Raw genomic sequence first — 72,089 nt, 5'->3', positions numbered from 1 at the left:
ACGTCATTATTTTCTTTCTTTAACCTTACAGATAAACAAATCTCTTTGGCACAAAAAGGAGCAGACTATACCGTGCTGAGCATTGAAAAACAAGAAAAATTACCAATGTCAGAACGACCTTTCATTGAATGGATAATACACGGAACAATTACAATTCCGATAACGACTTTTCAGCTTCAATATTGCCAAAAGTATATACCAGCAGGCCTGTATGAAAGGTTGGGTAAAGGATACATCAAGTCAACCTGGAATTTACCTTATACACATAGATGTTATAGTGAAGGGAAAAAAAGAGGTATTTCTTAGTGGCAACAAATGTAAAAAATCACTAAGCGGTACACTTCTGTGTCAAGGTATTAACTTGCATGGAGCCTGCGAAGGTTCATCAAATAACCTTTCATGTCACCTGCATGGCACTCCTGCAACACAGATAGAGCCTTTTTTCAGACAGCTTTCCAACGGCAGCTACGTTAAAATAAGTGACCACAGCTGTTGTGGCATGGTGCCAGGAATAGCCTATCTCGTGAGCGTTACTTCCAGGGTCATTTGCTGTATGCAAGTATTGTATCCAAACAGCAAACCAGACAAGGAGGCAGCAATATGGCCTTCTCTGAATATCTCTTCTATTCGAATTGATAGTTTAAGCAGAATTAAGTCTATTCTTTTACAGACAACTGTGCCTTTAACCTCGTCCAAATAGACATATGATCTGCAAGTTGCAAGGACAGCGGCAGAGATACATACACTATTATTGACACATTGCCCTGTGCATTTCGTAGAAATGTTAGGTCAAATCTGTCAGATACCTGTGGCATCGCACATGTATTTAAGACAATTTTTGGGGGACTATTAGCACCCTTTGAAGCACTCCTGAACATCTTCCCGAATTTCGTGCACTCTGTGTTCGATGGCCTGCCTCTTCTCTTGGGACTCGTAGCAGGAATTGTATTTTTGTTCCTTCTGCTCCGATATGGCAAGTCAGGTCACAGACAAAACTCAGGCAACAATGGAAGAAACGATCCTTAGCGATGAGATACCGAGAAAGGATTACTAAAGTCCTCGGCTTGGCGACGCTAATAGATCTGAATACTACCTGGTTTCTTTCATTCAGACCAATCTGGCAAGATTGCATCTTACCTGTTCTACGATGCCTGCTATGCGGAGAAGAATGCGTGTTGGACGTCTGTCTTACACTACCATCATCAGTACCTATGGATATCGATACTTTGCTTGGTTCGGTAACGGCTCATGCAACGTGTTGTCCCCAGCGGCTACCTATTCTGATGACGGAATTCGTTGAGACCTCACCATTACGATTAGGTGGCGGTGAGGTACGAGATGAAAGCGGCACACAGGTACAACCTTCTGTGAACATTGCTGATCCAGACATCGATAATGGCAATGAATCTCACATCTGCACTATTTCTACTTTTTCGGACTTGGTCCAACTTTCACCTACTGTTGTAGACAAAATCTTTGCCAGCCTATCTGAACTTATGTTCTCCCCTAACAACGAGAATAACTTTTAAAACAAAACATGAGCGCACAGATTTCCCTGAACTCTGAATTCGGCCTTCAATTTTGATAAACAACTGTTCTGAAAACATTTATTTAAACTATTATTTTTCCTCTCTTCCCCTGAAAGCGAAATTATTTTTTCCGTTCCCAAAATATTTACCTTTTTTTTGGCACATGATACTCTGCTTGAAGTAGAACTATTCTTAGAGAACAGAATTTCTATTTTTTTTATAATCTCTCGAGACAATATTTTGACTTAGCCTCTAGCACATGTACAGTCTTGTATAAATATGTGGTGAAATGGTCTCGACCTCCTCTTCTGTCTTAAGAGGCATTTTATAAATGTAATTTTCACAAATCATTCAGCCAACATACCATATATGCATTACCTGAATGTTACCTCTGCTTGAAAACGTACAGTATGATACTCATCTTTCGTGTATATACCATATACCATTTCAAATGCATTTTTTTGTATTTTGGGGTGGGCTGGAAAACACATGCATCGTTATATGTTTAGTATTGCTTAGTATTTAGTAATGATGGACATTATACGTGGAGTGGGTGTTGTGAACGTATCTAGGACCCTATATAAATATTCCCGATTCATGCCCTTATGTGGTTATAACAAATCATATCCTTATAAAGGCATAAGAATCATATCCATATTTAGTCATAGCCAATGCAGTCCAAATACGGCAAGGCTACTCCCATAGACTCCTAGAAAGTACAAAGCGTTCTTTAAACAAACCAAGCCTCCAGCAGCCCGGGAATTCCCCCTGCTTCTGTTTTGATGTGTCCAAGAACTCCTGGAGTCCTAAAAGAACTGCGAGTTCTTAGTGACGTCTTATGTCCAACCTTATGTCAAACTCGCCACCTTCCAGGTATAAATATACCAACAGCTGCCCTAGCAAACACACAGTGGTTTTGAACAGATCGGCTATCTACTTACCCGACGCCCAGCTGTAACAAGAGCCGAAGGAAGCCGACCCTTCCATTGACGCACTGAGAGAGACGCTGCCTTTTCTCCTGCCGAGTAATCCAGCTCCAGTGTTTCCAGTCAACCTTGCGGGTTGCTGGGAGATCGAGTCCTAAGAAAGAGATACAAGACCTCCTTCATTCTATAACCAAGGTACGGAGCTGATTAGATCCTAAGAGAATTCTTTATTCAGATTCTTGGCAAAAACTATCTTAACTAAAACTATATATCACTTACTCCTTCCCACGTACTAGGCTTAGGTTAGGTACACCGGGGTAGGCGTATTTTAGAAACACCAGTTGAGTACGTTTAGTCAACTTTTATCATTGTATGTATTTTATCCGTTTGAAGTATCTTATGGCTTAGAAACCATATAAATGCTTTTACAATATTATTTCATAATACTCCTTTTACTGTACACACTTTACTTTATGATGAGTATTGCAATTGTGGCAATTCACTTCTCTTGCATGAGAAAGAAGACTGCTCAATAAATAACCACTTTTATTGAAAACGCCAGTCTCTCTATTTCTCTGCACTCCTGGTGAAACTAAGCATGCACGATTGACTGAGTGAAATAGCTATCTATTGTTTCCGTGACTCTGGAGATATCCTCCTTATTCTGGGGGGAGCAAAGTTGTCATGTTTATGCGGTTGACAGAAAATAATCCCTTCTTGTCTATTCAGGAAAGTTAACTCCTTCCTGTTTACTCGAGAAAGTTTCTAGTGACCTCTGAGCTAGCTGGCATTCATAATTAAGTCTAACATATTCAGTAGAGACGTAGTCGACCTCAGTCCTACGTCTAAACTATCGTTTATGTTATTCCAATGCGCAGAGCCTATTGGGAATATAGGAACTACACTACAGTGTGGCTAGTACAGGAAACTGGAAAAAATTATCAGATCAAAGAGAAGATATAACTAGCCCTAATTAACCCCTCTTTTTTGGCTAGCCTCCCTGTAGTATTGTGGGAATTAGCAATGATGGAACCCTTTTGACTCCTGATGGACTCCATAGAACTGTGAAATGAGTGTTAGAGCGTGGTGAAGTGAATACAGAGTTAGAATCCTGAGTTTGTGGTTACAAGCAGAAAAAAAGAGACAAGACCTGCTTTAGTAAGCTCCATGTGTGGCATAGTCATTAGCATAGTACCCAGGCTTGAGAGGATGCTATAACTGGTGACGAGATAGGGGATAAGTAACCTGAAGTTCGACAGTGCTCTCCCCGAGAGTTTGCAGTGGTCCAGCAAACTGCTCCTGAGTGCTACATGTGCCTTAGCCAAAGTGCTGAATCAACGCTTGACGTATGTGGGGTCAAAGTGCAACTCCAGCCTGTCTAAAAACATTTGAAGTTAATGAAAGCTTCACTGAGAAGCCTACACATAGTTGGTCCAAAATCTGCCGGGAAGGCCGTAAAAAGAGGTACAGAGCTACTATGCAACCTAAAGCCAATTGCAAGATAACACCGTGATCAGAAGGTCTACGAGGCAGAGATCAGCCAGGTGTCAGACATTAAAAATAGATGCCTAAAAACAAAGGGATTCAGATACAAGAAACAATCATCTGCCTACCTGAACTGAGTAAAAAGAGACATCTACCTCCGCATTGGGGTAAGTGGCCCCAGGAGAAGTGCCAGGGGTTGTGTTAACAGAGCCATCCATACCTGAAGCGGCACACCACCAAAGATGCTGAGTGGGGCTCAGAACAACTCCAGTGGTCTCCGAAGATCAGAAAGCTGAGTTCAGTGATCGAAATCGTAAAAGTTTGATTTTCCAATGGAGACAAAGAAAGAGGTCATGTTTCCTGTAATTATCAAAGATGACTCAGAGGACAGCATGTCATAAGGCGTCAGGGATGGTGTGATTAAACAAGGTCACCAAGCAGTGTCAGAAAGAACATTACTCTCCACATCAGTAAGTTCCACCATTGGTTACAATGCCGCTGCTTCCTGAAACCACCACAACCATTCCAAGCTGAATATTGGCAACAGATGGACGGCTTAGATAGAGACATTTGATGATTTCATTGATGCACCTGAAGAAACAGATAACAAAACGATTATCAAATACCTTTAGAATCTAGCTAGTGAAGGTGTAAAAGAAGTCGTAAAGAAAATGCTGCAAGTTAACAAAATTAGATACTGTCAAAATAAAGAAGCTTTGAAACCTAAATTCAATCCAATGCTGAATGTGGATTACGAAAGATACATTTTCACTCTAGAATGACACAAAGATGGTGAAACCCTTGACTAATTTGTTGAGACTGGATACATTCATCAAACGCTGTAAGTTCAATAATCTCAATGATGAGGAAGCTATATGACTCAGAGTTATTGACAGATGCCTGTCAGATTCATTCAGATGACAAATGTTGAGAGAAACTCCTAGTCTGGAACGAGTTTTCATGGCTGTCAGAGCTGAAGAGCATGATTATCTACAAGCTGTAACATGGAAGCTGGAGGTACCGAGAGTGAGTCAGACATGAACCTAAAAAGTAAGCCAAAGCACAAGACAGAGAGATACAGAGTGACGTCTCCACATGAGAAGAATTTGCATTTCAGGTGCGGATTTTCTTTTCTAGATGATGGTAAATGTTCCACCATTGCGCAGGTGTGCAAAGGCTATGAAAAGGAGAACTATTTTGTAGTGGTTCGCAAGGCAAATAAAAAAGAAGTACATCATGGCACAAAGACAAAATGGGTGCCCGAACACTTCAGAAGCAATGCTTGACGCACACCCATAAGGCCCAGTGACAACAAGAATTGAGGCAGCATGACACCAAAAGAAGGCGATCGTCATCTAAATCATTGTCAAAGAGTTCCTCAGTATCTACATTGAGTCAAAGTGAAGATGATGATTGTGCAATTTTGTTTCCCACAGAAAAATGTGCACATGTTGGACTGGCCGCTTGTGAAGAAAAATACAGGTCAAAGATAATGTGATGAAAAAGCACGAAATTCACTCAAACATTGTCCAAAGATTACACTAAAGGTAATTTGGTGGGTCAATGCATTTTATTGTTGACAGTGGTGCATCAACAAATATAATACTTGAGGAGAAAAACAATGAACTATCTCCATTGCTGCGACTTAAGCCATCAAAAACTAAAGTGTGTACATGGGCTGCATTGATGCCATTAAAAAGTCAAGGTTCATTTGAAGCATCTATGAAAAAAAAGAAAGATAAAATACAAGAGCCCATTCATGTACTTCAAGGTATGGTGTCAAGTGCCTGTTTGCTCAGATTCAGCAAAGCTTCTGATATGGGGCTGATATCAGTGAACTATAACATTAATGCCCACCACAAAATAGTAAGTCAATTCCCCTCATTGTTTCATAGGTTAGGAAAACTCAAGACTATGAAAGTACACTTACACATTAATGAAGACATCTGTCTTAATACTCAAAGACATAAACAGACTGCATTTCATTTACAAGAAGCGGCTGAAAAAGTACTTGAAGCATTGCTCTAACATGGTATAATTGAACTTTCCATTAGTCCAAGGCCCTGGGTTTCTCCAGTGGTGGTACACAAAAGAACAGTGGAAGAGCTGTACCCCAACTGCATTGACATGCGTCAAGTAAACAGGGCAATTGAACGAGAACAACACCCCGGTCCTCACATCGCTTACATGATAACTTGGCTTTGGCAGAAATATATACATATATATGTATATTTTAGTAGCAGGATGTTGAGTTTTTAAGGGGTTATATATACTTTAGTAGCAGGATATTGAGTCTTTAACGAGTAGAGAGGGAGATTTTTGAATGTGAATATTTTAATTTTAATTTAATGTGCTAGGATTAATATAGTAAAATGTATACATTTATTCTGTTACTCTGATATTTCTGGTACAGCATACTTTCTAATTATTTTGAATATTAAAATAAGTTATATTAAATGTGAAAACATCTTGTAACTATTAAAATTATTTTTAAAACTACAGAAGGTTTGGCAAAATGTTAAGTAAATCAAAAAAACTTGAAATAATGTAAAATATGTGTAAAGTATTGTTTTAAAAAATGCAATATTTAATATGTTTGATGTATTAACTCCAAGTCATTTGTGATGCAGATGGGACATAGTTTAAAGAAGTCTTTTAACTTCAAGGTTGGGTCTATTTCAGTCCCTCAGACAAGTGCTTTTTCTTACCTGAGGGGTCATGCTGATTCCCAAGTTAAATTGAGGCCCACTAAAAAGTACAAAGCAGGGGGTATTTTTACAGGCAAATGCTGCCATTTTTAACTTTACCTCTCGTTTGGGCAAAAAGTTGATGGGCGCACTTCTGCAGATTTATAGAGCCCAGTGTATAGCATAAGTGGTGCATAGAAGTGAAATCTGGGGCCACATCTCTCATGACAAGCTTCAAAGAGTTGAAAACAGGCTCCTGGGATGGCTCTTATGTGTACCTCAGGAAACCTCTACCTTCATTGTACATGAAGAAGTGGGTATGTCCTACTTGTCAGACCTGCTGACTTTCAGCCCCATTTCTCATTGTCTCCAAGTATGTGAAATTAATGGGACTGCATTAAATAAAGAGATCCTAAGGAACTGCCTGGCCCTTGATGTTGTTCATCAAATTCCCTGGTGTATATACATATGAGAAGATTTGAGGAGTCAAGTAAGAGCATATCTCTTTAGCAACCTGGATTCAATCAGAATTAAAGACCTGTTATGGGCCAAGGAGTCTTTTTTTAGACAGCGGGTGGTGAACAGTTAACAATTAGAGCTAAGTAAGCCCAATGTACGCAGATTTATAATCTTGAAGACTGTACAGTCTATGGAACCATGTCTTCTAGGGCTCGCTAGCTCATATGACCGCTTTTTATTGACTAGATTTCACTTTGATTTATTCCATCTTCACTTAGCCCATCACGAGGGAGTAACAAAGGTGAGACCCTGTTGCCCTGTGGCTGCAAAAGCAAGTCTTCACAGGATATGCTACACTTCTTAATGTTCTGCAGTAACCATGAGCTGCCAAGAAAACGTATTTAATTCTGATTTTAAAAAAAGCTCATTTTAAACAAGTGCGTACTGCTTTTACTTTTTTAATAATGCCCTCAGGGACCACGGTATGGTATGTTCTTAGTTTTTTAAAGGTTACTGTCAGGCTCAAATCGAGCTGTGACTAAGTAGAATGGGGGGGGCAGGCTTGGACACAAGGTTACTTTGATTTATTATTTGTTCTTTTATCATGTGTATTTTTAGTATATATATTGTAATGAAAAAGTGTAATCAATGGATGATGACATATAGGATGGGTGTACCCTGAATCGTTGTAATTTTGATTTTTATGTTTTTTTCTTACAGAAGCTGAATAGAGTATTGTCGATGGTGATGTATATGTTTAGTAATTCAGTTTTTCAAATTATAAGATATGTTAAGAATTTTTTTAATATTGAAAATCATAATATAAATATAAAGATATTGATGGAACAATTTTGTATTTTGCTATTTATATATATATATGTTTAGAATTGATGTCTAATTATTTATGATGTATACATATATATTTTACTGTCTATTTATATGTTATAGGTTCATTTATGAGAAATGTATTTTATAAAATGTATATATTGGAATATTTAATAAGTTTTTTATTAGAACAAGTTCTTTTGTGTGGAATATATTTATTAAAATGTTTTAATTTTAATTAAAACATGTTTAAATATTTAATTTGAAGGTTAGTTTCATATTTGTTTATTAACTTTCATGATTTTGGTTTCTCTATTATGAATTGTTTTTTACTTTGTGTTCCAAATGTTAGGCATATTAGTCAATATATCAATACAAATATACTATCTGTTAATAGTGCTAAATATATTTTATATTTTAATGTTTAATTATAAATATTTAGGTTTTTATTTCAGGTTATTGTAGATCAAAAACATATGTTAGTTATGAGTATTACTTGTGTTTATAAGATCTGTAGTCTCCAGCACCTTAGTGTCTAGCACCTTCCATAAATGTGTTTAAACTGGGATGGAAATAGTAAATGTCACCCCTTTAGTGTCCAGCCCTTTCCCCAAATTGGTTTGAATTGTAGTCGGATAAGTAACTATTTTAGTATGAATATGTATTACAAGAGGATTATGTAATTTAATTAGTATTGTGAAGGGTGAATTATGATTTTGACAGTCCTAAGCCAACCGCCATTGCAGCGGTCAGGAGTACACCGCCAAGCAGGTGGCATCCTGACCTCCATATTATGATTTTACCGCTGGGCAGGTGGTGTTGTGGTGGCAGTGCCATGGCAGCAGCATGTTTCAGCTCACAGAGAGCATGCAGCACATGACCCCTCTATCGCTCTGCCACTTGCAAGTCCGTGCACTGTGTAATATGTACCGTGTTGTGCATGGCACGTAGTACATGCACAACAGTGAAGGAGAGCAGAGAGGGTCAAAACAGGTGGCCCCACGCACACACCCCCATGGGCTAAAAGGCCTGGTGCCCTGTTTGGTGCCCCTTCCCTGCCTTTCTGCTGAACTGTTCATGGTGGGGTCCCCACCATGAACAGCTTTTCAGAAAGGCAGGTCGTGATCTGCACAGCATTGCCAGCATTGGCACCTACAGACCACTGCTTTCCACACTTCCACCCCATTGGGATCCTGGCAGTAGCAGCGGTCTTGTGCCGGGCTTGTGCCGTTTCAACTGCCTACCTTGTAACCAGGTGGTAGGACCATTGAGGGTGCGGCAGTTGAACCGCCACCTCTGGTACGACAGTGTTGGACCACCATAAGTGTAATATGGCCTTTAGTTATTTTTTCCACTTCTAAAGGCACATTCTTTGACCTTGACAACCCTCTTGGTGCCTTGCCCTCTGCTCAATCACATTTGGCATCAAACGATACCTTATGTTTTCTAGGTGTTTTTGCCTTAAAACCTGGATTCAAAGTTTCCCTCCTTGAATTTTGATGATCTTGGTGTTTTTTGGCTCAACAAATTTTTATCTATTTATCTAAGTTGAAATATGATTTTTATTGTGTTATTATTTTGGCTTTAAATATGTTGCTAACAACTTGAACTCAACACACATTCTCTGGGGAATTTCCTGGAGCTTGTGCTATAGCATAGGTTAAGCAGAGAGTCTCGAAGAACTGTGTTATGGTCTACTTAGATTGTGTTTATGAAGTTGGAACGGGCTACTCCATTTTAAATTAATAACCCAATGTCTGACCTGTTTTGTCATCATTGGAATAGGACTTTTTCTAGCAGTTACACATCGGTTTTAAAGGTCAAGAATAAATATTTATATTTCAGATTTAGATGAATGAATGAATGAATGAATGAATGAAAATAATTTATAACGCGCAAAAAACAATAACCCGAAGGTATCAAGGCGCCTAACAATAAAATCAGAAAGTGGAACCAATCATCCATTACACATAGGCTTGCAGGAAGAGGCGGGTTTTAAGTGCACCACGAAATGCCTGTAATGTGGGTAGGGACCTGAGATCCAAAGGGAGTTCATTCCACCATTTAGGGGCAAGGGTGGAAAAGGCCCTTCCACCCCATTTAGCTCTTCGTGTACGAGGGGCTGACAGAAGCAGTTTCCCGGAGGAACGCAAGTTCCTTCCAGGGATGTAATTAGAAATGATGGAGCTTACTCCAGAGTCACTATTTTTTGTGATGGCTCTATAGGTCATACAAAGGACCTTGAACCGTACTCGGTATTCTACCGGAAGCCAGTGCAGTGTTTTCCTGGCTAACGTGGCCGAAGTACGTCTGGGAGCGTCCAAGACAAATCTTGCTGTGGCATTTTGGACCACCTGTAAGCGCTGCAGGAGGCTCTTTTTCAGCCCCGCATACAACGCATTACAGTAGTCTAGCCGCGAGCCTATTAATGCCACAGCTACCTGTTTTCTGGATTTTAGTGATAGATATTTCCTAATCCTTCTAAGGATATGGATTAGGCCCCAGCAGGTGGAGATGGTTCTACTCACCTGTCCATTCATATCCAGAACCGGGTCTATCATCACCCCCAGATTCTTGGCAGATGTTGTAGGGGAAGGGCAAGCTCCGAGCGAATTAGGCCACCAACTATCTGACCAGATGTTATTGTTCCCTCCAAACACCATCACCTCAGTCTTCTCCCCATTCAGTTTGAGAGAGTTCTGAATCATCCAGTGACCGACCGCCTCCATACAGGATCTAAACTTGGAGGCGGTCTGCACATCTGAATGGGAGAGAGAGACGAGGATTTGGGTGTCATCAGCATAGGAAACTACCTCCATCCCGTAAGATCTTATAAGTCTGGCCAGGGGGGTCACATAGATGTTAAACAGGGTCGGACTAAGAGCCGACCCTTGAGGGACCCCACATGGCACAGATCGGGATGGAGATAGAAACTCGCCCAGTTTGACTCTTTGCTCCCTCCCAGCGAGGAAAGAGGTCAATAGATCCAAGGCCGCCCCCCCCACCCCCACGTCCCTCAGACGAGATGTAAGTACTGAGGGGGAGAGGGTGTCGAAGGCGGCAGTCAGATCCAAAAGGACCAGGAGGGTGGTCTGGCCCCCATCCACTGTCCTACGGATGTTATCAAGCACAATGGTGAGGGCCGACTTGGTGCTATTTTCCCTCCTAAATCCATGCTGGGAGGAGTCCAAGCAGCCCGCGCACTCCACGAAAGCCGCAAGATGCTTGTTCAGATGAGCTTCAAGCATCTTTGCCGGAGCAGGAAGCAACGAGATTGGGCGGAAGTTTTTTAAGACCTCCGGGTCAAGGGAGGCCTTTTTTAGCAGTGGTTTTACCACTGCCTTCTTCCACTCCAACGGGAAGACACCATTTCTTATAGCTAGATTCATTATTTCTAGCAGCGGTGGTAAAAGGGTCTCCCTACACTGCTTGATGATTTTCAGTGGGCAGGTATCCAAGGGGGAACCGGTTTGATCTTATCAATCAAGATTTCAAGATCCTCAGAAGTAAGGGGTGGAAAAGAGTCCAAGGAGCCCAATGAAAGGAGGTCAGTGGCTGGCAAGTTTATCTCAGCCATATCCGTGGGCACACTAATGCAGGCTCTTTGTTTTTCAAGAGCTAAGTGGATGTCCTCTATCTTAGTGTGGAAAAAAGAGGCAATCCTATCGCATAAATCCTGCGAAGGTACGACAGGGTCAGGGGCCTGTAGGTTGACAAGAGAGTCAACAATTTTGAAAAGCTCCTTCGGCGAAGAGAGCGAGGATGTCAGGGTCACAAAGTAGTCCTGTTTAGCCTGCACAATCTCAGCCTTATATTTCCTGATAAGGTGTTTATGAGCCTCTTTATTCTTGAGGTCCCAACTGGAGTGCCAGAGCCTCTCCTTCCTCCTTACTTCTTGCCTAAGGAGCCTAAGGGAGTCGGAGAACCACAGGGGCAGATGGTCTCTTTCTGGCTCGGCGACGAGTCAGTGTAGGGGCCAGTTCATTCATAGCCTCAGTAATAACATACTCAAAGTGACCGACTGCGGTCTGTACATTATCCATGCCCATGGTAGAAAGGCTTGCAGCCCAGGGTTCAAACGAGTGACTGTTAACATTCCTAAAGTTTCTAGCCATTTCCACAACGTGATTTCCCTTCTTGCCTCCTTCCTCCCTATCATACTTCAGATGAAATGGAATCGCAAGGTGGTCGGACCAAGACAGATGCAGCGGGTCCTTAGTGGTCAGGCGATCGTCATTTGAAAAGATACCGTCTAACGTATGGCCTGCCCGATGAGTGGGCCCGCGGACTAGCTGCACCAGTCCACAGGACGCCAGCCCTTCAGTAAGACTTAAGGTGTCAGAGATATCGTTTCGTTCTAGGTGGTAGTTGAAATCACCAAGGATGGTGAAATTCTCTCGCCCAAAGTAAGGTTCCAGAGCCTGCAAAAGACTGGAGGTAAAGCCAGTTCGTGGGCCTGGTGGTCGATATAATAGAATACCATTAAGAAAAGGGCGCTGTCCTACCTTTATAGTAAAATAGAGGGCTTGAAAACACTCTGGGAAGTCAGAAGTAGGTACAATATGGCATTGTAAATGATCTTTATATAAGATCGCTATGCCACCTCCCACTCGACCTTGCCTGTCAAGTCTAGCCAGGCAGTAGCCTTCCGGGGCTGCTTCAAGTAGGTCAGGGCCAGACGACTCTTTAGCCCATGTTTCGGTAACGAATACAAGATCAGGCTTTCTATCCGAAACCATCTCCCTGAACATTATCCTATTTTTAACAAGGGAGCGGGCATTAACCAGAATGCCTTCTACTCCCTTGCTCCTAGGTCTAATAGAATCCGAGTGGCCAGAATGACCAGAGGGGAAGTATTGAGGGGGGTTGATTAAGCTAGGATTAAGATAGCAGCTACATTGTAAAGAGGAAAGAAAAGCAGCAGGTTCAGAAGAATGCATGCAACCTGATACACGAGGCTTCAGGCGCAGCATTTCCTGAAGGGAGTAGCTGTAAAGGGGGGGTATATTAAAGTCACGATACAGAGTCCAGCCGTCCAGCGCGTCCTCAGCGCGGACGGGCGCAGACGGGCTGGACTCTGGCGTGACTCCGGCGTGGCTGCGGCGAACACGCTGCGCGCAAACGCTGCGCGCCATTACAATCAGTTGAAATAGGGCTCTAGGCAGTCCAGCTGACTGCTGGAGCGCGGTACAATGGAGCGCTACCCCGACCCTCCCAAGATGGCGCCCAATCCGAACTAAAGCGCGAGGGACCGGCCCGCCCAAGTAGCGGTGAGGGAACTGTTTACATGCGGCAATGCGAACAATGATAAAAGCAGGGGAGACAGTGTTCCAAAATAAAATAAATAATAGGGCAACAATTTGCCTATGTAAGTCGGAGTCTTGATTTTTTCCTCCTGATTGCCCTGTAATTGTGTGTGACATATGTGGATGGTGTAAGGTCACACTGCAGCCCACTTATGATATAGACCCTGTTCATATGTGACAGAGAAGACAGCTGCAACTGGTCTTTAACCACTCAAAAACTGAAGTCTGGCTTACTATAACCCCTTCCACACTTGACAGTCAAGGTAGCGGTAGTTGTGTATTACACTAAATTACATGATTATTTATGTATTTTCATATGATAAAGACTTGTAGTACATTTGTCAATTTTTATTTACTTACATTTATATACGTACATATTTCTATTTAAAATAAAACATTTATATTTTGATAAACAATTTTTTTTAAATATTTGTTTTATTACCTAAACGTTGTAAATCATAATTAAATAGTTCTACATGTTGTACATTTCCAGGTTTTTTCTATTGTTTACATTTTTTTTTACATTTCTTTAATTCTCTCGTATGCATATTTATAACAACATTTTAACATGTTTTTGCAATATACATTAAATGATTGTATATATTCTATACTTATATTTAATTTATTGTTTAAAGTTTTTAAGCACTATAACCAACACCTTTTGCATGTTTTACATGTTAAATCATTTGTAAATTTGTAATGCATCTATTCACAGTCGTAACTTATTTTCCCTTTCATGTCTATGGGGAGACTGTATTTTTTTCTGTTATTTGGAAATGTGTATGGTATCTGTTGAAATTCTTCTATGTACCAGATTGAGTTTGTTCTTTGAGATTTTTGGTGAGGCTTACATTTTGTATAAAAATAATTCTTATAGTATTTTATTATATCAACCTTGTTTAACATTGGAGTATTAATTAAAGTTTTCAAAGGTGTAATAAATATTATGTTTATTATTTATATAAAAATTATTAGTCCTTTTTAAATTTGTTTTTATTATTTTTTCCCAGATCCTCCCTACCCAAAGGAATTTTTAATGTGCACAAAAGTAAAAAAGAAAATATCTTGACCCCACCCCCACCCTGGAGAACCCTCCCTGTCATTGGCAATCCCTTATTGCGCAGTTTGAGAACCACAATCGTGAGAGATTAATCTGAGAGTCCTAACTCTCAGTGTTACTTCTTACTAGCTGTTTTCATATGTTCTAAGAGCAGCTCAACTTCTTTAGGGTCTCTGATGTTATGAGTCTTATTATTCCACATTATTCGTAGAAGAGATGGAAATTTCATTTGGACAGTAGCCCCTTTCGGCACTTAGCTCTGGTATGAATTTTTCTAAGGCCCATTGTCTGTCACCTTTGCCTTCGAAATGTCAGAGCGAATTTTCTAGTTATATCCATCCTTCGTGAGCGTGCTAGAATTCAGTGCCTTGCTCAGAATGGTTTCTTTTACAGAATAAGATTTGAAATTAACAAGCACTCTGCAAGGGTTTTTCCTGTCTTTGACCAATCTGAAAGGGTCTCTATTGATCCTTTGAATATCTTCATTTAAATTTTTTTCATCCATTTCGGGGATAAAGTCTCTTAGGAGATTTACTATAAAAGATCTTAAGTTTTGTCCTTCTTGGCCTTCCGGTATGTTTAGCAGTCGTAAATTATTTCTTCTAGAATTATTTTCCAGAATCTCAACTTTATCCCTAAGTTATTTTTCTGACAATGTTAACTTGTCAATATCGCTCTGACATGACCTCACTTCTTTGCTGACTTGCTCCAAGGCAGTTTCAACCACAGCCACCCTGTCCACTAATGCGTTAACCTTGGCTTCTAGAGCTTCACAGGTCGCCTGAATTTTCTCTTGGTTTTTCTCAGATTTTGCAAAACCTATTTTCATCTCCTTCAAGAGAGAGCCCACCAAATCACCAATATCCTCCAAGCCTTGCTCTGTATTGTCATCTTGTTTTGGTGTGTCCTTGCCATCAATAGCTTCGATAAAATTCCCATCATCATTGTCCACATCTTTTGTCATTAGAGCTTGGAACCTATTCGGGGACTCCGTTATCATAGATGACAAGGACATTTTTTATTGATCCTGCCCAGTTCCGTTCTCTACTATGGGAGGCCTGTGTTTTGGAATTGGCTTCTCTTGAACTTTAAAAAAGGAGCGCAATGATGGGGTCACTTTCAAGTTAGATCCTTTCTTCAATTGCTCTTTTTTTGCCGTTTTAGGAGCTCTAGTTGACACCACCGCAGCTAGTGCACCTTTCACCTTCTGGACCCTTTGTCTCCTGCTGTTATGTTTGATTGGGCTATCCTGCGATGTGTAGATTTCTTCCTCTTGATCCTGTTGTATTTCAGAAGCTTTACCTAACAAAGGGGTCTCATTTTCCGGAGGGAACCCTTTTCCGAGTTAAGGGGGTTGCTCTTTAACGTGCATACGCTTTCATTAGGACCAAAGACTGAATTTGAAAGAGAGAGAGCCTTTTTTTCCATGACCTTTTTTCTTGTTTGAATTCATACAGGCATTAATTATTCCTCCATTATCATCAAATTGAGAGTTAAGCTTATAGTACCATTTAGAATGACATTTCGTTTCCAGAGACAGATTTAAACGGTTCTACCTTTCACCACCGGGGGGGTGTACATGATTAGAAACCAACCTTACACCCCCTGGAAATATCGGAATAAAATATGGGGATTTGGAGAAGTGCACCTCTGAGGTGTCCAAACACTGCTGCTGCCTCAGCCTAAAAGCCGTCTTTTTTGTTGAGACTTGGGGCGCTGGATAGCAGCCCATAAGCTAAGCACTCCTCCAGCTCGGGGCAGCCCAACTGGTTCTGTCTCCACACCGCCTTTGTGCTGACGTATCTCGGCAGGTCTGAGCAGAGCCGCCGCCAGCCGTCCCGAGCCTCCGCTTGCACTTCCCACACTGCCTCTGCTCACACTGAGTACAAGCACCCGGTCCGACCCGGTAAGTGCGGAAATAAAATCTTGCAAGTTTCCAGTAGGGGACCTACCTGCTATCCAAGCTGCATTACGTTTAAGTTAAGAGCCGAGTTTTTGAGTCATTTTCTCCAACGATTGCGGAGCTCGCAACCGTGGCGTCAACCAGCCGCCATGTTCTCCGTTCGGGAAAAAATAAAAAATGAATATATATATATATATATATATATATATATATATATATATATATATATATATATATATATATATATATATATATATAACAGGCCCAAAATCAACAACAGAACAAATCTCAAAACAGACGCCACAGACGCCGATAATGGGAGTACAAAATGAGAGAGATAACACAGTCATTAATCTCACAGACATGGAGTTAAATTCACAAGAACTTGAAATTTTATCCCTAGGATTAACTTATTGCACAAATACAAACTTTGACTATGCACAGACCCGCATAGATCTGTTTCAGTACATCCGGAAACTCAAGTTGCAAAAATATTTCACAAATACAGGCAAACGTCCTGCAACAACTATGCAGATTGAAGACCACAGCCAAACTCTTACAGTAGCTAACATGGCGGCTCTGCAAAACCTAATAGATTTAGAGCAAGAAATAGGGGACGATGGGATAACACCAAGTGGAGCAGCTGCTACATCGGAATTAAATATCTATGCAACGGTGAAAACAAATTTCAAGCCAAAATCAGTATTCATGCCCGTAATGCCCAAAGACAATCTGGATTTGTTCTCAGACAATGTCATCAAAGACTTAAAGGAACTATCCCTACAAAGCACAAAGGAATTTTGGAAAGAAAATGGAGACCAGAGAAGAAAATATAACACTTTAATGACAAGGATAAAATCCAGACCTGACATTGTGGTTAGATGGTCGGACAAGGGGGGCAATGTTGTGCTGTGGCCCCAACAAATGTATAACCTGGAAGCCAGCACTCAACTCCAAGACAAAGAATGCTACATGAGGATAAGTCCAACTCACATTGTGGGCATTCAAGAAAAATATCACAATGAGCTATATAAATGGAAAGGAATGGGCCTCATCAATAAAGATGAATTCAACTACCTGAAAAATGACTACCCAGTGACACCTCAACTATACTTGATACCAAAGGTCCACAAAAATGAAAAAACACCACCAGGAAGACCAATAATTTCAGCAATCGGCAGTTTGTTTGAAAGAACGAGTATCTTCATCGACTCTTTTCTGCAACCAGAGGTGAAAAAACTTCCGGCCTACAGTAAAGACACGGGGGATTTTCTGTCAAAGGTGTTCGACATTGAATGGCAAGATAATTATCTATTTATGACATTAGATGTCCAATCGCTGTACACCAGCATCAGACACCGGGATGGGCTGAAAGCCATGGAATACTATCTAGGAAAGAGACCCATTGAACTATACAACCACACGAAAATGTTGTTGGAAATGGCAGAGTGGTGTCTGACAAACAATACTTTCATCTTTGACAGACTGCATTATAAACAGCTCCAGGGTTCGGCCATGGGAACTTACTTCTCCCCCAGCTATGCGAATCTGCATATGGGCTGGTGGGAGGAGCAGGTCCTTAAAGTTCAGCACTGTGATACCATGCAAAACAACATAGTGATGTACAAGAGGTACATCGATGACATTTTCATCCTTTGGCAGGGCAATGACAAAGATGCAGAAAGTTTTGCAGTAGCTCTGAATGAAAACATGCTTAATTTAAAATTCACTTGTACCACCAGTAATGTCAATATCCAATTTCTCGATCTTGAATTATATGTGCAAAACAACAAGATACAGACACGCACATACAGAAAACCCACTGCAGGGAACGCCCTTCTCCATGCACACAGTTTTCACCCCACACCATCAAAACAGTCAATCCCATATGCAGAGTGCCTCAGAATGACACGGAACTGTAGCACCCCTGAAGGACTCACCAGTGCCAAACAAGAGCTATTCAATAGACTAAGAAAGAGGGGGTACACTGAGAACACATGCCAGAAGGCAGAGGCAAAATGTAGTGTCAAAAACAGGACAGAGTTAATTTTCCCCAAGAGTGTGGTAAAAGATCCAGATCAGGAGAAGAGAACTCCCCCGAGATTAATAACAGGGTATAACAGATACCACATGAATCTCCGCAGAATTCTGAGAAGACACTGGCCATTAGTCCGGGGTGATACCAGCATAGGGGAAACAGTGGGCAAGAATCCTTTGATCACATTCAGGAAAGCCAAATCTATGAGAAACGAACTTGTCTGCAATGCGCCAATACTTAAAAAGACAAAAAATTGGCTCAATTCTCAAAAAGGTTTCAAGAAATGCAGCAAGTGTAAAGCGTGCACACATGGCATTAACACAACCAGAGTACACGTCCCTTTCAGAAACAAACCATACTTGCTGAGGGATGCATTCTCATGCAAAACAGACTTTGCCATATATTTACTGGTGTGTTCCTGTGGCAAGAGGTATGTGGGTTCTACAATCCATCCAGCACATGTGCGGATTCTACAGCACTTGCGAGCTATTTCAAACAATGATCCGGCATATCCGGTAGCCAGACACATTCACGAGGGGCATAATGGCAATGCGAACAATATCCAATACTTTGTGATTGACAGCATTCCAAGAAACATCAGAGGAGGGAACCGCCTATTGGCGTTGCGCCGCTTGGAATCAAGGTACATTATACTTTTGAATTCCAAGATCCCATTTGGATTAAATGCGGACGAAGCCTTAAGTGTCCACCTGTAATGTAATGCCTGCTTTGTTTGTGTTCCTCCCCTGTGACCATTCGTATAACATCTGCAGTTCACACACGACACTAATCACGGGATTCTACATGAGCACCTTAGAGCACAGCATTAGACATATTCCTTGTCAATATGGTACACCACTGAATTTCTTTAGCACTTCCCACCAACACAATAACACATGCCCATGACCTGCCCGTCATGCCATGACCTTACTGAGAGCTCTTTCACCCTGTGATTTGGTACACTAATAGGTCCATCGGATTACCGCCAGTCATCCCCCCTTTTTTAAGTAGCCCCAAGATTCGGAGACCACTGTGTCACCCCGAATACATAGCCGTGAGTTTAGAAACCACATTCATGTGGTGCCTGTCTCTCGATTACTGCGTAGCATTAACTATTAACTACACACTGTACCGCGGAAAGCCCAGTATGTTGTTAAGTAAATTCCCACAGAGGAAGCACTAAGCGATACAGGTTGTTTGTTAAAATCATTTACCGACAGCCATGCACGGCAAACCGCGGACACACTCACCCGCGAATGCCCGGTTCGAGCACTGACTCAGACAAGTTATTCGGTAAAAATCAAGAAGCATACCGATCCACCTTTCAGAGTCTGCCGTGTAATAACGCCCCACATCTGGACACTTACCCTGATTCAGACGAGCATTGTCCGATTGATTCTGCACAAATACCCTGTCTTTCCCCGGGAAGCGGCTGAGTGAAACGTATCCCTGTGCATGCCGCAGCGTCCACATGGCGCGGCGCATGTTACTGCAGACAGGCAAACCAGATGGGCTACTAGAACAGGGCCTATATACAGGAACATTCATGGCAGGGACTAGCATAATGGGAAAGCAAAATGTGTTAATTTAAATGTTGTCACTCACGTTATAATTTTCTTTTACTTGCTTTTGGTTTCTGTAAACCTTAAATTCAGCTATCACTGTGACACATTGTTGAATGAGTAAGAGGTTTCAGAAAAGCTAAAGACACTTTTTTATTTTGTGATTTCTTTGAGACATCTATATAATTGTTTCCAATACAATGCTTGTAATATATACAAAAAAAAGTGTAAAAAGACTAACAAAGACAGGCACTGCCACTATGTAACCATGGCAACATCTGGTTTTAACCTGTCACACTAATTGATAGACACACCCATGTTCTTGTGTATATATACATGCCCCAAACATAACAGCAGATGTAGTGAACAAGGCGGTAATGCCGAAACGCGTCTAAGCAGCAACTGATCTTAAGAATAAATATTTGGATTCAGATTCACGGAGTCAGCGCCTTCTTTGAATTGTGAAGTATGGCTGGTGAGAATATATATATATATATATATATATATATATATATATACATATATATATATATATATATTTGTCCAATATGTAAGACTAATAGCAAACAAGGTCATTGTACAATTAAAGGGGGAAAAAACGTACCTTTAATGGGGGAGTTTAAAATTGCGACATGTGTATGATTTAAGAACTAGGGGAGGGCGGAGAAAGATTTTTGAATACCTAAAATTAACGAATTGTGATATAATTATAGTGCAAGAAACTAATCTTCTCAAGAAAGAGTGGCTTGAAGCTATAAAATATGAGAAATGGGTGGGAGACAGTGTTTGCACTAATCAATCCTGTAACATCAAAGGCGTATCAATAATCATAAAATAATCACATACTCTGACATTAATAGTGGAAGCTGTGAACTCTAGAGGGAGATGGGCAGTAGCTAACAGAAAAGTGCAAGACATTTCCGTCTCTGTGGTAGGATATTATGGCCCTAACGTTGATGACCCTGCCCCCCTTCAGTTCCTCTGCGAGTAATTAATTATGTTCTCTACTCCTATTAAACTAGGTGGTGATTTTAATATCTTATTAGATCCCAAAAAAGATAGACACCCTCCTGGTAGAGCACTAAATCTTCCTAGAATGCGAGAGTGTCTAAACAGAGTTGAAGACGATCTGTGTCTAATTGATATTTGGAAGTTAAGAGGAGACCACCTGAATAAATTCACTTATAGGAATCATAAATATAGTCATGCCTCAAGAATAGATTTCTTTTTGATTGATTGATTAATAAACTGCTGACTAACAGTGTTAAAAAAGTTCTGCATATGCCTGCTCATCTCTCAGACCACTCTTTAGTTTTATTAGATATACATTTTAAGTAAGTGCAGGGGGACAGAAGATGGACAGTTGATCGTGCCCTCCTGCTGGATCAACAAGTTATCGACTGACTAAGAGCAACAACAGTAAACTATTTCTTAGATAATAGTGGGGGAGAAGTCACTAATACGATCATGTGGGATGCCTATAATAGGTATAGCCGCAGGCAAAAATAAAGAGAAAATAATTAAAATAACGCAGTTGGATGCTGAAATACTACGCAAACAAGAGAGCTTAGAAGCCGGAGTTTCTGAGAAAGAGCAAAACAACTTGGAGGAGGAAATATTAAAAATGAAATTGGAGTTAACTTTATATTTGGAGGAAAGAGTAAGGATGAGGTGAGAAGCCAGTTCCCTTGCAAATGATAAATTCGGTGAAAATAGTGGGAAAGCTTTTGCTTGGAAGCTCTCAACTGAGTCTAATAGAAATAAAATTTCAGCTATTTATAAGGCCAATGGTACAATAAAAGTTGAAGATAGAGTAGACATTGAAGAAACCTTTGTAGATTTCTTCTAAACATTATACGAGGAAGACCTCTAGCCTTCACCTACAGCTATAGACTCTTTCTTAAAAAACCTACATCTTCCTAAGATTGATGTTGACTCCTGTGATGTATTAAACTCAGCTTTTACCTTGAAGGAGGTTCTAGAGGTACTCAATAGCTTGAAAAGAGGAAAGGCTGCTGGCCCTGATGCACTTAATGAGCTTTACTTAGCCCTACAGGAACTTCTGGCCCCTAGACTAGTAGACCTTTTTAACACTATTTTTCTAGACGACTCCTCGATTGCCAAATCCTAGAATGAAGCAGTTATTAGCCTGATTCTAAAACCGGGTAAAGACCCCCAACACTATGAGTCATATAGGCCCATATCGCTTCTCAATACAGACTATAACATTTTCACACAGTTGTTAGCAAAAAGATTGGGTGCACTTTCTGTTAAACTGATTCATGAAGATCAGAAGGGCTTTATAATGGGGAGAAACTTACATGACCTTATCAACCAACTAATTGATGCCATAGATATCACAGTCCATGAAAAGGTCCCTCTAGCGGTCTTCACTTTTGACGCGGCCAAAGCTTTCGACCGCATAAACAGGGCATACCTGCAAAAAGTCATTCAACATAACAACTTAGGCCATCATTTCTCTAGGATTATTGCGAATATATACTCAACTCCTATAGCCAAAATACTTATAAACGGATGTGTATCAAAAGGGTTTCAAATTAAAAGAGGCACCAGGCAGGGGGACCCGCTCTCTCCCCACCTCTTTAATTTATATATAGAACCTCTAGCTAACATGATCAGGTCTTCTAGAGAAATCTCCCTTTTTAGTTTTAATGGCTGGAATCTAAAAGTGGCATTGTATGCCGACGATTTAATGATTTATACAGTAATCTAAATAAGTCTTCTAGTTGCATAACACATCAATTAACAGAGTTTGGGAAAATCTCGGGATATCAAATCAACCATCAAAAAACCGAGGTTATGCACTGGAATATGCATAGGCCACTGATAGAATCTAGAAGCAGAATCAAATATCTCGGGATCCATGTTCTAAAAAATATTGTTGACATTGCTCAAGTCAATTTAGAGTTAAAGATCAAAGAGATGAGAAAACTACTAAAATCGTGGAACTGTTTATCTCTCTCTTTTTTTGGGGGATCTAATGTGATAAAAAATTAGCCTCCTTCCAAAGTTTACTTTTGTCTTTATTGCAATTCCCTTAGAATTTAATTCATCATGCATAAAAAAGACTTCGACAGAAGAAAAACCGAGGAGGAATAGCTAGTCCAGATCTTATGATGTACTACAAAGCTTTTCACTTCAAAAACGTAAGACACCTTTTTCAAAGTTATGGGACCTACCCTGCCTATTGGAAAGCAATTATTAAGCACGACCATTGCCTCTACAAATTTGGCCATCAAAAGTACTTTAAAAAAAACTTAAATTGAAGGTACAAAGAGCAGCGTTTAAACTATGGTCAGAGATAAGGAAGATATGGCACTTTCCATATTATAGTCCCCAAGCTCCAATCCTAAACTCTCCTGAAACTCCTGAGTGTATGAAAGACTTATTAGCAGCTCCATTGAAAAAAGCAGGGATCGACAAGTGGGGAGATCATCTGGAAAATGGGAAGTTAATATCTTGGGACTTTTTAGCAAATAGAACCAACAACAAAATCTCTAGGTTCAAATACTACCAGATGGTTAGGTGGTCAAGATCCAAAGAAACAACATCAGACCACATTGGGAACTTAGAGCAAGAAATACATAAAGAGCCAATGCGTAAAGAAGTATCAAAGTGGTACTGGTCTCTTGTGGAGAAAAATGAGGAAGATTTCGAAACCCCAGACCTCATATGGAGGAAGGTTTTTCCGGCTCAAGATTTAAAGCATCTCTGGCAAGCATCCTGCACTTTTTTATGGCACATTATAAGTTCAGCACCCTTAGGAAAAATAATTTGTGTACTTTACACAGATCCTATTGGATGCCTTAAAAACTTTCAAAATTGAGTAATCAGGAGACGAAAAAATGGCCTAAATGTGGCGAGAGGAAGACTAACGACATTCACATGTTTTACACCTGTCCACACCTTGATGCATTTTGGAATGATGTTGGTAAGATAATCGACAAGACTTTAAATGTCAGCATCAAGGTAAGCGCCTTTGTTAATATTTTTGGTATTATGGTTGGTCATAATCTTAACACTATTTTAACTAAAAATCAGAAATATCTCTTATTCACATTTATGTTGCTTGCCAGACGTGAGGTGTGCATACACTGGATCCTTCCATCTCCTCCAACAGTGGAAACTAGGTTCAGGCTGTAGATAAGTTTAGGAATCTGGATAGGTCCAGAGGCGAGAATAGGCGTACCAATCACTGGAGACTTTAGGACAATAGTATCAGGTAGGGTAGGAAGGGACGTTCTATGATTTAAACTATGCGAACAATAAACTCTTGAGCCCCTATGTGCTGTTATAATGTCACATAAACTCAAAGATGGTGTTGGTTCATTATGACATGGTTTCTTCCTCTTCTTCACGGGGACCCCAAATTAAGAGGTGACCTTGTTGCTATAACCATTAAGTTCACACAAATAAGGACAAAAAAAAGAAAGAAAAATGATTAGTCATGTTGATTGTGAGTTTTGTAGGTCACTATATATTTTATATTTTATAATATGGTGTTGGCTATTATTTCTAAGTAATCTATTCCTTTGTTGTTTATTAAGAGTTTGAGTTTAAATTGTCGAATGTCGTACATTCTCTTTGTTTTTTGGGGGAAATGTAGGTGTAATTTGGGTTACAAATTTGTAGTTGTTGGTAGATTTGCTCTTTTTGCAAAGCTTCTATAAATGTATTCAGTGTAAGTTGGATTATGCCTAGTGTAAAAAGGTAGGCATTGTATCATCCTTCAATTATGTTGTTTGTTTTGGCTTCCTGGGCCAAGGTGCTCATATAAACATTCAACCATGACATTTGGAATTTGGGCTGGTTTCTGTGTCTGCAGCAATGTAGTCTGCCTACCCAAGTATCTTCAACATAATCCATCGGAGGGATTATTTTGTCTTCATTTTGTTGGTAGAAAGGACTTTCTCTTAGTAAATTGTAGTGGTTACCTGCCTCATTGACAGGGACATAAGATTGTGTTATAATTGTATTTTTTTATTTCGAAGGCAAATTGATTGTTTGTAGCATTGTGTACACTTAGATGGCGATTCCCATTCCGGTCGGAAGGTCTCCGAACCATGTTCTGAGCCCTTCCGACCACATCAGAATGTGCGGGCCGGATTCCTTTCGGACCGAGCCATTCTGATGGGCACAGTCAGAATGGAATCCGACTAGGATTATTGGATGGCTTACTATGGACTCGAAAAGCCCATCTGCAATCCGGAAATCCCTAAGTACTCCTAACAACGGAGGGAGTACAATGGCAGTTTTTCAATGTCTTTTTGTGCCGGTGTTTCCGGCACAAAAAGGCAGTTGAAAACTGTTTCTGGCGGCCCCCAGCAGGGCCCCAATGGGTGTGAGGCCGCCAAATGGTGCAGAGTGTTTGGTCTGTTGATTTCTGCACCCGGAGGCAGGCACCTTGGGGTGCCGGCCACAGGGTGCAGGGATGAACTGCACCCCCTGCTTTACACAATGCAGCCATGCATTCCGCTCGGAATGCATGCTTCCATTGTGAAGCATGCAAATGCATCGTACCTGCAGGGCTGTAACCGACGACAGCAGGTCGGTCGGTTATGACTCCTGACCGATGTCGGACGGACCTGAGTCCATCTGACATCGGAATCGGCCACATAGTGCAGATTCTTGGAGGTGTCTCCATATGTCTTGATTGAAATCAAAGTGAATTACTATTGTTAATATATTATATTACAATTAATACAATGTAATTTTTTTAACTTAAGCATGTGCATATATTGTTTAATGTTTATTGTAAATATTGGCTTAATGTAAATATTATTTTTTATGTTATTATAATGATAATGTAATTATATTGATGATATTATTGTAGTAGATATTGTGTTAGGCAATATATTTGGGATAGCATATGCTTATTTATTGGCAACAATATTTTTGTTGCCGATGTTTGTGTTTTCGACATTATTAATAATTTATATTTTTAACAAAATCTTGATTTCTGTGGTTTTATTAGTAAAGTAGAGGTAGGTGGTTGTTTTGCTAACAAGATTCATTTTCCTTTAGTTTTGTATTTTAATATTGCGTTCATAAATATGATGTCAGTGATCCGCAATAGCCCAAGCGGGAACTGGTGACGAGAAACAGCATACAGGCACATCGCAGGTGCTTTGAGTCTGGGAGATGCCGACTGTCTAATGGTAAGTCATGCTCCTGCTGCAGCTCATGCTCAAACTGGTAAGTGCTAACACAGTGTCTTGCCTGTGTATAACAGCTCGGGGTCTTGTGGCATGCAGTGGCACAGGATGGTTGTAACTTAGGAGACACTGTCAGAGGACAGTGCTACGAGACAGATCTGGGGTCACGCAAGGTGGTGCTGAGTGGAGATACAGATGAAAACCAGACACAAGCACCCTAGGGGACTGTGCTGTATGGGACACTAACTAGGGCCACCTAGATACCACTCATCAGGAATGCGACTGCTACAACTTAGGGCCCTATTACGATGTAGGATGGAGTTTCCTTCATCCAACACCATCTCAGTCATGGGTCTGACAAACACTGTACTAACACATGCCTATACTTTATAATAGAAGCATGTATTCTGGCTGGAAAACATACTCCCATTGTAAAATAGTAGGTGCAGTCCATCCCTGCACCCCGTGACATGCACCTCAAGGTGCCTACCAAGGGGTAAAGGGATTAACAGGGGGGCACCTTGGCCTACAACCGGAGGCCGTGCATCCATGGCAGCCTTGCTGGGAGGCCCCCAGAGTCGAGTTCCAACAGCCTTTCAGTGTCAGGAAGGTCAGCACAGAACAGCTGTCGAAATACGACATCGTAATCCCTCAGGCAGAAAGAGCCACTCTTGGGATTACATACAGCATTCCGACGGGCGAACGGGCTCTCTGAGCCCGTCGGAAGCCAGTCTGATTCCTTTCTGACCGCCTCTATTGTGATAAGGAGGGCAGAAAGGAATCCGACTGCCACAATTTGATGCTGTCGGAAAGGCTTTTCCGCCAGCATCGTAATCAGTGCCTAAGTGCCCACTGGGAATATACACTTCTGTAAGACCACTGTGGATGAGGCACAGCAGTACACTGGAGACCACTTCCAGAGTACGGGGGTACTGCTGCATCATGCAATGGACAGCACAAAGTTGCTACTTAGGGGAGATGCAGTTGGAGCCGGTACCCTAGCTAACTAGACTGGAGCATAGGAAAGCACTGGTGGTTGAGTAGTCTGCTGCAGGACAGAAACACTAGTTGGTGAAGGCACTTAGCCTAGTGGTTACTAACGGATTTGAACACTACTGCAGCCAAAGGGACACTGTTGAGCAAGAACAGGTCTGCAGTCTAGGGACAACCGATGGGCATGGGCACATCTGTTGGCTAGGGGTTACTACTGACGTTGGACATGGGAGCATAGTGGTCTGCTATTGAATGAGTATGCAGCTGTGTCCAGCATGCTGACACTCCAGAGGTTCTGTTAATGCAGCATAGTGATGCACTGATGCACACGGTCACTGCAGCAGCTAGAGCACTCATGCCCTAGGGGACCTGTGCCAGGTGAGAACACTATTGTAGCCTAATTACTGCTCTTCAGTGAGGGCTCAAATGCAGTTTGGGCACTGGCAGCTTAGTTGGAGTTTAGTGCATGTATCACACAGCACCAGTTTCAAAGATCACCAGCTATCACTGCATGGGGATTTTCGGCTTGGTAATATTTTGTAAAACCGGGTAACTCAAGTCTCCTAATGACAGTAAACTGGTCCATCAAGTTAGGAGAAGATCTGTATCTTCTTCCCCACCCAGCTAAGCACCCCAATAGGCATTGATATTGTCTGTTAATGGTAGCAAGGAGAGGAAGTGGTATTAGTTACATATCAAAGAATATTTTAGGCAATGTAGTCATCTTCAAAGCCAACAGCAGGCCCAGGAACATCAGGAAACTCTTTTGTAAGTGGAACAGGTGAATAAGAAGTGGTATAACTAGGTGTATGTTTGGTGTTCAGCCAAAAAGGATTTTTCTCTCCCCACATGACTTCAAGCCCCACTCGATACACCAAGTGCTATGTTGTTGTCATAATTGTGCCAATCTGTTTCTTTCCCATCCATCACCAACACCACATCTGTTCTCCCCAGGTTCAGCACTAACCGTATTGTTTCAGGGATTACGTTTTATTTTCTTGTGGAAAAAGCACTAAGGATTGTAACTATCACCAAACAACATTCACCTTAAAGCTCCAGCACTTACCAGCCACCTCTATGATCTCCTCTCAACAGTTTAACTACCTAGTGACAAACCTGTGAGAAAATATTGTTACTCTCCGTTTCTTAGAATATGAGTATGGCTGTCCATGGACCCCCAGATTTGCACGGGCGTGGTGGTGGCAGTCTGCCAACCAGCCCAATTATAATTACGGCAGTTGGACCACCATTGCAACCACTGTTCACTGTCGGTAGTGTGGCAGTATAGCGGCAGTAAAATGCTTGGAGGGACTTCCGCAGTCCCGCTAAGCATATTACATGTTTCCTCTCCGCCATGGTTTTCATGCCAGTTTCACTGCCATGAAAAGTGTGGCAAAGAGGTAACAAAAGGGGCCCTGCAGGGGCCCCTGATACTTCACACCATGTAGATGCACACAGGGGTGCGTGCAAACAAGTTCCTGTATAGAATTGACTTTATAGTTGAGATTATGACTTCGCTTTCACACAGCCTTTACATAGTGGGAACCCCGCCATCAAAAGGATCACAGAAATTGAAGGAAAGGGCCTTAAAAAGGGCCCCCATGCAATTTCACCCAGTGGGTAGTGCATGGGGTGCTGCTGAAGTCACTGCACTGTGGCAACATCTGCTGCGGCCCTTCTCAATAGCCGAGTCATGCCGTTGCTGTGGGACTGCTGACTATGCACTGCAGGCCCGGCGGTCCACTCAGAATACGGCAGTCTGAACACCGTAGTCTTTGCGGTGTTCTCGCCAGACTGCTGATGTCATAATCAGGCCCTAATTGCCTGGAAAATTAACATATCCCCTTCTTGGTAAGTGAAGATCAAGCTCTATTAGAGCCACAGATATACACTTCTTCTAAGAAACCCAGTGACACTCGACTTCAACCCCTGATCCTGAGTAACTTTCTAGGAACTTCTTATATTTATCTGAGTTCAGCATCTGTGTACACCCCCATGCAAATCTCCATTCCTCCCACCATCTAGGCCTAAGCTCCCATAGGCTTTAATATCTACTGGTTTTAGTGATACCCACCACCACACAACCCCTGAAGTCATCTAGAGCTGCCAAGACCTCTTATGCTGGTAGCCCTATTCTCCAATACCCAAAGACACTGAGGCAACCACTGTTTGACAAAGGTTCATATAGTGCCTACTTTATGATGTTTCCAGAGACTTTCATTATCTTATGAGTACACAAGCCTGATGATGCACAAAATGAAGACCAACTACATATTTGCCATGAATTTCCGAGATTCATGATAGAATTGGTATTTCCAGAAATTAGTAAAAACACAAACAATTGAAGAAGGGTCTGAGGGAAATTTAAAGACCTGCCCAGTTCGTATCCCCCTAACTGTAATCCTAACAACAAAAGAACCGGGGGTCTATAACGGAGCTTCAAGTACTCCGAGCTGCTGCAAAACTCCTACATAAGTGAGCTAGGCGCTAATAGAGCTACATAAGTCTCTATATCAGAATGTGTGCCAGGACAAACCTGTCGAAGGACCTACTGAGATTGTTGGTAAGACCCGTACAGAGATGTGTTGGATTCCCATCAAATAGGTATGTAGATCAAGTGTTCTCATTTGGTCATCCAAAAATGGGGTGGTATGTCTCTTGTTCAATGAGACCCATCCATCGCCCTTACTCAATTGGGTCGCACCATCGCTAAGGTACCCATGAACAAATGATAAAGATGGGATCGAGTGCAGTGCAAAAATCAAAAGATGTGTGAGTTAAAAACAAGGGGTAAAAGGATCAATAGGCAAAAAACTCTAATGTAATTTGTCCTTTCCCTCAAACAAACAAGAACAATGCAGAGGAACCAGTCTAAACATATAACTGCATTTACAAGGCCAACATGTTTCAGCCGGTAGGGACAAGATCCCATGGCTTTCTTCAGGGCCAGAGTTCTAAGCATTAGCTACTGCATACATAAAGTGAACGTAACGACAATCTGTAAAGGATATACATAAATAGTCCAAAATCGTGTTCCTCTGTACCAAACAGTGTCTCTTACATCTGTTAACAAGAAACAAGAAATAAATTGTAGTAAGTCCTATCAAAACAGGAAAGACCTGGCACTGGCTTCTACTAATTAAGCCAATTTATTTTACTAATGTTACTCACCTGAATAGTACAGGGAGTGTACCTCACCTCTCCTGGAACCCAGCTCAGGAAAAAGGAGGCCCCGCTCTGTGAAGGCAAGGAAGGGGTAATGAACGGAAGGGTGGACAGTACTACTCTATCTCTCCCTCCAATACATAATATAGCCCTTATAACAGTCAAGCTTCACAGAGCCACAAAAAATCCTAAGGGTGGAATAAGTCACAGAGCCCATAAAAGTCCCAGGTTCCCAAGATCCATCACTTAATGTAAAAAGCTTTCCTCTAAATATGAGTGTCCTAAATAGGATGGAGCTAAACTGTAGCAGGTTTAGATCTAGGCTAGCAAAAGTTTGACAGACCAAGCCTGGTCTCATATCCCAGAAACATAGGTGAACCAGTCTATTGCACCCCAAAAGAAAAAGGCCAAGAATAAATCCTAATGAGCCACTAACCTGTCCGGCGTTGTCTCATCGCAGGACCCGAGCTTGGTGGAAGGCAAAAAATGGCTGCCCACAGGAAGCTTATAAAGGAGATAGGGGCGGAGTATCACGTACTCTCGCGGGATTCGATTGAACTACAGAGTGATGTCACAATCCACTGTGTTGTAGTTCACCCAAGAACTACAAGATGACATCATTACGGCCATCTTTGTAGTTTGAACTAGTTCAAAAATAAAGGTGCTTTATTTAACCCTAGCGCAAGTGTTTGCAAGCGCGAAATAGTCGACCGAGCTGATGTCTATTTATAAAGATCCATCAAAGTGGTCTCTGATAATGATCCCCAAATGAACCCAAAGAAAGGTAGCCAATTGTGGGAAGGGGGGAGGAGGAAGAGGGGGGCTGAATCATCCGCCCCTCACTTCAAAAACTGAAGTGGTAGAGGGCTGTCAAAACAGTACAATATCGTGCTGTGCCTGCCATATCAGAATAATGATGTTGCTTGTTAGTTCAAACTCACATATAGGCAAACAGTGTGCCAAGGGTACATCTGTAGAGAGCCCTAAAGGACCAAAGTGAAGGTGGGTGACCCTAGACTCAAAGGAAACTGAACCTAATACCTCCCCAGAAGATTCAGTGGTGCAGACTAGAGCACACAGTGTCCCTAGCGAAAGAACTACCTCCATAAAGTGTAGTCTAAGAGAAAGACCCGCAACTGGCAGCTGCTCTGAACAGTAAAAACACAAACAATTGAAGAAGGGTCTGAGGGAAATTTAAAGACCTGCCCAGTTCGTATCCCCCTAACTGTAATCCTAACAACAAAAGAACCGGGGGTCTATAACGGAGCTTCAAGTACTCCGAGCTGCTGCAAAACTCCTACATAAGTGAGTTAGGCGCAGAAATTACTCATCATAACAAAATGGTCAGAAATCCAAGCTGCAACAGACTTGATGCAACTGATAGCTCTAGCACCAACTGCAAAACACATCACTCAAATATTAATGATACAGGCAATTATAAGAATCTGTCAGTATGTTATGTTATCCTGTTTTATGACGCGCACAGCTGCCCCAGCAAAGAGGCGTTCCAGTATTCAAAGAGATCTTCTATCAATGAAAATGGCCAAATAAAATGATGCTGCATTTAGTAAAGTATTTTGAAAAACAAAGGAGTTAGGTCCGTACTTGGGCGTGGAGTAGGCTGGACCCTTTTTAAATGCGAAACACAAAATAGGCCTAAACCAGTCTTCCTTTTAACACAGACACCATTTTTAAAGGACCAGAGTGATTTATTATTAAATTCTGACCCGGTATTATTTTTTCATACCATTCACTTTCTTTTTTTCTTTTAAAGTTTTTTTACACATTAATTAGCAAAAAAGGACCAACTGTACATATATCTACAATACTATACACAACAATTTACAAACAAAATGAAAACAATACATCTAAACAATAAATCAAACAACACCATTCATACCAAAAAGCAATTATTAAACACCAAAAAACATACCAAAATTTCTGTACATTTGATTTCAATAAATGAAAGACAAATTTGAAAAAAGGGGGTCAAAATGAGGAATACGGTCAAATTGATGAAACTATTCGATACTATCTAAGCTAACTAGTGATATTTAATAGCTATTATGAACAAATTATTCCTCCAAATGTGCCATGCCTGCCGACATGTTTCGAAACCAGGAAACCAGTTCCTGGAATCTCATCAGGGCGTTTTTTCTTTATGTCTGTATGATGTAGAGAAAACAATAAAGTTTTATTTGCAAAATTCATTACTATGCTCCATTCGAATTACACAAAGAACCTTTGAAATATCACCGACTTCGGCTACATACCAAATTCTAGGCGGAGGACTGTGGATAAACTGTCTTATTTGGCTGGAATAGTCTTCTTTCTTTTTTATGCAATCACAATCGATCTGGAAGTGAGGGGCGGGCGAGTCAAAGAAATGGAGTGGGTGTTACTTATTTTGATTTGTACCCTCTCAATATTACAATTCAAGAGGATAGCCGCATTCTCTCCTACCTTTTAGTTCGTAATTATCCAATTCTTGTCTGGCGTTATCTGCTGTGTCTAATCCACAACCTCGAGTGAAGGGTCATAAGCTGCATGTAGTAAGCATCTAAAAACAACATGTGACCGTTTTTACTAGTGCCATCTTGTTACTAAAAACGATATCGTTATTTTTCAGCTCTGTGGGGGCTTGCAGCCGCCTACCTGATTGCCTGCTATGGCTGACATGCTGCCTTCCAACTACACACGTCCAATTTCCTATGGAATAAAAACGGAGAAATTGGCAACCCGTTTCAATGAATGCGCTCGTTTTGTCGAAGTAACCGCACAGCTAGCCGCACCCTTACCCCTAATGCGAGTCTATCAAAGTTGTATCTCACGTCCCGATCAATCTCAAAAATGGCCGCTCGCTTTTACTAGCGTTATTTATTCCACGAACCAACCAGGGGATTCTGGGACTTGTAGTTAAGTCTACCATTGTAGTCCTGGCGGAAGAATGCAAATGTAACCTGGCGTGTATTGGATAACTCCTATGACGAAGGCTCCTTTCGTTTTTATTAAATATGCTTACAATTGTATTTAACTCTCGGCGTGCCTTAAATGCACAAATCTTATATCACAGCGTATGACCCCCCAGTCAAAGGAAGTGTTTAGCAATTAGCTAATATCTGTTCACACCTAGGCTCAGGTCCCTGAGTCAAGATTGTGATCACTATTCTGAGGATAATCGGTAGGGCTCAAACCCAAGGCTAATACCAGAACCCCAGGGAACACAGACTACCAAGAAGCTCCTCGTGAGGACCGAATTTATAGTCTAGCTACTTCAGATAAGTTGTTCAAACCTGTTTGAGTGCTATTGAATTTTAAAATCAGGTATGCTTCCTTCTGTAGTAGAGCTCATTCTACATCTAGGCACCGATTCATAGGATTAATTGTGAACAAGATAGACCATTTAAAATCATGTTCACCATGGCCTTTTTCGACAAAATGTTCAACCATGGGCCCTGTCATCACTTTCTTTTTTATGCGCAATCGATGTTGAGTGATTCGCACATTTATCTGTTGGCTCGTTTTGCCAAAGCAAATCATCGAGCAAGGACACAGTATCAAGTAGATGACATTTTTTGTCCGACAATTTGAAAAATCTAGATGTTTCCATTTTACTCCTGAATGGCAAAATTCTTTCCCTTCGATGGTACTGGGACAAGCGACACAATTTCCACATTTGTGGTGGCCCTCAATGGGTTTCATATTCCACTGGGACAACAAATCATTCTTTGGTTTGGGAAATGCTATATCTGCCCTAATTAGTTGTTGCCTTATGCTCTGATTCTTCCTATACGCAAATATAGGTTTTGGAAAAGGGCAATCCAAACGTTCCAACAAGTGCCAATTCTTCAAAACTGCCTGCCTCATTTTGTGCTTGTCGGGGCAAAAAGTGGTTACACACACCAGTTTATCAAGTGCTGGTCACTTTTTTACTTGAAGAAGACTTTCACGGGGCGTAAACCTTGCTCGTTTAAATGAACGAGTAGCCTCGTTGTTTCATGTCCGCACAAAAGTTTTGGGCATGAGTATCATAGTCTCGCACATCTGAGCAATTCCTCCCTATTCGTAAAAGTTGACCATACGGTAGGATTGCCTTAAGATTTCTCGGATGTGCACTTCTGTGGTGCAAGGTGGTGTTTCTATCTGTTGACTTTTTATGTAGTGACGTTTTTTGTCAAAGTTGTTTTTATTAATAGTTTGCAAAATGAAAAGAAAAAAGAAAAATAAACAGGAAATATGCGACAGTCCCGCACAACTTCCCACGCAGGGGGCTTATATGAATTCAGGCAAGAGAGATGGCGAGAGTCAAAGATAAGCACAGAGTTCTGGATTGAGGGAGGCCAAGCAGCTGGAAAGCAAACGAACCGTAGTCCAAGCCACGGAGGCGGGAGCAGAACTCTAATGGAGCTCATAACTGGGGTGGGTGACGCCGCAGCGTCAATTAGCGTTGGGATAGGCCAGCCCTCTCACCAAGTTGACCATTTCTCCGCTTTCTCTCTGTAGCGGGTGTCACAAAAACTAGAAAATCAAAAACCCCTACCCACCCCTAATCCCACCCCCCTCCCCAGTGGTGGCAGCCTGATCGTATTCACACATTCATCCGGGTGGATTCATTCATACTTGGAATAAGTGAAGGGCTCGTATCGTGGGTGGGCATACCACAGATGGCAAACCCTTTGAGAGAAAGCGGACCAGGGGGCCCCAGCGGAAAGTGAAATTTTTAATATCGCCCCGGAAGATATCAGCCATGCGCTCCATACTAAGCAACTTACACAATCTTGCATGCCATAAGGAAAGCGCTGGGGCTACTTTTTTCTTCCAAGCCGCTGCTAGGGCCAATTTGGCCGCTCCCATGCAGAGCCAGAGTATCTTCTTGTCAGCCTTAGTTTGGTGCTCAAGATCCCGGTCCCGGAGGCCCAAGAGGACATGCGCCAATGAGTCGGAGACCGGATATCTCAGTATCCCCTTGATATGAGACAGAATCTCTTCCCAATAAGGACGGATGACAGGGCAGTCCCACCAGATGTGGCAGAAATCTCCCAGTAGGCCGCAGCCCCTCCAGCATCTATCCGAGGTATTCTGGAATATCTTTCATTACTTTGCTGGATACAAATACCAGTCCATCATCGTCTTAAGATGGGCCTCTCTAAGCTCTACCGAATGGTTGTGTTTCGTTATGTCATGCCACAGATGGGACCATTCCTCGTCCGAGATGGTGCGACCTAGGTGTTCCTCCCAGAGGCCCATGTAACGCGGTCTAGGAGAAATAGCGGTAGAGAGAAGAAGTCCGTAAATGAAAGATATGACTCCCCGCATGGTAGAAGTCTTATAAAGGAAGGCTTCAAAGGGAGTAAGAGGCCTGGTGGCCGCTTCTCTAACCGAGGGTGACAGGGCCCAATGGAGCATCTGGGCATGGTGGACTTGCTCTGACCGTTGTACCGCATAGTCACGCATACAGTTGTCAAAGGTGAGGGGGCGGAGCCATGAAACAGATGCGTAAGAGCGTGGCAGCCCCCGGCTCTCCAGGCATCAAAGGGACCTTCTCATGTAGCAGGGGGAAAGGCTGGATTAAAGTGTATAGGTGTAAAGGGGGATGGGAATGTTGTCCAACGCTCATCACCAGAGATCGAGTCCCAGACCTTCAGGGTGGTGGCAGTGGGCGTACTAATGTATGCGTTCCTGGGTCTATCTCCCTTGGGCTTCCACACTAGGTCCCAAAGGGGCCTGCTCCCCCATGAAGGGCAATCCCCGTATTTCCGGATTCTCCCTCACGGCCAGCGCCAAGGGCTCTATGCTCAGAGCGAAAAAAGTAGGGGAGAAAGAGGGCAACCCTGCCTAGTGCCCCGCGAGTGTGGAAAGAACGCCGACAAGTGACCATTAATCGTGACTCTAGACCGGGGGCTGCTATAGTTCGCTTTCAACATGGACAGGAATTTGGCTGAGAAGCCAAATGCCTCTAAGGTTTGGAATAGGAAGCACCAATCGACTCGGTCAAAGGCCTTTTTGGCATCCAGGCCCACCAGGACCGCCAGGATCCCTAACTTGTTGGCCTTCTCAATGAGGTGGATCACTCTCCTGGTGTTATCATGAGTTTGACGTCCTTTAATGAAGCCAGATTGGTCCGGGTGGATAAGGGCCGGCATCAGGTCCTGGAGCCTATTCGCGATAATGGAGGAATACAATTTGGCATCTATGTTAAGCAGGGCTATAGGTCTATACGATGCGCATCGGGAAGGGTCCTTCCCAGGTTTAGGGATGACCGATATTACTGCTTCCGCCATGGAGCCCGAGGTCACTCCCTCCTCTCTCATGCTATTAAACAGTCGCACCAAGAAGTCACTCACCTCCGAGGCAAAGGTTTGATAAAAAAGGGCGGTGAAGCCGTCCGGTCCAGACGCCTTATGGGGCTTCAGCGCTCCAATGGCCTCCACCACCTCCTCTTTGGGGAAAGGGGCCGTGAGCAGCTCGGTCCACTCTGCGGAAACCTGGGGGAGCGGGCGCGACCCCAGGTAAGTCTTTTGTTCCACGGGGTCAAGAGTGTCCGCCGAGTACAGAGCAGCGTAGAAGTCACCGAAGAGGCCAGCTTTGGATTCGTCCTGGTGTGTGAAGGAGCCCATCGGGTCTCGAATACCCCCTATATATTCCTTCTCCCTCTTGTCCCTGAGTTGGCGGGCCAAATGTTTCCCCACCTTATTCCCTTGGGAATAGGAGAGGCGCCTCAGTTTCAGTAAGGTGAATTCCGCTCTGTTATTATAATGAGCTCTGAGTTTGCCCCTAACCGCCGTCATTAGTCATAACATTGTTCTTGAGGGGTTTTGCTTATGTGCCAGCTCAAGCTCAGAGAGTTCCTTCTCTAGGGCCTCCCTCTCAGCCCGTCTTTGTCTATTAAGGGCAGAGTTGAGGGCTATGCAGCTGCCCCATATGGTTGCCTTAAAGGCGTCCCATACATTAAAAATTGAGGTGTCATCCTCGAGGTTGAATTCAAAGAAGTCGCGTATGGCCTTACGCAGTTCCTTTCAGGATGGTTCGTCTCGGGTCAGCGAGGATGAGAAATACCATTTGCGTTGGACGAATCGTACCTGGCGTCAAATTTAGGCAAACCGCAAGTAAACTGTGATCTGAGACAGATAAGGGGAATATTTTGCCCTCACAGAGGTCCCCTCTCAGCGACTGACTTAAAAAAATATGATCTAGCCGAGAGTAAGAGTGATGGACATGAGAGAAGAAGGTATAATCCTTAGAATGGGGATGAAGAGCGCGCCACCCGTCAAAAAGTCCTAGGTCCTCAATGGTGCGGTGTGTGTCCTCGGAGGAGAGGCCTGCATCGGATCTCTGGTGATGTGAGCTATCTAGTTCTTTATCCCACACTAAGTTAAAGTCCCCCATAACAACCAGGCCAACCTCAACAAAGTCCTCCACCTCTGGCAGCAGATCCTGAAGGAACCTGTTCTGACCCACATTGGGGGCATATAGGCCTGAGAATGTACACGCCCTGCCAAGGAGCCCACTCTTGACCATGAGCCATCGGCCCTCCCTATCACTACGCACTCCCATAGGTTGGAAGTGGAGGATCGAGTGAAACAAAAGGGCCACTCCTCTATGTTTCGTGGAGGCCGAGGATCTATAAATAAGGGGAAATTGCTAGTTTTTGAGGCTGGTTCCGTCTTTCCGAGCCAGATGGGTTTCCTGAAGACCCGCCACATCTAAATGGTGATCGAGCACATATTTCCACACTTTCTGGCGTTTCTGGGGGGAGTTCAGACCCTTTACATTCCACGTTCCCAAGGTGATAGGCATCGGGTATTCTGCAAACCACCCCGTTCAATCAGCAGCATTAAACTGGCAGGGACCCCGCCTCCCAGCCCGTCCCGCCCGGCCCTCTCCAACAGCCCTCCGTAAGCGAATGTTACATAAGAAAGAACAGTCCCCGGAAGGCACCATGTTGTGCAACAGAGAACTAGCATTCCCAACCCCTCCCCCAGTACCCCCAGGGCATCGTACCAAAACCAGGCTCTCCACATTGAATCGTGCAGCCACACTCCCCCGCTACCACCACTGCGCCCCCCTCCCCTTCCCCCCGCAAGTCTTTAGGAAACCCAAGGTGTGAGAAGTTGGCCTGGTATATGATGTCCACAATTCTGTGGGCACCCTGTATCAGTCCAAACAATCCCTTATGGTGATGGTTGTAAGTCAACCTTATAGACAACCAATCCTAGGGGTAGCATGGACTAATCAGCCTTAAAGGCTTAACTCAAGAGGGCATGTGAAGCCAGCTGTTTTACCATATGCAATCCTGTAATATCAAATGAAAGGACACCACACAAGTTATATATTATAAAAATATATGTATTTATTCTCAGAATAATCCCCACTACTCTTTATGAGCAATGACGCACAAGCGTTTAAACAAAAGCACAATATAACATATGAAAGTTGCACAGTTATGGATAGGGCCGGTGGCCACTCAAACCATATATCAAAAAAGTGGTATAAGTATCACTAATCGATCAGTGGTAAGGCCCAGGGCCTTGGGAATCGCTGGGACTACACTGGGCTAACAGCAGTTAGGACGGGAGTAGCCCGCGGGATTTGGGTGCAGTGCAGAAAGCACACGCATGCACCAATGCAAAGTCAATGGTGCGTAAAAGTTATCGAGTTACAGTTTTAAGAGTCTACCGACTGGACTAGAAGGATAAAACTTTAGACTTAGACACTAGAGGTGTAAACCGCTACAGGAGCACCGGCGTTCAAGAGTTACCTCACCCACAGGAAGCGGGTGCACAGGTGCGAAGATGTGTAGGGTTTCGTCACGAAGATCTATGGTGCCTGGAGATGAAGATGCAGCATGCGTCCAGAAGAGAAGTGTCCGGTGCGATCCAAGGGTGGATCAAAGATGTAGAGTACCTGAAAGCAGAGGGGACAGAGTCTGGGTCACTAGCCAATGACCAGGAAGGAACCAGGAAGGAACCAGGCGATGTCGGGCGCAATCAGGTGCTTGTCGCAAAGCTTGTCTCCGCTGCCACGTGGACTCTGGGGCACCAAGGATGTCCTTGTGAATCACGAGCTGTCCCAGGAAGGCTCTCGCTGTCGGCGGTGTTGGCTTCCGGATCGGAGTTAACAAGCCTTGGCAAGGGCAACCCACGCAGGATTCGAAGATCGCTTCTTACTCGGACCAGCAAGGTCAGAGCGGGTGCTCCTTTTCAGGGGAGTGAGGGCCAGTCTGGAGCAACCAGACCAGCAGTGTAAATTCTTAGGTTCGTACAGTACAGGGGCCACTAGTCAACGGGCAAGCGACCGGACCAACGCGTCGAGCAGAAAAATGCAAAAGGGCCCCACGCAGCACTCAGCGAGTGTAGAGGGGTGAGCTTCGGTGCAAAAGCTGCTCGGGTTGGAGCTTCTCAAACTCCAATGCACAGCTTCAAGGGAGCCTCGGGAGCTGCACGGTCAGCGCTTCGTAGTTCTTCCAAGATGGCCGCTCCCACGCTTCTGGTCGCCTCCACGGGTCTTAGCTTTGCAGGGACTGTGGATCGGGCTGTTAGAAGGCAGGCACGCTGGGTCTTGTCGATCTCTGTTGCTCGAGTTCCGGCGGGAACTGCAACAAAGCAAACGTCGAGGTGCTGGATGGTGCCTGTTTGCACAGGGTGGTCACTGCTTGACCACAAGGGAGATTCTTCAGTCTTCTACGTCGAGTAGGATGTCGAAGGGTCCAGAGTTTCGTTTCATAAGTTTCAGTCAGGATAATCTGATGTGCATCTGCACAGCTCCTACCTTTATTTCAAATCAAGGGGCTGGATTACCTGCTAGGTCCCTCCTATGGGTGGGACCCAGGAAGGGGGTGGTTACACCCCTTTCCTTTGTCCAGCTTCGCGCCAAGACTGGGGCTGGAGTGCCCCAGAACCGGTTTGGCTGGCATTTGCTTGGGGACACCTTGTGCGCCCCAGGCAGTGTCTAGTTTCTTTCAACCCTCCCTGCTACAATCCACTATCTCCTGTCTGGGGTGGTGTAGCACCTCCCTGTGACAGGAAACCCTTTGTCCAGGTGTCCTCTGCCAAGTTTCGTTCAGCAGCAGGAGGTCAGACTCGCGTCTGTGGCAGCAGCGTCCATTTTGTGATGCTGGGGCTCTGGTTAGGATTAACCGCGTTTTCAGTAAAGTAACATGTCTTCTCCCTCTAAAAGGGTGGAATGCTACCCCCGTCACCAGAACTGGCGAGGGGGTAGTATTCCAAAGTGTATGACACCAAACACGACATGTTTTGATAAAGCCAAACCAAAGTTAGCAATAACCGCGAGGATTATAATGCACTTAAGGGTATATGGTATGGCAGTATCGCTGGAACAGCTGCACAGAAATGGTTCCGACCTCAGCAGTCAGGCTCAGCTCATGCTAGAGCACCATCTCAAATAAAACCAAGCACTCTGCCTCCAGGATTGTTAAGGCCTGCCATATGAGTGACTTATAGGTATATATGTGTCCAGATATAGGTTTAGATATAGGTATACTATATCTAAGCAAGGAGTGATTACACCACCTTGCCCCAGCTGAGTTATCAGTCAGTTGTGTCAATTTAAGTACCAGCCAGGGGTGGCAAAAGATATGCTGCAGCCCCTGGTAGGCCTTGGATGCACCTATGCCCTGGGCACCTATAGTGCACTGTACAGGGGCTGATAAGGTGTCCAGTACCAAATTGGTGATGTACCTAGGGTACATGAAGTCCATTTTAAGAGAGAGCAGATAGCCTGGGACCCTGATTAGCAGGATCCCAGGCCAACTAAGTCGAAAACCAGCTAAACACTAGGCAAAAAATCTGGGGTAACCATAGTCAGGTATCCACCTTCCTACACAAGGTAAGATAGGTAAGATGATATAAAACATCGAAAAGGCCCTTGAAGGGGGCAACGGAATAGGACCGTAAGGGTCGGGGGATGTGAGCCCAGGCCTCGACCTCACAAAGTCCAGGGCTGGGGTGTTTCTCCAGAGAGAGCATAAACCACACGTGGTACCTGAGTAAGGAGTGTCCCTCCGGCCACCTTGAAGCTGCATCTCAGGGGCCTCAAGCCGCTGACGAGGAGTCTGTACGTGTTGCCTCTGTCACCAATGCTACTGATGCAACCACCACTCCCCGCTCGTGCAAGCGAACCGAAGGGTCCGGTCCCTCCGACGTCGCAGATCGGCCCACTCTCTGCCAGGGCGGGGAGCGAGATCAACACCTTGCCGGGGAGGCTCCTTCCCTGCGGGTCGTAGAGGTGTCATCCAGGCCCAGGAGATCCCGGGCAGCCGACCACGATCTGATCTGGACTAGCTTGTTTTGCCATCGAAATATGAGGCGAAAAGGGTGGCCCCAGGAGTAGACCACATTTTGTTCTCGTAAGAACGTGGTCACTGGACGGAAGTCTCACCGCTTCTGCAACGTGGAGGCCGCCAGGTCCTAAAACAGCTGAGGGTGATGCCCTCGAAATTGCAGGGGGTTAATTCCTCTCGCTTTCCTGAGTATGCGCTCCTTTAGCTGGAAGTCGTGGACGCAAACTTGAATGTCAGGGGGAGGCGACCTCGCCCCCCGCGGCAAACCAACCCGGTGAACCCTGTCCATACGAATTTCCTTAAGATCTTCCTCCGCCAGGATCTGGAGGGAGAGGGCCTCCACATAGCCTTGCAGGTCTCCCCCCTCTCCCTCCCAGGGCACCGCCCGTATTCTAATGTTGTTGCGGCGGGACCTGTTCTCCAAATCCTCGGCATGGGCCTGAAGATCCAGATTCTGTTCTGTAAGCCTAAGCACGTCTTGCTGGAGTTGGTGCACATATCCTGCCAGGCCTAGGTCGTGTTCCTCTAGGGTCGCCACCCGTTCTCCAATACCTTCCACATCTCTCCTCACGTCTCGCAAGTCTGATGCCAGCTGAGAGCGGAGTTCGGAGATTTCCTCCTTGATGGCTGAGAAGAGTTCGAGCATGAAGGCTTTGGTAGTGGGAGCATCGCCGTCTCCCTGCGGGGGTGACTTGCTAGAGCCAGGGGGAGACGCCGGCTGCGAGCCTTTCCCAACCCCATCCTTCCCAGGCTTGTCCTTACGGTTCCTGGACGCCATGCTGTTAGCCCCGGGGCGCCGAACTGGACAGGGGAGGCAAGCCCAAGTGCTTCCCTGCAATGGAACTCCCTGAGGTCACGGGGCAGGCCCCGGAGGGTGCTCCCCCTCTGTGACTATTTCTCCCTCATGCTCCTGCACCCGGATATCATGATGGCGGACCTCCAGGTAAATCCGTTCCCGGGCCCCAAGAGAATTAGGCCTTGTCCGCCTTGGGAGTACGGCCCTAGGGTACAAGCAGCCTCTGATCAGAATGCGGCCAACGCAGCCAGTTGATCCAGTCCAAGTTCTCAGGTAGGGGCGGAGGCCCGAGACAGCGCGGCAGGGGGGGAATCTGTTGTTCGGGGGGGGCAGGCGCAGCTCTAACCGTTGAACGGCGGTAGCCTCGTCCGGCAGGAAACTGTGCCTCGGCCACTTCTTCACACCTTCAAGTGCTTACTTATCTTCGAAGGAGGTCTCACCAGTATGCAGGTTGAGCAGGTAGGACTGCGAAGCCTTTTGGTACCATCGATTCCTCCTGGGTGGCACCAGGCCCCAGGCCGCTCCTTCTCGGGGCTCCACTGCAGCGCGCCACCACGCAGCTCAGCTTTAAGTCCAGTGGGCTTCAGGGCACCATGCAGCGCTCCTCCCCCACCACGCAGGCCCCTCTTAGCAATCGCTGTGCAGATCGGCGGCAAGGGGAGAGGCCTCCGCTCCACAATCAGGTGAAGGGCCTTTAGCAACCCAGCATGCCCTGGCCAGAGTGCCTCTGTCGCCGCCCCCTGGCTCCGCAGCGCGGGCTCCCGCATGCAGAACTCACGGGCCGCAGTTAGCCATCTAGATTCGCCGTGGGCCCGCTTCAGAGGCCAAGATGAGTAGGGGTCGGGACCCCGGGCGTAGGCGGTTGTTCTCACGTCTGTAGGCCACACTCCGGCGGCGCGCTATGAAGTCGAGGCCAATCTGGGCCCCAAAGCACCGGCTCCGTGGCCGCTCCGTCGCCCACAGGGTCCCGGAACCGCTGGGCGCAGGGGCGGCCCTCACGCCCCCGGGTCTCTCTGCGGCGGGCAATTGCAGTCGGGGCCCGCCTAGGCTCGAAAGCCCCGCCACTCTCCTGTTCCTGTGGCTGGTACGCAGCTACACTGTCCGGGCGTCCGCTCTCCGCTCCGGCACCCTACCGGCGGCCGAGGGCCCGTCGCCGCGTTCCCTGGCAACGCAGCCTCCAGCACCTCGGGCACCAGGCAGTCCGCCTCCGTCGGTAGGGCCAAAGGGGGCTCCGGCCACCCCCCGCTCTGCTCGGCTCCGGTACAGGAGCCTCACCTCCCACAGGCTCCGATGGGCCCCGCGTGCGCTCTCCGCCCGTCAGGCCGCGGCAGAAAACTCCTTCCCTGATCGCCGCAGCAGGCCGAATCAAAGCTCTGGGTACCCCGGTCGACTCCGGAGATCAGGCAGCATGTAGGGCGGTGAGCTGAGGCCCCCAGGGAAAGCTATACAACGCTGAAAAGGCTTGTGGCGCCGGAGGGACTCTCAGACACGTCTCACTCTGTCGCCATCTTGGCCACGCCCCTCTGAAGTGACGTTTTTAATTGTCCCTGGACATATGACAATTCAACAAGCCCGCCCCACACTTCCAGATCGATTGTGATTACATAAAAAAGAAAGAAGGCTATTCCAGCCAAATAAGTCCCAGAATCCCCTGGTTGGTTTGTGGAATAAATAACGCTAGTAAAAGCGAGCGGCTATTTTTGAGATTGATCGGGACGTGAGATACACCTTTGATAGACTCGCATTAGAGGTAAGGGCGCGGCTAGCTGTGTGGTTACATCGACAAAAGTAGTGCATCCATTGAAACAGATTGCCAATTTCTCCGTTTTTATTCCATAGGTAATTGAACGTGTGTAGTTGGAAGGCAGCGTGTCAGCCATAGCAGGCAATCAGGTAGGCGGCTGAAAGCCCCCACAGAGCTGAAAAATAACGATATCGTTTTTAGTAACAAGATGGCACTAGTAAAAACAGTCACATGTTGTTTTTAGATGCTTACTACATGCAGCTTATGACCCTTCACTCGAGGTTGTGGATTAGACACAGCAGATAACGCCAGACAAGAATTGGATAATTACGAACTAAAAGGTAGGAGAGAATGCGGGCTATCCTCTAGTGATGTAATATTGAGAGGTTACAAATCGAAATAACACCCGCTTCATTTCTTTGACTAGCCCGCCCCTCACTTGCAGATCGATTGTGATTGCATAAAAAAGAAAGAAGGCTATTCCAGCCAAATAAGACAGTTTATCCACAGTCCTCCGCCTTGAATTCGGTATGAAGTCAAAGTCAGTGATATTTCAAAGGTTCTTTGTGTAATTCGAATGGAGCATAGTAATGAATTTTGCAAATAAAACTTTATTGTTTTCTTTACATCATACAGACATAAAGAAAAAAGGCCCTGATGACATTCCAGGAACTGGTTTCCTGGTTTCGAAACGCGTCGGCAGGCATGGCACATTTGGAGGAATAATTTGTTCATAATAGCTATTAAATATCACTAGATAGATAGTATCGAATAGTTTCATCAATTTGACCGTATTCCTCATTTTGCCCCCCTTTTTTTTTAATTTGTCTTTCATTTATTGAAATCAAATGTACAGAAGTTTTGGTATGTTTTTTGGTCTTTAATAATTGCTTTTTGGTATGGATGATGTTGTTTGATTTATTGTTTAGATGTATTGTTTTCATTTTGTTTGTAAATTGTTGTGTATAGTATTGTAGATATATGTACAGTTGGTCCTTTTTTGCTAATTAATGTGTAAAACAACTTTAAAAGAAAAACAGAAAGTGAATGGTATGAAAAAATAATACCGGGTCAGAATTTAATAATACATTATTCTGGTCCTTTAAAAATTGTGTCTGTGTTAAAAGGAAGAGTGGTTTAGGCATATTTTGTGTTTTGCATTTAGTAAAGTAAGCACATCTGCTCTGCACTGCTCAAAATATATCACAGCTTCCTTCCTCTGTTGTAATTTTACCGAGGCAGGCAATGGTCAGCAACACAAGAGCTTATTCCACATTAACACCACCTTGAAAAAAATGATGTCGTTATCGTAAGATTTTTGGAGAACATTCTGGAAACCACAGTCCCAGCCTCTCCTTCCCAGAACTCTTCCCACACATCATTTCTCATCTTTCATACAAGTCCTGCAAGAAAGTGGATTATTAGTTGGGGTGGATGCTAGTTGACCACAAGTAATAATATCCCCATTCTTCCAAAGCCCAGTAAAACTAACCATATTTTGAATATGAGCATAACCGCTGGTATCTATTGGACAAAGCACACAGGTTTACCTTAAGAAAATTAGTAAAACATTTAGAAGTAGCAAAAAAGTTAAACAGTCAAAACACAAAACAATAAACAATTAAAATCCCACTCCAATTTAGAAAAATAGATATGAAATTGTAAAGTTTTAAATAAAAATATCACATAAAAGTGCTAAGCACAAATGCTGGCAACTGGTTTCACTAGACTGGGAAAAAGTAAGTTGTAATGTCGACTGCGATGGTTGAATTCAATGATCAGGTTGTAAGTGGGAGCACACCCAGCTGTTAGGGTTCTTCTTGCAGGCCACAACAGCAGGTGCAGTCCTTCTGTCTTCCACAGGTCTATCAGTGAGGGTACCCAGGGTTGCCACATTTATGCCTGGCTCTAGCCTGTCGGTTGGATGACTCCTACCCCTCCCTGACCACTAGGGGAAAAAGTTCCCAGGGGTAAACCTGTCCACTTTTGAAACATCTCCTCAGTCAGGGGAAGGTCTACTTCTCCCTTCACTCAAGCCGAATCTCCCATCTCTCGGAGCCACTTATCACCTATTCAATGAGTTATTCAGCTCTTGGGTGACAGTGGGAAGCTCAGGAAAATGGGCTTCCAGAGGCTTTAGGCCATTTAAATTTAACTTTTTAAAAGTACCTTTTGTGAAACATGTTAGAAATCTAACTTTTTGAATGAGCTGGACTTGTACATATTTTAAAAAGTACAAGAAGTAACTTTTCATGTGGTTCCTAGGTGGAGATAACTTTATTAACTTTAATAAAGTAACCCAATGCTTTCCTATAGAACAGCTATACCTGTTACATTTAAAATAGCCTTTGGGGCATTGTCACTTTCAGAACGTGTTCAACATTACATTTTTGCACGTGATACTTTAAAATATTATACACCTTACCTTATGAACACTTAAGGCTCACTTAGGGGTACATATTATTAATCAAAAGAAGCATGTAGGCGGTCAAAAGAGGTTATTTGAACATGGCGAATTTTCAGTCTAAACAAGCAATTCAAGAGTACTTGTAGCAGGCCTGCTGTCAAGTTTTTCACTTTCACTTTAGTGGTGGAACAATGTGTGCTGCAGTACACTAGTGACAGTTAACACACAGGCCTTCGGTAAACTTTGCACCATATACCAGAGGCTAACAGGTAAATTAAATATGCCAATTTAGAGGTAACTAATTCAACATGTGTCTAGCGATCAAAGCACAAATCCTGGGCACTGAACAGCAGCATGCCAGTGTGCAGTCTAAAAACCATTAACAAACATTTCCCACAAGTCCAACAATATAAAGCACTAGGATGACCAACAGATGATGCCAAAATGCCATGCCTGTCCCCCTAGGTCATTGACCCTGCAAATAAAAAAATGGCGTTCTCAATCGCCCTAAGGCTTGAACCTGCAAGATTGGTATCCAAACAGTAAAAAGATACTGGAGCTCCTTGAGTAGCAGTACCATGCCAGGAGCATTCTCAAAGGCATAATGATGGCCCACTTCTACAATATACATTGCTAGCCTATTTCAGCAGCAATGATAACTTCTGAACAGAATGCTGGAATATTTAAGGTGCACCCCTGGATACATGAGCAGCTTCCAATTATAATTAATAGCACAATTAAATCTGAGAAAGACTTAAATATACATTTAAAGTAACTTGTCATCTGCAAGCAGCAAACATAAAAATATTAGCATACATTTTGTTGTTGTTTTATGTTCTAGTATATAAATACAGATTGATTATAAACTGGTCCATGAACAGTTTTGGCCATCTCATAGCGTGTCCTTTATTCAACTCAGGCCGTATGTCTCCTCCAATCAAATATTTATTTAGTAGATTTTCATTTGGATAATGTTCATCAAATGTGAGCTGCCTCCCCACCAGAACAAATTTTTCCCTGCTCTGCGTCCAGTTTTTACCGTAAGGCACACCACTTTCCTGCAGACACGCACATGATTTTGATGTGATTAAATAATATTGCGAGTGTGTACTGTCGAAGCCCCTGAAGTATTGGAGTTCTAAATTGGTCCCCCTGAGAACTTCCCCTAAAATATGGATGGAGCAACCTTAAAGCGCTTGACTCACATAATGACTGAAATGATTAATTATTAAGAGCAAACACCAAAGGCTCATTCAAGAAAGGTTCGAAACGAAATTAAAAATGACCAGTTCAACTTGCCGTTTGTTGAAATTGGCTCGTGCATTTTCAAATCATAGGCAAATATTTGTTCGTATCAGATTTGTACAGATCGAGCCATTGACACCCCTTGTTTTGAATCACCGGAACTAGGTTTGGGCAAGCTTAAAACCCGATAATGATTGATTTGTTTGCTAAATCCTTAGGCTTTACATGTTCATTTAACTTTGTGGGACTATCTAGTAACAGATAACACAGTGAAGCTTACATCGGAAAGCTTGATTCAATATTTAGATGGTTTGAGGCCTTTTGGGCTGCTGCCGCTTCGATTATTTAAATAATTTGATCAAATTCTTACCTGAATTATTTTGATATGTTTGGTTCGGATTGAAAAGCTGCCCATCCAAATAGTAATTTATTTTCAAGTCTTTGGGAAAATACAGCTGAGCCCAATTGACTCTCGGTTTTTCTTTTATGAAACAACTATGCGCCCCTACACACTTCTCTTCCTCGTTCAAGACACTCTGCTGCATATTTACAAGCCACGGGAGCATCACATTTTTTACGCTCCCGTGGCGTAGTGTGCAGGCCCTTATTTACAAGGCCACGCAAAGCTTCCCTGCGTGACTTTTCATGGCCTCGTAAATATGGCCCCCTTTCATGCCTTGCTCTGCGTGAAAGTAGCGTTCCATGGGTGGTGCTGTGGATGTTCCCTCGCAACACTCATGGATTCTGACGCATTGCCAGATTTACAAGGTTTCGTAAACCTGGGAATGCGTGAGATTCTAAAGCCTTTCCAGGGTAGCTGTTAAAGTGGCGCATCGAGAAGAAATTTCTTTATTTCTGCTTGTTTTTTCCTCTTTCTATGTGTGCTGCATTCTTCAGGACATATAGAAGGAGGAAAACTCCTTCAATTATTATTTTTGTGCAGGAATGTGTCCCTTCCTGCCCAAAACAATCATCCCTGCAATGCTGGCACCCTTGCACCATGGTGCAAGGGTCCCTGTATTGGCACTAGGCAGCCAATTGTGTGTCAGTGCAGAGAAAAGCACTGAGACGTGTTGTATTGTTGTAAATACAATGCATCCCTGCTGTTTTTTAATGGCACAGCTCAGCTCAGCAAGATAACTTGCAGCGCTGCGCTGTGCTGCACCATTATATTTTAAATCTGTTCCTGTTTGGCTTATTTGCTTTGCTCAGTATCTGAGGCCAAAGTGGGAGTGGCACTTTTTTTCAGTCCTGGATTTGCTCCTCAAACAAGCATAACAATGCTATGATTACTTATGGGAAATCATATTACTATTAATCCACGTCTTCATTAGAGTAGTTTGTTTTCAAAATGTCTTCAGTTAAAGAAAGGGTATGTACACAAATTGTACATGAAGACAGGCATCAAACCAGTTACAGATAAACCAAGGAATCAGGTCGATTTTCTATGTATGGTAGGGCGGATGTTTGTCTGATTGTCTTGAACCATAAACAGTACAACATGTAGAGGATAGCCTGACTACTTGACATGGTTGTCAGGCCTGTGAATATGAATACACCACTCCATGTGTTTTCTGATAGACTGGGCAAGAAGTGAGGCATGGTGGTCTCAGTATAGTTTAATGAGATATAACAGCATAGGTAGCCAAGATAATAATGCAGGAAACAAAATTAAGTCAGCCTAGTTACAGTGGTAGGTGGAATGAGAGTAGGGCTCAGAAGTTGGAAGGGGGGTGAACATTATCAACTCGGTCAACATAATTGACATATTCATCATAGTTAACATAATCAATAGAAACAGTCGCATGGTAAGTGCTCATGTCCCACATTGAAACAGATATTAGCTACAGATGTAAGACTTCAGGAGTAAGACAGGACATCCCTTGAACCATTACATCTGTTGTAATCAATAGAGGACATCATGGAGCTATATATTTCAGGCAGGCAAAAAGTGACATGTTCTGGGTCCTTTACTTCAGACCATATGTTAGACCTGGCATCCTTGGCGTAGCTTGCCTTCTGACCTCCTGTATTGCTGACTTCACTCTTGCTGGCTTTTGGATTCTGGGCACTTTACCAATGCTAACCAGTGCTAAAGTGCATATGCCCTGTACGCTAAACATTGTAACACTGGCGTATTCATATTGGCATATTTCTTTTACTTGTAAGTCACTAGTAAACTGCACTATATGTGCCCATGGCCTATACATTAAATGCTACTAGGGAACCAGCAGCGCTGAATGTGCCACCCACTCCATAGCCCTTTAAACATGGCTCAGATCTGCCCCTGCAGAGCTTTGTGTGTGCAGTTTTAAACTGGCTTTTCGTACTGACAAGTTTACCCACTGCTAGGCTCAAATCTTCCTTTTTATTTCATGTAAGCCATCCCCAAAGTAGGCCCTAGGTAGCTCCAAGGGCAGGGTGAAATGTCTTTAAAAAGTAGGACATATATTTTTAAGTTTTAAATGTCCTGGTAGTAAAAAACGGGTACATTAATTTGTCACTACTGCAAGGCTTATCTCTATAATAGGTTAACTTAGGTATTACCTCAAACACATTTTCAGTGTCATTTTCAATTGGGAGCAGCTAGAAATTTGGAGTTTGGTGTCTCTGGACTCAAAATGTAAAACCACAACTTATGGTGAAGTCAAATTTTTTAAATTGCCACTTTTGGCAAGTTAGCCTTTTCTTACTTTGACCATCCTGTGCCTCTGCCTGTCTCAGAATACACATCTGGGTTGGGTGATAGCTAGGCTTTTGTGCAAAGGAAGAAAGAGTCTGACATTTTCATCTTGATCACCCATCACCAGGATGAAGAGCCTTCCTGAGGTAGATTGGGAGGGAGAAACCGACACTTGCAACCTGAATAGGGATGTGCTGTCCCAACACAAAGAGCTGCATACCCCAAAATTAGAGTGTCTGGAGCCAGGGCAGGAAAGGCAGAGACCATGTGATCTTCTCTGGCCTCTATAATGTCTTCCCCACTTCAATGTCACATTTGGGTATAAGTACTGGACCACTGACACCATCAAATCAGAACTCCACTGGAACCAAGGTCATTCTGCCTGGAAGAAGAGCTGCTTTGCTGGAGGAGGGACTGCCATCTGCTACATGCCTTGCTGCTTTGGGGTGCTCCCTGCTGATTGCTGTGCTACAGGAGGGACTACCACCTTGCAACATTATCTCCTGTGTTGGCCTGCTGCCTGCAGCTTCTTGCCTGGGATTGTGAGGGACTGGTCCTGCTCTCTACACCCAAGATGCTCCAAGGGCTTGCAGTCTTGCCTCCTGTGTTCTGAAGTCTCAGGGACACCAAAGCCTTCTTGCAACATCGGTGGTGCTCCTGGACTCTGCCATCTCTGAGTTCCACCCTTGCCTGAGGTGCCCCATCATTCCTGGGCCTCAGAAGTGGCTTCTGCAGCTGTTTCTCTGCAAAAACCGGTATATCATCCGGACCGAGAGAAAAATATTGACTCTTCTCACCCCAACTCTGATGCAGAGCCAAATTGACGATGACGCAGGTCCCGACTGCAAGGCTCGACAAGGACACAGCGCAGATTCTTCGATACCATGAAGGACGGGGCCCACTAGTGCCACGCGGGTTGTACACAACCACCTGCTGTGCCTTCCCAAACGAAGAGTCGGTCAAACAGTAGAGAATACAAACAAGCATTTATTACCGTTACTCTGCAGAGGAGCCCATCATAACCTGCACTCTAAGATGACCGGAGAGGGACTGACTCTCCCAGGCATAGGAATATCAATTATATATTTCATCAGGAGCACAAGACACACCCAACCAGTAACTCTCCACAGAAAGCAGCAAAGGAAAAAGAGGGGCACACAAGGATGAGCCAAGAGTCTGAGGTTGGGTACACACTATCTTTCTCTGGAAAGGTCATTCTGCTTGCCTGCCACTGAGCCAGTCGGAGCAGGCTCCGTCTCATGGGAAAGGTATACAGAAGTATAAACAATATATTCATTAGTACAGCAAGGCACACCCTTTGGAGAAAATGCACCCCAGTAGCTTTCTGCTGAAGCAAAAAATACATACAGATTCAGTCACAATCTAATATGGATTGCGAAATACAAAATGGAGTCACATGAGCTAACTAAAGCTTACGTGCTGCCAGGATAACTCAGTGGGTTGCAAACATGGCAGAGGCTACTAACTTAGCCATATAATGCTAACTAAATATAGCACAGTGCAAGAATACCACAGCTTGGGGTATTTCAGACTAACAGACCCTCCTATTAGCATTATATGCTAAGGAACTTTATTTGGCCATCTGGTAGGGTCTTTACAATTCTATGTGGGGAGAAAGAAAATGCATGGTCACTCAAATCGCAAAGGGAAATAAGACAACACAGGTATATCAACATACATATAATCTTCTGGATGTAAGGCACCCTCCTTTTCACCTGATCTAGCTATATTCCATTGGTTCACTACTATGCTCTTCAACACTGTGTCAAAGTCAGGCTGTATAAAATGTTCATTATTATGAAGCAGGGAAACTATAGGAAACATATTGACCTACGATAAATCTACGTCAACGCTCAACAACCATTCTAACTCCTTCTGAAACATGATCTCAGCACTTGCACTGTATGGATGTCCTTTCAGTTAATGTATTTACGCAGTCAATACAATAAACTCGGAGACAGTATGTACAAGGGTCTATTTGTCGTGTCACATTTTTTATATTATAACTACGGATGCGCACAATTCATAGATGAGGCAGCAAATACAGTGGGGATCCAAAAACAAACTGTCATATTAACTGTCATGGAAGGTCTCTGCCTAATATACACATTCTTTTGTAGGGCAAGAATCACGACATGCATTATTGAGAACTGGAGAATTGAATTGTAGGTACACCAATCTAGACACTTAAATCATCATTTTATGTCCTTCTGTGTTCCCCTGTGCCAGGAGCTAAAGTAACAAACATGTTCACAAGAGAAGCAGGGGTTGCATGAACTTGGGAATGCACGGGATGCTTCTCATTCTGGGAGTAGCATGTTCCTAGCACTGTTATTAGCATAATAACAGCTATGAATGCAACTTGTACTTCCTGTATACCCACCTTGCCCTGAACAGGGAGGGGCAAAAGAGCTGTTTTCCTCATCAATTTGGGAACCAAACAGATACATGGCGATTGGGAGAGAAACAAACGCAATAGAATTAATGACCAGGGAACAAGATGGGCAAAACTCTTCTTTCCAGTGTCTTCACTGGTAGGCTCCTATTGTTCATCTAGGGTAGGCCCTTTTGAGCACCGGCGGTGGAGCTGTGTGTCCAGCTCGGATCCAGATCCCATGTTGCAGGGCAAGGTATTTCTCTTTCTAGAATCACAGTCACTTTGCCCCGTTCGTTGACTGTCCAAACAATGCACCAAACTCTTTTCCTCCGCTCTATTGCTGGTACCTTAGACAGGGTACACGCACCCTATTCTTCATCCATGAAGTCCATCCCTAACCCTATTTCTACCTCGGTGCACTGTTCCTCTGTCGGGCGGATGTCATATCCTACACAATAAGGGGTCAAAGGAAGAAGGGGTCAGACTCGAGATGGACTAACGAGCAGAGGCTCAAACACAGGGGAGCCCACCAGCTAGGCGCAATGGGCTGGGACTGAGGCACAAGTAGACCAACAGATTGGGGCTCCTAGATAGCCCTTCTCTCTCTTTGTCCTTCTCTGTGATGCCTCGATCAGCATGTATTTGCTCTGCAGCTCCGCCTTGGTCCTATTCATAGGTGTTCCATAACGGGCAGCTAGGCTGTGTATCACGTCCGACCCCTCTCTCTCCCAGTGACTGAAAGGCGTCCCGGACCTATTAGCGAGTATAAAACAAACTTTTAGTGAACTGGCAAGGGTAAAACATTACACAATTCATAATTTTGGTTTTTGGTCTCTCTGAATCCCAAGTGGTAGGGTAAGCCTTAATTCTATTACTAAGCTGTGAAAGAATAATTCTGACCTCATCTGTCCACTCCTATATTATTTATCTGAAGAACCTCAGAAGGGAATTTCAAAGCAATGGCTCCTTTATGTGTCTTGTCGTAGCAAGCTTGTGTTCAATAAGTCATAGAAATCTCGACACGTCTTCTACTTTGTGAACCTTCCCTGCTGTGCAGGACTGCAGACACCTCTAGAAATATTTTTGTCTAGAGGAAGCCAACAGAAGTATTGCGCTTGTGACCATGTTCTCATTTTACAGGCGTGGCGGGAAAATCTAAAACTGCTAATTTACCAGAGATCCTTATTGTATAAATAACTGACAAATTAAGCATAATGTAGCAAGTACATGAATTCACCAGCTCTATTAAGGGCTAACTATACAGGCTAACTGATAAGGGACTCGTGATGCCTCTGCGACTGTATGTAGTGGTGCGATAACATGAACAATAGTGGTGCTGCCACCTGGGAATTTAAACAAAAACCACCGACATATAGTTCCCCTTTAGGGTCAGATAAGGGAACATCAGTCTGGTCTACCTGTCCTTTCATCTCCACTTCAATTTCTATTCCACCAATTTACAGAAGGGAGGGACAGTAACATGGCGTACTTCAAGGTGGCACATTTATTTCTATTATCAATATTAATATTTATTTTTTGAATCCTGGCAATTTGTTCAAACAAGGTTATTTTAAAGACAATGAGATGTGCAATGGTGAATTGCTGTGTCTCTGTTTATTTAAAAGCATATTCACAGCATCCTGCGAAATGAATGGCTAAAATGGGCACAACCAATTGTCTCATGGTCATTCCTAGACAGCTCGGGGAGGCTCAAAAGAGAGAGAGAAAGCGCATAATAACAAGCTGTCCTGTGTACTTATCACAAAAAACAGCACACAACAATACACATAGTAAGCACTTAAGCCGAGGAAAATGTAAAACACACAGCCGTCTTGTATACGCACAACACAAAAGAGGACACAAGAATACATGTACCAAGCACAGAAGCCACAGAAAAACGAAATATGTTAGTTGCCCAAAAAGACTTTTTCATGCACGTCATGCGTTGTTAATGCGTTGTTAATGCATTTAATTTTCCCAAGAGCTAGTCTGCTAGTTTGCCCAGGAGCTTGTCTCATTCCCCCCTTTGACAATAGGTTACCTAAGCAGGTGACATCCTGTCTTAGGATATACTCGTTAAATGTTACAAAAATTCCACATTCCGGCCAATCAGAAGGACAGCCCTTTAATGGTGAAAAAGGAAAAAATAGCAGCATTTCACCACCAGGACACGCCACACACCAGCACACATCAGCATTGCACAAACACTGCACATTGCCTAGGGGTGTACCCTGGCCTACCATAGATGTGTCCTATGTACAAAAAACTGTGCACAGGGGCAGCGATGGCAGGCCTGAGGCATTTTTCCGGGCCACCCATGTGGGTGGCACAATCAACGCTGCAAGCCTACTAGTAGCTATTTATTTACCAGCTATGCAGTGCACTTCACTAGGGATCTACTAATAAAACCACTATTCCAATTAGGGGGAACCTAGCACAAGATCAATTTACATAGGAATCACTCGCACTGTGACATTGATCTGCAGTGGCAAAATACCCAAAGCATCTAAGCTAGCAAAAACGCAAACCAGCACAGCATCAACAAATAGGCGGTGGAGGCAAAAGTAAGGGGAAACCACACCAAAGATGTCATGTATAACACTATTTGACTGTACCACCCTGCAGCTATTTCTATATCTAAAACTATGAGAAAGTAACTACCTTGTATTTTTAAACTTTGTATAGCTGCCCTCTCTTTCTGCATTGTCCTTTAAGGCGCAGCAGATCCTATATCTCTTACCAGCCAATGTTATTCCAAACAAAGACCTATCATAAATTCTATAAGCAATACTGCCAAAGAATGCGCTTTATATCAGCGACAGAAAAACATTGAGCAACAGAAGAAACAGAAAAATAGCCAGAGCAGCAGACAACTGGAGGGCCACATTCTTATTTTTCTTTTGAACTGCACACAGGTCAGTCACAAATTGCAAACATAATCGAATAAAGGACTGTTACAATGCACCAGCCTTCTCCTCACAAGCACATTTATCAAACAGATCCAGAATCATACACAACATGGCTCATGAAATCTGTAGGAATCCCATCACCTGTTGCCCACAAAATAGGTGGCACATCTGAAAAACTCAAGGGAAAACAAACACTAATCTCTACTTACATCAAGGCCCATCATAACATTCACCTGCCTGGGAACAGTGATAATAGGAGGGTAAACTCATCACATGCTCATCACAACTAGGCCTTAACTGAAATGAAATATTCAGAATAATAAAGTCCCATGATCAGAGCAAGAGAGCACAACACATGTGCTAAACTAATGCGTCTGAAGCACCCACCAATACATGCATAGCACTGTACTATGTTTAAGACATAACTAAATAAAACAATACAGACCAGCCACTTCCCAATATCTACAACCAAGTAACTATTGCAAAAACACAATAAAAACAAATCTGAAAATAATCCTCTTTTGATACACAAATCCTGTCCACTAAAATCTAAATAACACTTTCATTCCCTCATCTTTCCTCTGACAGCAACGACCAGAACAGCCTGAACGTCACTGCAGGGATAGAAACAACAGAGAGAAGTGAACTGCATTTGCAAATTGACCTTTCTGAAAGCAATGCTGCAGCTGTCTCAGGTTGAGCCATTTTAAAATGTGCATCTTAATCAGGAATCTGATATTTAACATCATCTGGTGTATGGTAATCTGTGCTGTTTAATTTGCAAAACAATTGTTTTCCTGCTAGGCTTGTATCACAAACAACAAATTGGCAACTTTCCTCAAATGGGCCTATTTCTGATCCCACCTTCTCTAAAACTGGGTTTGTAATTTCGCTGTTTAAAACTCCTGCAACTAAGTCTGGACCTTCCCCTGTTTTCACAATGGACTAGGTAAATACATAATTGTTAGTGTTAAAACTCCGATTTTCAAATACAGTAACCTGTGAAAATTAGTTCTCATTTTGTTTCTGGAAATATTTCACGTTTGCTCTGGACAACTGATTTAAATTAATTTTAGCATTTTCCATGTTTTGTGGGAGCATCTGGGCTTGAAGAAACACCTGTCAGTGGTACTTGTTTCTGAATTGATATTAGCATTAGCTGAACTGGCACTTTTTGCACCTGCATTTCTCTCTATGTTTTCACATTTACATTTGCTGTATCAAGTTTAAATTTACATTTCTTCTTCCAATGCTCAACTCTATTATAATAATGGCAAAATGATACTTTTTCCAGCAGTGCAATAGCCATACCAGAATTTGCACAAACCAAAACACCTGTACTTCCATCCTGTGAAACAACACCTCGTACCTCACTTACATTCTCTGCAAACAACTGATTCTGAAAACCTTTCTGTACAAACCATCTCTATACCATCATATTTTTTCCTTTGAGCAATTTTCTGCTTCATTCCTTGTCCAGCACTATAGTACCTTTAATCCCTCAGAATACCATCTATCAGCTTTCCTTGAAAACAAACCAATATTCACTGTACATGTTCACTAGTCTGATCAGAAAACAATAATCCAATGCACAAAAATGACATGCCACTGGCATCAGGCCATTTTCTCCCACAGTGTTAGATACACACTTTCACAAGACTCATGAACCAAATCATTTAGCTCCTGCGTAGTTCTTCAAGCTGTACCCAATTAACATTTGTTGCTGAGTTTGTGCCCTTTAGTAAAGGCTGGCTCCGCGCTGTGTATCTATGCCTGTCTGTGTCAGGAGCTGGGCATCAAGGCCCTCCACCCTAGGAATTCCTTTTCTGTCTTTACCGAACTCTCTCTCCCCAGCGCCTCTCTTCTCTTGTCTGCTGCTTTGCTCTGAGTCTCCCTGCTGGATGAGCCCACTCCTTGGGAATGCCTCCCTTATCACACTGAAGGTCATGGCAAGCCGGCCACAAACTGAATTCACAAGCTGTGTTTTCCAACTTTGAAAATCCTTTCCCTTCAGCTAAACACTCTCAGACCGGAGCTTGAGACACTTTTTCCAAATTAAATACGTGTTCCATTGTGGGCAAATCCAAATGAAACACACCCACTCAGCAGATCATGTCTGAAATTGGAAAACTCCAAATACAAACACACTGCTCCCTTTTCCAGAATTACTTCCTCCCCGCTTTTTTCATAGAGAGAGAGCACATTCAGTGCTGCTGAAATAGGAGCGTGTATTTCACCTCTAGAATACGTGTCTGTTGAACACAAAGATATATTTACCTTGAATCATCACAACACGCTTTTCAATTTAAATGTGCATCACTTCCTTAAATTTTTCTCAGGTTGCACTCCTCCTATGTCAAAACAAATGTACATTCAAGCTAGTATGTCGAATCAAACCATATTTCTATTTATGTACTATTTTTTTTTATTCTTCAAAATTTAAAGTGCCATCCTTCTAATGGGCATCTGCAGAACACAATGACAACAAGAGACCAAATTAAGCTAATTCAAGACCTTTTCAAGAAGGGGCCACACTCATTATTTTGCCTGGCAAAGGAATTTGCAAGTAAATACCACAAAACACAGCTTGCTGAGGCAAGACATCCTTACCTCCACATGAAGAGCGCAGTCGCTACTCACTCAAATAAGCATTTCACAAGCACCACCCTCAACGTCGGTCCACAAACCTCATAACAGTCAAACACCACAATCAAACCACAAGTCAGCTCGGAGACTGAACCAGAACAAAACAGTCCAAAGACTGCACCAAGACAAGTAGACAGCCCAGAGACTGTACCAAGTTCATGAAGACAGGCTCTAACCCCAGACCTTTTGCAAGCATAGACCAAATTTCCAGTTGGCCTCACAGATTGTTTGAAGACAGGCTCTAGCCCCAGACCTTTTGCAAGCATAGACCAAATTTCCAGTTGGCCTGGCAGATTGTTTGCAAGCAGTCCCAAACCTTTTCGAGTGCGGGCAATTTTCCAGTTGGCCTGGCAGACTGTTCACAAACACTCTGTATCTTTTCCAAGGGTCCGCAAACCCACCAAATTCAAAACAAAGACAGTCCGAAGACTGATCCAAGACAAAGCCGGTCGACTCATGTCACCCAAGCAAGGCAGTCCGCAAACTGCATCCAAGACAGTCCAGAGACTGTACCATTACAAGCGGACAGGTTTCAGCCCCAGCACATTTCAAGAGCAAATCCAATTACCAGTTGTTCTTGCAGATTACCTGTGAACAGTCCCAGACCTTTTCACAAATAATCCAATTATCAGTTGGCCCGGTAGACTGACCCTGTGCTCTGTGTCCCTCAAGGGTCTGCAGACTCACCAAGTCCAAGACAAGACTGTCCACAGACTGTACCAGGACACACGACCCGTCGGCTTGTGTCGTTCAACCAAGACAGTCAGAGACTGTACCAGGACAAAGCCCGCAGGCACGTGTCATTCAAGAATGATGCCATTTTCGCAAGAGTCAAATCACTCATCTGGTGCATACAGGTCAAGCAAATTATTCTCCACTGCCGTCTCTTCAGACCAAACGGTCAGCTCCAAGGTTTTGCCTTTTCAGGACCCCAACCAAGGGTCACTAGCCGGAGATCCGTCAGATTGGGAGGGCGAGGCAGCTGCGAGAACCAAGCTCGGTCTTGTATGTGAGGGCCCGATCCGCCCAACCGACCAGACACCACCCCGGCGAACCTGGTTACTGGTGAGGGGGCCCTTGTGCGGGGTCCCTGTTCGGGCTCCAACTCAAGGACGGGATCCTCTAGGGCCACGCGCGCTATACACAACCACCTGCTATGCCTTCCCAAATAAAGAGTCGGTCAGAGAGTGGGGAATACATACAAGCATTTAATACTGTAACTCTGCAGAAGAGCCCGTCATAACCTGCACCCTAAGATGACCGGAGAGGGACTGACTCTCCCAGGCATAGGAATAGCAATCATACATTTCAACAGTAACACATGGCACATCTACCCAGCAACTTTCCACAGAAAGCAGCAAAGGAAAAGAGGGGCAACAGTCTGGGCCGGGTACACACTATCCCTCTCTGGCAAGTACATTCTGCTTGCCTTTAGTTGAGCCAGTGGAAGCAGGCTCTGTCTCATGGGAAAGGTATGCAGAAGTATAAACAATATATACATTGGTAAAGCGAGGCCCAACCTTAGGAGAAAATGCACCCCAGTAGCTTTCTGCTGAAGCAAGCCATACAATCACATTCAATCAGAGTCTAATATGGATTGCGAAATACAAAATGGAGTCACCCGAGCTAACTAAAGCTTACATGCTGCGAGGATAATTCAGTGGGTTGCATATAAACGTTACAGTGGCTACTAACTTGACAATATAATGAAACTATATATAGCAGAGTGCAAAAATAACACAGCTAGGGGATTTTCAGACTAACAACCGTCTGCGAGGCTTGATGAGGAAGAAGCACCAAACTTCAACACCATCTGCAAGGCTCATCTCCGACTCAGTGACCCGACTGAAGGAAAAATTCTGATACATCGTGTGCTCAGCGTAAGTGTTTTGCTCCATACAAGGTACTTTCTCAGTGGGCTGTGCATGGGTTCTGTTGCCGGCCTGCCCTCTATCGCGGTCGGCCTGAATATTAGATTTGTTACCAGTCCCTCATGATCCCAAGTAACCTTTTGACCGCTAGTGACTTCTGAGCATGTTTTCACATTTATTCTTTAAAAATTCAGATCTCAAGTTCTACTTATTGGATTTTGTGGTTTTGGTCTTGTTTTACTTAAAGCAATATTCTCTCTTTTTCTACACTGCTAAGGAGTATGTTTGTGGTGTTTTCAGTGTGTTACTGTGATTAAAGTGTGGCAAAAATACTTTACACATTGCCTCTTAACTTAAGCCTGACTGCTCTGTGCCAAGCTACCAGAGGGTGAGCACAAGTTAATCTAGGTCGGCATTTGACTTACCTTAACTAGGATTGTGGCTCCTGCTTGGACAGGGTGTATACTCTGCCTACCAGAAACCTCTATTTCATCATAAATATCAAATAATAATTGATGCAGGCTCAACCAATGGAAAAAGGAATGGCAAGCGGGGAGGAACCAAAAGGGAATGTGGAGGGCTGACCTAAGAAAATAGCAAACAAAACAGGAAGTGCACTACAGTATACTGACATTAAGCCCTATAGACTGGAGTTTTGTGGAAAATCCAAGGTATGCAAGAAAACCTTCATTTGATGATGCATCTTATATAGCATCTTCTCACAGGAGTCCACCTTAACCATTCTCAACTAGAAATTCTTCCAAATCAGGGACAGATCAGTGCAATTGCCAAGTCTGTGGGCAGCCATCATTGTCCATGGTTTGCAAATCCTATTATGCCCAACATATCATGCAGGAGTGCTAAGCCATGAGTGGGCATGGTTCAAGGCTGCAGGTCCCTAACGTGATCTATATTCCCAACAAGTAGGCTGAAATGCATGGACACACACAATGTATGTGCAGCAGATCACAGCGTGGGTACACACACAATGTATGTGCTGCAGATCACAGTTTGGTTAGATACATTTTCCACATCTGAATGTAGGAGAAGGCCTGACCTCTTTTACTTGAGAGGATTTCATTACCAGTTATGAAGACATTTAAAATACATGTTGGACCTGGCCTCAAGGCATGGTCTCCCCCGATCCTCAGCACCCTGTGCGCACAGCCCTGTACCCCGAGAACCACTGGTCGGCCTGTCCCCGGTCCGCCCAGACCCTTACACCACACTACCCGCATGCCCTGACCCAGTGCTGGGTGACCCGCTCCTGTATCCCTACACGTGGCCTCCGGACATCATTATTGCCACACAGGCCCACCGGCCGCCATTTTTCCTTTCCGCCATCCCTGGCTCTGCAGCCCTTGGCCGACCCCGGCCCCGGAGAAACGTAGGCGGCAGACGCGCCTGACCCGGCTGGGGGGTAGAGGACCCTCCAAGTACCGCGGACCAAAGACTTCCATGGCACCTCCGACCTCCTCCCGAGAGACTGGTTTCGCTCACACCTCTAGCCTGTCCCTGGGGGTTGGTTTCGATCACACCTTTGGCCTCCCCGAGAGCTGGCTCCAGACCTGGAGGGGCATCTGGGAATCCCCGGACGCATCTTCTAAAAGCATCAAAGAGCCAGCCGACGGAACACTCGGCTGACCCGCCCCCGGACCACAGGATCCCCTCCTGCGAGGGTCCGGACATCAAAGGGGCACTGGACTATATGAAGGGCCGCCTCAGAACCAGCGGGCAGTTGTATCCTGGACAAGAAAGCCCTGCTGATCTGATCGCGACTGACCTTGAGGAGAGATCGAACTCTGTACCCTACGAGCCCTGCTGACGCTGTCGCGGCTCACCCTCGAAAAGAAGGAACTAAGATCACGGAGCCCTGCTGACGCTGTTGCGGCTCCCCCTCGAACCAAAGGAACTAAGATCCCGGAGCCCTGCTGGACCTGGTCGCGGCTCCTCCTTGGAACACTAAAGACCGCGCTGAACATCCTGAGCCCTGCTGCCGCGGCTCCCCACGAACTAACAGCACCTCTGTGCCTCTGGATCGAGCCCTCCGGACCTCGTCGCGGCTTGAGGAGTACTCTGGTTCGGCTGGACCATCGACGCTACCAACACGTTCTGACTCGAACCGAAGTGAGAAGAACTGTCAGCACCACCTCCAACTTCCGTATCCCCGGCTCGAGGATTGAGAGCTGTGCGCAGGGTACGTGACGCACTGGCCCACTACAGAGACTGTCCTGCTTCCCTATTTCTTCAACCCGAGACTTTGCGATCCCATCAAGCTTTGTAAATATTGATTCCTTTTAACTGTGATAAAGAACGTGCTTATTCAAGATTCACGGTGTGGTGTCCGGTCATCAGTGTGGTGTGAGTTCAGTGTGTACGATCATAGAGTCCTCCCCCGGCGGGGACCGCACGATAAGACTCGGCAGTATTTGTGGGAGAGGAGGATTCCGGGGTGGCCGGGATAGTACATCCTGTCCCCTGGGGGTCGCCCCTTCTAACATTGGTGGCAGCGACGCGATACGAACCTACATCTAAAAGATCGTACCACTGACACACTACCTGAACGAACGCACAACAGCAACGAGAGAACGAAGAAACCATGATCTCCGCAGAAATGAGCGAGAAGACCCCTTTCGACAAAAATATTTTGGGAGATTACACCCACAAACAACTAAAGCAGTTCTGCAAAGAACTCAGCATAGCTAGCACAGGTCTGAGCACCAAGGAAGACTTCCAACAAGCTCTATCAGCCTGGGTAGAGCCCCCCTTCCCCTACCAGAAGGAGACAGCGGAGAGAGGGAACCACGGACCGAACCCAGCACCTCGGGAGGTGAGAGAACCGACTCCCTGGCCCGCAGTCCCAGCACGGAGAGGGGTCGGTCATCAGAGGAGATGACTGACCGAGAACGAAACAGAAGCCACGAACTAGAGCTAGCGCGCCTCAAAATAGAAGGAGAGATCAAGCTGGCTGAAAAAAAATTGGCCGTCGAACAATTAAGGTTGCAAGGAGAGCTAGAAGAAAAGAAGCTCCAGAGGGAGCATGAAGGAAGAAAACTCCAACTCGAGCACGAGCGCGGCCTGAAAGAAATAGAGCTGAAAGCCAGGACTGAAGAAACCCGACCCCCGGGAAACAGAGAAACGCTTCCACCGGTGGAGGCCAAAGTACACATCCCCAAAGATGTTGTGAAAGAATATTACAAGGGAGACGATATCCAGCAATGGTTTAAAGCGTACGAAGTCGCCATGTCCTCCCACCGGATCCCAGATAAGGATTGGGGAGCCGGCTTGTGGGGACGCTTCCTCAGTGAGGGGAGAGACACCTTGCTGGACCAGCCCGCAGCCGAACTAAATTCCTACCCGCACATGAAGGACACTCTACTAGCCCGCTACGGGCTCACTCCCGAGATGTATCGCCAGCGGTTTTAGAGAGTGCAAGAAAATCCCCGGCACCACCTGGGTGGAGTATGTGAATTTCTACAGACGGGCCTTAGAAGGGTGGATCAAGGGCAGCAAAGTGACCACCTTCGAAGGCCTGGTCGACCTCATCACCTATGAACACCTTTCTGCCAACTGCTTTGTGGAACTGAGACAACACCTCCGGGACAGCAAACTAGCTGACCCCCGGAAGCTGGCTGTCGAGGCCTATTGTTGGGTGAACACCCGGGTCCAGAGGGGGCCCGTGGGGGACTACAACAAGAACGACCAAGGCTCTTCCCGCCAGAGAGGAGGGGGGGTCGAGGTAGGCAGAAAGGGTCCCAGTCAGGGCCCCCGCGTAGTCCCCCCGAAACCAGCCACCCAACTCCCCTCCCTTGAATAGGGCAGCTCCTCCCGCAAATAGACAGGGCCCCCGCCCCAGCGTAGCCTGCTACAAGTGTCAGCAACCAAGGCATTATGCCGGTGATCCCAAATGCCGCCTCTGCGAGTCCCCCCACGTGCCATCTAGCCTCCGTAGCGATAGAGGAAGAAGGGATGGAGGACCCCAAGGGGTGGGAGCCCGCAGCCATGGTATTAGTCTCCCTAGGGAATAGAGAGCTGGTACCAGGAGACATCTTGCCCGACAACACTGAGAAATACCGTCAACAAGTCATGATCAACGGGCGCAGCATAGGGGCCCTCCGCGACACGGGAGCCAGCATCACTTCTGTACGGTACACCCTGGTCACGGAATCCCAGATCATCCCCCACGCCTCCTGCAGAGTGATCACAGCTGACAAATCTATCCGCACCTGCCAAATAGTCGAAGTCCCGTTTGAGTGGGGGGAGTCTCCGGGGTCTTACGGGTAGCGGTCCACATTGACTTGCCAGTGGACTGTCTACTGGGAAATGACCTGGAGAGCTCCCTATGGAAGCAGGCAGAACGAAGGACTCATCTCGAGATGATGGGCCTGCCCAACTGGGCCTGCGTGAGCACACGAGCCATGACGGCCAGGATGGCCACCCCTGGGGAAGTGGAACCCGAGATCCCTAGCCCCACCTCTGACATCTTGGAGGGCAACGAGCGACCCGAGGTCCTCGACCTTCCACCAGGCGAAGAAAGGGACCCCGACGACGGTCTCCTGGGACCTCCCGTCGAACCGAACCAAACCCTTAACGACCTTCCTGAGTTAGCCCAGTGGCGGCAGGAAGGGGGACCTTCCCGAGAAGAGTTCTGCCTGGAACGGACCTCCTGTCCTTCCTTAGTTGGGACGCGGCAGCAGGCCGCAGCCCAGGCTGCCGGAGACCAGTCCGGCTCCCGTGTCCTCTATTGGGAAAATGGCCTATTATATAGCGAGCAGAAAACCGCCAAACTAGGGTCAGCCCGGGTGCTGGTGGTACCCCTAAGTTTCCGCGGTTTCCTCCTGAACCTGGCCCATGATGTGCCCCTGGCGGGACACTTGGGCCAGGACAAGACCTATCAGTGCCTAGTCACCCATTTTTATTGGCCCCGCATGCGCGCCGATGTGGAGACTCACTGCAAGTCCTGCCCCACGTGCCAAGCCAGCGGAAAGAGCGGGGGGAAGCGCAAGGCTCCTCTCCAACCCTTCCCTGTGGTCAGTACCCCCTTTGAACGGGTGGGGATCGACATCGTGGGACCCCTGGACCCCTGGACCTCCTTAGGCCACCGGTTCATCCTCGTCTTGGTAGATCACGCCACACGGTACGCAGAGGCCATTCCCCTCCGGACGTTGACGGTCCCCCTAAGTGGGGCGGGCCCTCATGGGGATCTTCTCCCGGGTGGGATTCCCACGAGAAGTGGTGAGCGATCGAGGTGCAAACTTCATCTCGAAGTACATGAAGTCCCTGTGGCAACAATGTGGGGTGACATACAAGTTCACCACCCCATATCACCCTCAAGGTAACGGCCTGGTTGAGCGATACAACAGCACCCTCAAAGGGATTATCATGGGTCTCGAGGAGCCCCTGAGGTGCAAGTGGTACATCCTCCTACCCTGCCTCCTGTTCGCCTACCGAGAAGTCCCCCAAAAATCCCTGGGGTTCAGCCCCTTCGAGCTGCTCTACGGACACCCAGTCTGGGGACCTCTCAGCCTGGTCAAAGAAGGTTGGGAAGCGACCCCCCTGAATCCACCCCCAGATGTATTCTCCTACATTCTGGCCTCCCGAACCAGACTCGAAAGTTCCGAGAGCTGCAGAGGCAAACCTCGAGGCCAGCCAAGAAGAAATGAAATGCTGGTACGACCTGAACGCCACTCTGGTCGAGTTTCAACCTGGCCAAAAGGTTTGGGTAATGACCCCGGTGGAACCTTGTGCCCTTCAGGACAAGTGGACCGGGCCCTTCAAAGTGGTGGAACGCAAAAGTCAGGTCACATATCTCATCGATATGCAGTCAGCCAGAAACCCCCTAAGGGTTCTCCACATGAGCCGCCTCAAACCCCACTTCGTACAGTCCAATTTGGGTTTTCTCCTCGCCACCGACGACGGAGCGGAAGAGGACATGGAGCCTCTCCCCGATCTCCTGTGTGCGGAGGAAAAAGATGGCCCCGTAGAGGGAGTAGGTCTCTCCTCCTCCCTCACTCCCGAGCAACGTGAAGACTGTCACCGGTTGCTGAGACAGTTCTCTGACCTCTTTTCCCTCCGGTACGGCTCAGAGCCTACCGTGTCCCTGACCGCATCCGAGCCTGCATCAAGGCCGAAGTTTCCAAAATGTTAGCCTTGGGAGTGGTTGAGGCTTTTGACAGCCCATGGCCTAGCCCCGTGGTCCTGGTTCCAAAGGCGGCCGCCCCCGGCGCTGTTCCCGAGCTGAGGTTCTGCGTAGACTACCGCGGACTGAACGCAGTCACCAGGACCGACGCACACCCCATTTCCCGGGCCAACGAGCTCATTGACCGCCTAGGGTCGGGTCGATATCTCAGTACCTTTGATCTGACCAGTGGGTACTAGCAGATCGCCCTCACAGAAGGAGCCAATGAAAGATCCGCTTTCTCAACCCCGGATGGTCACTACCACTTCAGAGTGATGCCCTTCGGTATGAAAAATGCCTCCGCCACCTTCCAGAGGCTGGTTAACCAGGTACTGGCCGGGTTGGAGGGGTTCAGTGCAGCCTACCTCGATGATATTGCGGTGTTCAGTGCCCACTGGCCCGAACACCTACAACACCTCTGGAAGGTGTTGGAGGCCCTGCGCCACGCGAATCTCACCATTAAAGCCAGCAAGTGCCAAATAGGACAGGGATCAGTGATCTACCTAGGACACCAGGTCGGAAGCGGCCTTGTAGCCCCCCTCCAACCCAAGATCGACGCAATCAATCCCTGGGAGGCCCCCACGATGCAAACGGAAGTGCAGGCTTTCCTGGGACTCACGGGGTACTACCGTAGGTTCATAAAGGGGTATGGCAGCATTGTAGGCCCCCTCACAGAATTGACCGCTAAAAAGAACCCAAAGAAAGTTAGTTGGACCCCCGCCTGCCAGAAGGCGTTTGAAGATTTGAAGCTGGCCATGTGCACCGCCCCAGTACTGCAGGCCCCTGGTTACTCCTGAGAGTTTGTGGTCCAGACGGACGCATCCGAGCACGGCATCGGAGCAGTCCTCTCCCAAGTAGACGACAAGGGTATCGATCACCCCGTGGCATTCATTACCCGGAGGCTACTCCCTCGCGAACAAAGGTGGAGCACCATCGAGCGGGAGGCCTTCGCGGTGGTTTTGGCCCTGGAGAAGCTGAGGCCCTACCTGTTCAGTACTCACCTCCTGGTCCAAACCGACCACCGACCTCTCTGGTGGCTAATGCAAATGAGAGGAGAGAACCCCAAATTGTTACGCTGGTCCATCTCCCTCCAGGGGATGGATTTTACTGTTGAACACCGGCCCGGTGCCGACCACACCAACGCGGACGGCCTGTCCCGGTTCTTCCGCCTCAGTGAAGAGAACGCCCAAGAGGATGGGTAGTTCTCTCCACCTTTCAGCTGGGGGGGACGCGTGTTGGACATGGCCTCATGGCATGGTCTCCCCCGATCCTCAGCACCCTGTGCGCACAGCCCTGCACCCCGAGAACCACTGGTCGTCCTGTCCCGGTCCGCCCAGACCCTTACACCACGCTACCCGCATGCCCTGACCCAGTGCTGGGTGTCCCGCTCCTGCATCCCTACACGTGGCCACCGGACACCATTATTGCCACACAGGCCCACCGGCCGTCATTTTTCCTTTCCGCCGTCCCTGGCTCTGCAGCCCTTGGCTGACCCCGGCCCCGGAGAAACGTAGGCGGCAGACACGCCTGACCCGGCTGGGGGGTAGAGGACCCTCCAAGTACCCCTGACCAAAGACTTCAATGGCACCTCCGAACTCCTCCCGAGAGACTGGTTTCGCTCACACCTCTAGCCTGCCCCTGGGGGTTGGTTTCGATCACACCTTTGGCCTCCCCGAGAGCTGGCTCCAGACCTGGAGGGGCGTCTGGGAATCCCCGGACGCATCTTCTAAAAGCATAAAAGAGCCAGCCGACGGAACACTCGGCTGACCCGCCCCCAGACCACAGGATCCCCTCCTGCGAGGGTCCGGACATCAAAGGGCCACTGGACTAAATGAAGGGCCGCCTCAGAACCAGCGGGCAGTTGTATCCTGGACAAGAAAGCCCTGCTGATCTAATCGCAGCTGACCTTGAGGAGAGACCTGCTGACGCTGTCGCGGCTCACCTTCGAAAAGAAGGAACTAAGATCACGGAGCCCTGCTGACGCTGTCGCGGCTCCCCCTTGAACCAAAGGAACTAAGATCCCGGAGCCCTGCTGACCTGGTCGCGGCTCCTCCTTGGAACACTAAAGACTTCGCTGAACATCCTGAGCCCTGCTGACGCTGTCGCGGCTCCCCATGAACTAACAGCGCCTCTGTGCCTCCGGATCGAGCCCTGCGGACCTCGTCGCGGCTTGAGGAGTACTCTGGTTCGGCTGGACCATCGACGCTACCAACACGTCCTGACTCGAACCGAAGTGAGCAGAACAGTCAGCACCACCTCCAACTTCCGTATCCCCCGGCTCGAGGATTGAGAGCTGTGCGCAGGGTACGTAACGTACTGGCCCACTACGGAGACTGTCCCGCTTCCCTATTCCTTTAACCCGAGACTTTGCGATCCATCAAGCTTTGTAAATATTGATTCCTTTTAACTGTGATAAAGAACGTGCTTATTCAAGATTCACGGTGTGGTGTCCGGTCATCAGTGTGGTGTGAGTTCAGTGTGTACGATCATAGAGTCCTCCCCCGGCGGGGACCGCACGATAATCATTTGTGTAAATTCTATAACCTGAGCAGACTGCTTATTTTTCATCCCTCTGTGTTCATTGTTCCACCTTTATTGTGGAAATTGTGCTGTGTCTGAAATGTTTGAATGTGAATGTGAGTGGGATGACTGTGATATGTATGATATTTGAAGTGGTGAATGAGATTTTACCCCCTTTCTTGTGTCCTATTCTTCAATTTTGCGCTTGCAATTCTCCAATGTAATATGTATTAAGTGTCACTTTTGGAATCCCTTAAATCAATTAAGAATAAACAGCTATTAAATAGCAATTCCCATTTTTGAATTTCTTTTCTTCTTTGGTTGCCATGAGGTGTGCTAAATGAATATATCAGTATTGGCATACTTCTTTGTTAGACTGGGCAGTAATTGAGGCACATCCCCTGATGAGCTCTCAGCTCCCATGCTCATGTAATCCTCTTTGAGATAAGGATACAGATTTTCATTGTCAAATTTATGAATATATATTTGTAATTTAGTGATCTTTTGTTTCATTCTGTATTCTTTATGTTCTGCAATTTCATTGTTGATTTTAGATAGTTTGGTTTGTGGGCCATTATCAAGATGCCAGCTTTCAATGATCCTACTGCTATTTGGATTCTGATCAATAGTACATCTGCTAGACTTTTGCAGTATTGATAATTAAGATGAGCCAATCCCTGGTGCATCTCCATGCAATTACAGACCATTCCCTCTTGAAAGTGGTGTCTTCCAGGAAGAGACACAGAAAGTTGTTAAAGATCAGGCCATTAGGTGCTATGGTGGCTTTTCAATATTCTTTGATGATCGTTCTATGGAGTGTGATTTTGACCCATTCTCTTTTCATTCTTGTGATTCAATGCCAATCCTCTTTTGGTTTTAAACCAATAGTAGTGGAGTTCTTAAAAGCTCCGCAACCACCTCATCCCCATAGCTTAGGCCCTGTTTTTCTTCCATATGTCACTAGGTGTGTCTGACCCTTCATCAGAGAAAAGGGAAAAGAGAATATACTATAATTTTTTAGGAACTGCATACCTTAGTTGCAATACATATACCCTAGGCATGTATACTGGACCTATAAGTGCTTCAGTCCCCCCACATGGTTGATATCCTACCTCAGCTACTCCATCTTTTTTCCACCGTACCATTCAAAGTTCCTGAGAAAGTGTTCCAAGAGAATGATTTAATATTGCTAGACATAATAAGTGGAACAGCCATTCGATATTGCTCGACTTATATGTGGAACAGCCAGGAGCAGAGTAGCATTGTCTAAGCTGAGGCTTCCTGTCTTGGCAGGAGGGCTAGAAGATCCATATTTTAAATTGTATTACTTGCCTTCTTCACAACAATGGGTTGCAGGTAGAGGTGTATGAATATTACATGGAGAGCTGAAACATTTCGAGTGGCAGCAGAGAGCAATTGTAGGGTCTAGCGCCATCTACTGGAATCTACTGGAATCGGGTTCCGGTGTTACTGGTGGAGCAGACGCGAGTTGGACGTGAGTTGGAGCGGACACGAGTGGAGGCGGCCTGCGGAGTCTGCGGGGGTCAGCGGTGGAGAGCGGCGGTGGTGGGAGCCGCGAGAGCGTGTGCCTTCACATTGTCATCCCAGTACCGGCAGAATACCCCGAGTCGATCCACGGAAGCTGCGTGAGCCCGCTTTTGCAGGAAGTCTTTGTTGTGATTGTGTGGGACGAGCTGTGAGCCGCGCTGAGCCGCGCTGAGCTGCAGCTGTAAGGACGCGTCGGGCATTAAGGCTATCGGACTCCGCTCAGGACCCTTTGGACTCCCTCATCCGCAGCACCAGTGTGCCAGGGCGCCAGTGCTGCCATCCCTGCTTACCTTCGCCACGGCCTGACGCGCTGACGGCTGCTTTCCTGATGGCTGCTGCTCAGCCGTCCGCCCCCACCACCACCGCATTTCTGTTTAACCTGAGCTGCCGATTGACGGCGGCTGGCGGGTTCAGTGGGTGTGCGGTTCTCCCCATGCTCCTAGGGAGCTGAGCAGACAGGCTTGGAGGCAGGGCGGCGTCGTAGGGCAGCGAGTGGAGACGGTGCGGAGGAGGCAGAGGTGAGGAGAAGGGGGAGCATGTCTTCTGCACGTCCTCTGTACGTCTTCTGGACGGGGTCAAGGGGTAAGAGGAAAAACAAGGGGGTAACAAGGGGGGTAAGGCACATTAACAACATTAGCTACAGCAGCTGGGTAGGATGAAGTGATGAAGTGAGGCGAGGTACAGAGCACTTCTCAGATACGTCAGACACGTCAGAATTATCACCCTTGACTGGCCCTGGGAGCTTATTCACGCTGCTCTATACCACTGAGGAAACCCGGTCTGCTTTTGTGCGTACAGAAGTTCCTTTTCTGCGCTGGTTAAGGCTAGTCGGGCTAGTAGGGGAGGAGAACCGAGCTTTCTGCATGTGACTTTGCTTTGCGTAGGGCTACCAGGAGAGATCAGGCCGTCAAGTGGCATTGTGACTTTGTACAGGGCTTGTAGCTTTGGGGCCACAGGAGCTATAGAGCCACCAAGTCTTCAAGCTACTGCGGTACTGGCCGCAGGTTCTTGCCCCTTGTTCTTGTTTAATAAAATCTTAAGCAAAATTACCACGGCAAAAAAAAAAAAAAAAATAGGCAAAAAGCAAAAACAAGCGGAGGGCAGTATGAGGTCAGGTCGCGTCCGGGGAAATACAATACTTAAAAAGGAGACAAAAAAACGGAAGCGAAAAACCGTGATGTTGGAAGAGGAAAAGACTGAGCCACCATCAGAAATAGGTCTGGCAACCAAGAAAAATTGCTCCCTTGTAGAAATAGCAGCAGCTTGAAACATCTCTGGGACAGGAAAGAATGGACAATCACACACTATGGAGACAAGTAATAAAACAACAAAAAGGCAGTTTTCTTACCAACCAAAAATCTTTACAAAATGTTTCTTCTTAAAAAATGCAGGAGACACCCTGTTCTCAAACATAACAGATGTCCCAGGTCTTCTATCACCTCTTCAGCCTTTACAACTAAATCAATCCTCGCTAGCTATTGAAGCCCTGAAACCAACTCACAAAAGGAAAAGTCCTGACAAAAAAAGAAATGCTGGCATAGAAGCTACTAGCACTTTACAAATAACATCAACACCTCAATATAGCAAAACACGGATAAGCTGCGAAACTACAGGTAGAAAATCAACCGGAAATACAGAGTCAGTCCAAGTACACAGACAAGATGAGAAAAACAAGATGGCCAACGATACTCAAGGAAAAAATTGTGATATACAAGAAACTGGCTACGATTT

The sequence above is a fragment of the Lissotriton helveticus genome, chromosome 6, assembly GCF_964261635.1.
Source record: "Lissotriton helveticus chromosome 6, aLisHel1.1, whole genome shotgun sequence".
In the NCBI taxonomy this organism is placed as follows: domain Eukaryota; kingdom Metazoa; phylum Chordata; class Amphibia; order Caudata; family Salamandridae; genus Lissotriton; species Lissotriton helveticus.
This window is presented reverse-complemented; position numbering follows the sequence as displayed.